This window comes from Ranitomeya imitator, chromosome 5, assembly GCF_032444005.1.
Source record: "Ranitomeya imitator isolate aRanImi1 chromosome 5, aRanImi1.pri, whole genome shotgun sequence".
In the NCBI taxonomy this organism is placed as follows: Eukaryota; Metazoa; Chordata; class Amphibia; order Anura; family Dendrobatidae; genus Ranitomeya; species Ranitomeya imitator.
This window is the reverse complement of record NC_091286.1, coordinates 655,451,125-655,523,213: the sequence shown is the minus strand read 5'-3', so window position 1 is coordinate 655,523,213 and position 72,089 is coordinate 655,451,125. Positions and strand designations below refer to the sequence as shown.

At 44.3% G+C, this 72,089-nt stretch overlaps 1 protein-coding gene across 1 annotated transcript; it reads right to left on the bottom strand.

The window, feature by feature from the left end:
* Nucleotides 1-28,896: 28,896 nt before the first annotated feature.
* On the bottom strand, nucleotides 28,897-36,729 carry LOC138637919 (serine/threonine-protein kinase SBK1-like). The gene is made up of 3 exons (XM_069726840.1): nucleotides 36,633-36,729; nucleotides 32,535-32,737; nucleotides 28,897-29,670 (listed from the first exon to the last, which is right to left on the bottom strand). Exons 1-3 carry the CDS (start codon nucleotides 36,727-36,729, stop codon nucleotides 28,897-28,899), a joined length of 1,074 nt encoding a protein of 357 aa, XP_069582941.1.
* Between the last annotated feature and the right edge of the window lie 35,360 nt (nucleotides 36,730-72,089).

Genomic DNA, 72,089 nt, shown 5'->3' with positions numbered 1-72,089 from the left:
AACTGAAGTCGATGCCGAGGCGTTAGCTGACATCCACCCGACAACGGCTTCAATTTGGTCTTCACGTAGCAGCGGTGCACGGCGCTCTCCGACAAAGCTGCGCATGAAAGACTGTTCCCTGCTGAAACTGAGTGACGACGAGTCACCGGCGCCCGCAGCAGGCACAGAATCACCACGTCCTCTCCCTGCTCCCAAGCCTGCTCCGCGCCCACGTGCCTTACTCCCTGCCCTCTTCATCTTGGTTGACAGATAAAGATAAGCAGAAAAGTACTAAGGCCTTAGTGTGCTTATTCCTGAAATGCTCCTCCTAACAGGTGTAAGAAACACTAATGTTGTAAATTGTGGACTAAACTTTATTATTTTTCAAATGTGGCCTACACAAGTGTTAAGTTGTGTTTGGTGAACTTAACTTTTTTTTTGGTGCAGATCGGGCTACAGAGCTAGTTTAAATCACACGGAGACCGTGTAGACAGCCGTAAACGGCGCTGCAAGGCCAAAAAAACCTCCTCTCGGTTATCCTATATAGTGTTTTTCCACTATTTAGGTGGATACGAGTGGAAAGACACTAATAGGAATATTTTTTTTCAAATTTTAAACTGGCTGCACTATTTGAAAAAAAGGAAATTGTTTTTCAAGGTATGAGGCAGTAACGCACCCTGAGCTGAATCCAACCGGCTATGGCTGCACACAGACTACAGGGCGAGCTGCGCTCACACAGAGACCGTGCAGACAGCCGTAAACGGCGCTGCAAGGCCAACAAACCCTCCTCAAGGTTATCCTATATAGTGTTTTTCCACTATTTAGCTGGATACGAGTGGAAAGACACTAATAGGAATTTTTTTTTTCAAATTTTAAACTGGCTGCACTATTTGAAAAAAAGGAAATTGTTTTTCAAGGTATGAGGCAGTAACGCACCCTGAGCTGAATCCAACCGGCTATGGCTGCACACAGACTACAGGGCGAGCTGCGCTCACACAGAGACCGTGCAGACAGCCGTAAACGGCGCTGCAAGGCCAAAAAACCCTCCTCTAGGTTATCCTATATAGTGTTTTTCCACTATTTAGCTGGATACGAGTGGAAAGACACTAATAGGAATTTTTTTTTTTTCAAATTTTAAACAGGCTGCACTATTTGAAAAAAAGTAAAATTTTTCTCAAGGTATGAGCCAGTAACGAACCCTGAGCTGAATCCAACCGGCTATGGCTGCACACAGACTACAGGGCGAGCTGGGCTCACACGGAGACCGTGCAGACAGCCGTAAACGGCGCTGCAAGGCCCAAAAACCCCCCTCTAGGTTATCCTATGTAGTGTTTTTCCACAATAGAGCTGGAGACTGGTGGAAAAACACTAATAGGAAATTTGAGAAAAAATGTGCAGCAGGCTGCACTAAGAGCAAAAAAGGACAACTGTGTGAGGCAGTGTGAACCCCCCCTGAGCTGAATACAACCGGGTATATGGCTGCACACAGACTACAGAGTGAGCTGCACACACACACACACAGAGACCTTGCAGAACGCTGTTAAAACAGCGCTGCAAGGCAAGAGCAAGGTGAACAGTGAAGAACACACAGCGTTTTGCTAAATTGGCCTTTGGAAAGGAAAATAAAGCAATTAGCTAGCTCGACTGGCCCTCAGTTAGAACACAGCATCCTGTCCCTAACTGAAATCACAGCAGAGTGAGCGCAAAATGGCGGCAGCGTTTTCTATAGTGCAGAGTGACATCATTTCAGCAGCCAATCCAAGCCTTGCCAGTACTTACATGCCCACCATGCTAAACAGGATGTGCCCACACTTCCAATCATTCCTCATTGGCTGCTGCGTTCAGTTTGAATTCTGGGAACTTCCGATTCCGGTATCCGATACGCGGGAAGTATCGGAATTCGGTATCGGAATTCCGATACCGCAAATATCGGCCGATACCCGATACTTGCGGTATCGGAATGCTCAACACTAATCGTGACGGATGGCCACACGTCGCGTCCGTCGTGCACTGGATCAGTTGTGTTTTAGCTGACCGTCGGCACAAAAAATGTTCAATGTAACGTCTTTTTGTACGTCGCGTCCGCCATTTCTGACCGCACATGCGTGGCCGTAACTCCGCCCCCTCCTCCCCAGGACATAGATTGGGCAGCGGATGCGTTGAAAAACTACATCCGCTGCCCACGTTGTGCACAATTTTCACAACGTGCGTCGGTATGTTGGGCCGACACATTGCGACGGCCCCGTACCAACGTAAGTGTGAAAGAACCCTAACCCTGAATTTAGCCCCAACCCTAACCCTAAATTTAGCCCCAACCCTAACCCTAACCCTAGCCCTAACCCTAACCCTAATTTTAGCCCCAACTGCTCTTCTCCTGTTCGGCTGGCAGATGGCGATAGATGGCGGGCGCACTGGGCATGCACCCGCCATTTTCTTTTCCCCGGCAGCCAGGAGCAGCAGCAGGAGGATCCAGGGACACCGGTAAGTATAATAGGGTCCCCGAATCCCCCTATTTCTCTGTCCTCTGATGTGCGATCACATCAGAGGACAGAGAATTACACTTTGATTTTTTTTTTTTTTGCGGTCGCCGGTAAACAGTTAATTACCGGCGATCGCAAAACAGGGGTCGGTAAAACCGACCCCGATCATGTTCTTTGGGGTCTCGGCTACCCCCGGCAGCCGAGACCCCAAAGATTCTCCCGGTGCTGGCCGGCGGGCGCAGTGCGGGAGCCACGATGAGCACCGGGGGAGATAGGTGAGTATCTGGGGGCTATCTGGGACCCCTTTTCTCTGTCCTCTGATGTGCGATCACATTGGAGGACAGAGAAATTAAAAAGAGATCGCGTTTTTTTTTTTTTTTTGCTATCGCCAGTAAACGGTTAATTACCGGCGATCGCAAATGCGGGGTCGGTAAAAAAAAACCCTGTATCATGTTCTCTGGGGTCTCGGCTACCCCCGGCAGTTAATTAACGGCGCTGTGGTTTAAGTACCCTTAGCGGCCGCCGTTAAAAGGCGTATCGTCGGTCGCTAAGGGGTTAAACATGAGCAAATAAGGCACACGGTTACATGAGGAGGGAGGACCCTGCCCGCGAGGGCTCAGTCTGCAGGGGATGGGTGATGAAACACTAGGAGAGGGTAGGGCAGGTTGTGCGGTGGTCCAGTAACTTCAAGATCACTGCAGGCTTGTCGAAAGAGGTGAGTCTTCAGGTTCTTTTTAAATGTTTCTATGGTAGGCGAGAGTCTGATGTGTTGGGGTAGAGAGTTCCAGAGTATGGGGGAAGCAAGGGAGAAGTCTTGGATGCGGTTGTGGGAAGAAGAGATGAGAGGGGAGTATAGAAGGAGGTCTTGAGAGGATCGGAGGTTGCATGTAGGTAGGTACCGGGAGAGGAAAGAGAAGGAGATCCAGCTCAACGAAATAGTGAAAAATCCATAATTTATTTCACTTAAAATATAGTGAAAGGACAAAACATCAGCATACAAAAAAATTAAAACCAAGGTCAACGCGTTTCCGGTGACTAAGCACCCTTAATCATGTTCGTCCATGCCCTGACACAGCGGTTCCGTGCTCCGAGCTCTTGGGAATGTCGGTATGGTGAGCTGGATTTTGTTTTTTCAGGTACCGGGAGACCATGTCACAGATGTATGGAGGAGACAGGTTGTGGATGGCTTTGTATGTCATTGTGAGGGTTTTGAACTGGAGTCTCTGGGCAATAGGAAGTCAGTGAAGGACTTGACATAGGGGAGAGGCTGGGGAATAGTGGGGAGACAGGTAGATCAGTGGGGCAGCAGAGTGTAGGATGGTTTGGAGTGGTGCCTGATTGCTAGAGGGGAGTCCAGAGAGTAGGAGGTTGCAGTAGTCGAGGCGGGAGATAAGGGCATGCACTAGCGTTTTAGCGGTGTCGCGGTCAAGGAAAGCACGAATCCGGGAAATATTTTTGAGTTTGAGATGGCAGAAGGAGGCAAGGGCTTGGATATGTGGCTTGAGAGAGTGGGCAGAGTCGAGGATCACCCCGAGGCACCGGGCATGTGGGACTGGGGAAAGTGAGCAGCCATTGACATTGATGGATAGGTCTGGTGGAGGGGTAGAGTGAGATGGGGGAAAGATGATGAATTCTGTTTTGTCCATGTTCAGTTGTAGAAAGCGAGCAGAAAAGAAGGCTGAAATAGCAGACCGACCGTGCGGGATTTTGGTAAGTAAGGAGGTGAGGTCAGGTCCGGATAGGTAAATCTGCGGGTCGTCAGCGTAGAGATGGTACTGCATACCATGGGATTCTATGAGCTGTCCCAGGCTGAAAGTGTAGATGGAGAAGAGTAGGGGTCCTAGAACAGAGCCTTGAGGAACACCGGGGCGAAGTGAGGAGGTGGTGTGGGGGAGGGAGACACTGAATGTTCGGTCTGTCAGATATGATGAGATCCAGGAAAGGGCCAAGTCTGTGATGCCAAGAGATGAGAGGATTTGTAGCAAAAGGGAGTTGTCCAGTGTCAAAGGCAGAAGACAGGTCCAGGAGAAGGAGGACAGAGTAGTGTCGCTTGCTCCTGGCAGTTAGTATGTCATTGGTGACTTTACTTAGGGCAGTTTCAGATGAGTGATGGGAACGGAAGCCTGATTGTAACCGATCAAAGAGGGAGCAGGAGGAGAGGTGGAAGGACAGTTCAGGATGGACGTGTTGCTACAGCAATTTGGAGGCATAAGGGAGAAGAGATATCGGGCGATAGCTAGACACAGAGGATGGGTCGAGAGAGGGCTTTTTGAGGATGGGTGTAATATTGGCATGCTTGAAGGATGAGGGGAAGACACCTGTTGTGAGTGAGAGCTTGAAGAGGTGCGTTAGGGTTGGGATGAAGACCATGGAAAGGTTAGGGATGAGGTGGGACGGGAGCGGGTCAAGCGTGCAGGTGGTGAGGTGTGATCTTGACAGGAGGGTGGAGAGCTGATCTTCTGTCATGGAGAAGCTGGTTTTGGAGGAGCAGGTTTGAGCAGCTAAAAGGGGCAGTGGGCGCTGTGGGCCAAAACTTTCTCTGATTGTATCGATCTTCTGTTTAAAGAAAGAGGCAAAGTGTTCAGCAGAAATGTGGGGGGAGGGAGGAGGTGCTGGGGGACGGAGTAGAGAATTGAAAGTGTTAAAAAGATGTTTAGGGTTGTGAGACAGGGAGGATATGAGACATGAGAAGTAAGTTTGTTTTGCGGCAGTGAGCGCAGACTTGAAGCTGGCGAGGGACTGCTTGTATGCAGTGAAGTGGTCCGCTCGGCAATCCTGGAAGCCCGTCTCAATTTTGGTCAGGCTGGTCAGGCTGGTCAGCCAGGGCTGCCTGTTGATTGTACGAGTTTTACTATGCATGAGCGGGGCGGCCGAATCAAGTGTTGCTGTTATGGTGTTATAGCTTCCCTTCATGACACAGATGCTGCTGCCACTTTTTATGTCTGTGAGAGGGAGAAGGGACTCCGAGAGTGATTGTAAGTTGAGATGTTTGAGATTTTTGCGAGGGAGTTTGTGGAGTGGGGGTTGCACATTTGGAGAGGAGAGGGAAGAGAATGTCAGTAGGTTGTGGTCAGACAGGGGGAGGGGTGTGTTAATGAGGTTAGTAAGGGAGCAGAGGCAGGTGAAGATGAGGTCCAGCTTGTGGGCATCTTTGTGAGTGGCCTCAGAGGACCATTGAGTGAGGCCAAAGGAGGCAGTCAGTGATAGAAGTTTAGAGGCAGCTGAGGTGGAAGTGTCAATGGGGATATTGAAATCACCCAAGATGATAGTGGGGATGAAGACAGAGAGGAAATGAAGTAGCCAGGTGGTGAAGTGGTCGAGAAAGGTGGAGATGGCTAGTTCTGGGGGGCGGTAGATGACAGCCATCTGGAGGTTGGAGGGGGAATAGATGCGGACAGAGTGCACCTCAAACGAGGGAAGAGTAGCGGAGGGTGGTAGCGGGATTGGAGTGAAGGAGCAGGTGTCGGACAGGGGAAGCCAACTCCTCCACCCCGTTTGTTGCTGGGGTGAGGGGTGTGAGAGGTGGAATCTGCCATAGGAGAGCACAGCAGGAGAGGCCGAGTCAGAGGGGGTGAGCCAGGTTTCGGTGAGGCCGAGGAAGGAGAGTTTGTTGGTGATGAAGAGGTCGTGGATAAATGTCAGTTTGTTGCAGATGGAGCGTGCGTTCCATAGTGCTCCAGGTAGGGGGAGCAGGGGAGTGGGGGCTGGATGAATGGGCATGAGGTTGTCATGGTTGGGAAAACGTGTGGAGGATTGTGGCGGGGGTTAGAAATGAGTGTGGGGATGAGTTGGGGAGGGCCGGGATTTGGGGATATGTCACCAGCGATGAGGAGTAGCAGACAGAGCGTTAGAAGGTGGGAGCAGGATAGGTCATAATGCGGCCGTGTGTGTCTGGAGAAAAAGGATTGTATGTGGAGGAACAGTTCTGAGATGAAGGTGAGATGGCTGGGGAGGATGGAGGAAGAAATGACATTCTTTACTAGGTGGAGGGATTGCAGGAGATTGTAAGAAGGAAAGTAGTATGGGGGTGAAAGAGAAAAGAAACCAAAACATTGTAGTTGTTGTGTATTCTGTTACCTTCCAGTCAATTCCAGCCCAATTCAGTCTAATTCAAAATCATAATTAAAAATATGGAAGTTAAAAGATGAATTGCAGCAGACTGTGTCTGTAGCAGACTCATGCATGTGAATATATCCCCAGTTAAGGGCAATCAGGTGTGAATGAGGAGGTGGCTGGGTATGGGAGACCAGATGTAGAGACTTAAGCAGAGGTCATAAAGAGAGGGAGGGGTTCGACTGACCACTCAAGGATGCCAGGACAGCACAATGAGAGACATGGAAACAAGCTGATAGGTAAGAAAAAAGGATTCTATGTGCTGCAACAAGACACTCGGATCCAGGGGAAGCATAGAAAAATCAATGCAATATACAGAGACATTCAGGAGCCAGAGAGAGCTGGGGAAAGTTAGTGCATACCATGGAAAATCAATGCAATATGCAGAGACATTCAGGAGCCAGGGAGAGCTGGGGAAAGTTAGTGCATACCATGGTTACATACCATACATATCCATACGTGGATTTAGACTCTGGAACATCCCTACAACTTGAGAACGAGATTTAAATGTAATTGTTAAATAGCAGTTTTCTATTGTTTGGGTATAATAGCTCAGTTAAGTGACGCATGTATATATGTTGGCGCTAAATAAATGATTATTATCGTTGTTATTATTATGTCTAATATTACCTGTAGGAGCTATATATATTTTACATTCCTTCAGTTGTCTGGTAAATGAAGTTACTCCAAACTACAAGTAATATGAAAATTTTGGAGAAAAGTAAAAAAAAAAAACAGTATTGGAATTTTATACTTTTACATTGTTCATTGCATGATTCAACTGAAAAAGAAAAGAAAGAAAGAAAAAAAGATTGGTTTGATAAAACAGATCCTCACAATTTTAGAGGAGAATGTCAATTTTAACATGAAGGCTATAAGCCATTGCATCCGGCACCAGGGCAGCACTGAAGTTGTCGTTCTGCCTTGATCGACCTGCTGCTCGGTGACATCGATGCGAGCTGTGCCGAGCGGGACATTGACCAAGGCAGAATGCACATGCTCGCAGCCCTCACACCTGGACACTCGAGCACTCCAGCACCGCCCAGATGACTCATGAGGAGTTTTAAAACTTTTCTTTTTCACTTTAGTAGAATATAACAGGGCAATAATAAGTAGTGTTATAAAGAAATCTGAAGTTTTCAGTTAGTCACAGACATGCTGGCATCTCGCTTGATAAGTATGAAAAAAAAAATTAACCCCTTGATCACCTAAGCCATTTCTTATAAAAAAATGAATATATTTATGCACCGGGCTCGGTCATTGGAGCTTTCTCTGACCTGGTTCATGATATTGGTAAAATTTCTTTGATATCAGTTGCATTTATTTGTGAAAAAAAACAAATTTGTTGAAAATGTTGAATATGTCGCAGTTTTCCAACTTTGAATTTTCATGCCTGTAAATCAGATGTCACACAAAACACAACTTTTTTTTAACAAAATATACTTCAGATGAAAACTCTTTATTTTGATAAGGGTAATAGGAGAAATTGCACAACAAATTGTGGGGTCCTTGTTGTTCCTGAGTACACTGATACCCCATATGTGGAGGAAAACTACATGGCAGAGCTCGAAAGGGAAGGAGCGCCATTTGACTTTATGAATGTAAAATTTCCTGTAATCGTTAGTGGACGTCATGAAACCGTGGAACCCCCCACTATTTACCTCATTTTGGAGGCTAGACCCCTTAGGGAACTTATCTAGATGTGTATTGAGCACCTTGTACCCACAGGTGCTAAACAGAACTTTACAACATAAAGCCATGAAAATAAAACAATCTCATTTTTCCCAAATCTTTTTTGGCTCCAAATTTTGCATTTTCACAAGGTTATCGGGAGAAATAGCGCAGTACAATTTGTTGTGCAATTTCTCCTGAGTACACAGATCCCCCATATGTGGGGGAATACTACATTTGAGGCACAGAGCAAAGCTCAGGAGGGAAGAGGCGCCATTTTGCTGGAATGGTTTGTGGATGCCATGTCACATTGGCAGAGCCCCTGAGGTGCCAGAACAACAAACCCCTTATATGTGAACTCATTTTACAAACTACACTCCCCAATGATTTCATCTAGGGGTGAAGTGATTATATTAACACCACATGTCTCAGAATTTTATACCATTTGAGTGGTGAAAGAAAAAATAAAAACTTGGGGCAATAAATTACATTTTTACCAATAAAATGTTGTTCTTCTAAAGGCAAATAGGAAAAAAATGGACCTCAGTTTGTTGTGAAAAAATGTCCTGAGTATGTCAATACCCTGCATGGGAAATATTTTTCAGGCACAGTGCAAAGCTGAGGGCAAGGAGCGCCAGATTTTACTGTTATGGTTTGCAGGTGCCATGACCCACTGGGAGAGCCCATGAGATGCCGGAACAGCAGAACCCCCCATAAGCGACCATATTTTATGAGCTACACCTCTAAATGAATTCATCTAGGGGTGCAGTGATCATATTGACACCACGGGTGTGTCACAGAATTTTATACCATTGGGCAGTGAAGAAAAATTCAATTATGACCACATTTATTTATAGCCCCAGATTTTACATTTTCACAGTTTTCATTGATGCTGACTTAAGGCTTGTTTTCTGCATGCTGAGCTGACTCCTTCTCTACAATGGGTCCTTAAATGAGCCTTGGGCTCCACCAGCCATAGACCCCTGGAAATTGCCCTAGGCCTACAATATTGATGGTACAGTAGATAAGCCTTAAATGGGTGTTAAATCCCAAATCCTATTCCAATATGTAGTAGGTGTAACATTGGTGAATCAGAAGAACTATACTAAAATTCAAATTCAAGGTATTTGCTCAAATTACACCTACTACATTTTGGGATAGGATCTTGGAGATGGGAATATTTTTAAAGCGTACCTGTTAGTAAAGGGCCCAGATTTTACTCCAGAAGTAATGTAAAAAAATGCAACTTTTAGCATTTTCACCCCAGTTATTCCCAGCTCTGCCTATGTCTGGAGCTGGAGCAGGATGAGCCTTATACCATAGCTCCTCCAATTCATGATAAGCTGTCGGGTTCCTTATGCTAGAAATATTACTCTAGTCCCCAACTCTGCACCTCGTCCCAAATCTCTTGCTCTATAGAGGCGCTGATCACTTGTCAGAAGGCTCAGACTGGCCCACAGGGTAACTGAAATCCCCCGGTGGGCCCCTGTGTACATCTGGGCCCCCAACCCCACTGTATGGGCAGTACTTGGCATTATTCATTATTCATTAACCGCGCTACCCAGTTTAATATTATAAAGAGATATAGATACATTTGGGAATGAAGGTAGTATAATATTTGCATGCAGGTGAAAAATGGGGGGGGAGGGGTCAATGTTACTGGTGGGCCCTTGTCACCCCAGTCCAACACTAGTTGCAGTACTTGTACTGATCGTTATGGGGTGTGGAGAGTCCCACTGATCTGATAATACTGGCCTATTCTAAGGATCAATAATCCAAACCTCGAGGCACCTCAGTAAAATTGTGAACGCAGCTGTTTGCTATTAACAGCCTGTAATCAATGAGGAGTAGAAGATAAAGAAATATTAGATCATTTTCACTCATCCAATATTCTCTGTGTTCTGTCCATTATAAACAAGAACTCACTACATTCTATGGGCATGCTCACATGTCCAGCTATTTTTTTTATAGATAAATTGACGCTATCCATGTGGCATCATAATGCTGTCCACTTTTCACTCTCGAATAGGTAAAATTTGGAAAATGTTGATCTTTTTCAATCCTTTCAAACAAAAACCACACTTATGGTAAAAATGTACATCGTGACCAAAAAATGACAAACCGTTTAAAAATCATTGACCAAAATGTATCCATAAAAGGAGACGGATGTGATTTCTCATTGCAGTTCTTGAAGAGAAACATCTTATGAGCCCAGTTTCCTACATGAACCAGACACCTAAATAAACTCTAGAAGAAAAGCTATAATATCGGATGGCGTCACAAAATGCCAACTGAAGGAAACTACATTTTAAAACTCACTACTCTTAATACATTGCCATCATATTATATGGCATTGTGTGATTACACTTGCTATTTTTTCCCTCCCAGTTAATTATTTTCTTTTCTATTAGGTCTATAACATTACGTCAGTAAAACAGACTAGCTGAATCCTTCTAAGCTCTGTGTAGAAACAGGAAGCCTCTTCCCTGCATAAGTCATTAGAACTACAATTCTGCATCACATTATATAGAGCTAATGGATAAGAGAAGAATTAGTTGGGTAGAAAAGCAAAATGAGCAATTGTAAAGACAGTGATATGCAATATGATTGCAATATACTGTATTAAGAGGAAAAAAACTTTCAATAAAGTTTCCTGAATTAATGAGATTCCATGCTGTCAACATAGCATTTTTTGGTGCCATCCGGACATTATGTAGGTTTGTTACTGTTTTACAAATTGCCTTTCTTGTATCAATGAAGTAACTAGGATGGGTGCTCTATGTGCCTGGTTTAAATGCATGGAGCAATTCAATTCCCCTGTTACACCCTTGCAAATTGGCTGTCAAGGAAGAAGGCGCTGATGCCTCTTGCCCACAACCTGCAGTTGCGCACACAACAGTCAGCAACCACGTCCAGTCCTGCATTCAGTTGTCCCGTGTCGGCATATGTCTGTTCACAAATTGTTTGTTAGGGCATATATATTCGCTAGCACTTTACATTGCCCGGTGCTGGACAAAGATCGTTGCTGGCTTTTTAGAGGCTCCTAAAGGAGACTTGTCTCTTTATTAAACTGTCGCTTCCCTTCATTTTTTTTTTTCAACCAAAATTTAGAAAATTAGTGATGTATATGGTATTGGCCAGTTTGTGTACATTTTAAGCAGCTCTGAGTCTGGGTTAGCCACTAGAGGGGGACAATATAGCATATGGACATTAGAGATAGGAACTCGGGAACATTAACAGTTAACATAGGAGGGGCCAACTGTGGGTAAGACAGGAGGATTTCCTGCTTTTGGGTAAGTCAGGCTAGGGAGCCCAGGCAGGTCAGCTGGGCCTGGGGGCCCCCAACTAAGCAGTGGGCCACAACATTAAGTGTGAAGCCCAGTCATACAAGGAAAGCAGCAGTGAGAGCAGCGGTCAACACAAAACAGAAGCGCAGGTCGCTCCAAAATGTGGCAGCTTTCCACTTGGGCAGATGCCTTATGTCTGGGGCGAAACTGACAAGGGATCTCTTGAACATAACAAAATTGAACAGGGTGTGCGCTGCAGTCCCGGTTGAGATGTGACAAACTGGGTAGAACCTAAAGGACATAGGGAAGAGCCCAGGGAAAGTGAAGGATGTCAACTGTGCAGAACTGTGATTCTCTACATGTTTCCAATCGCAGCACGTCCACATCAGTTAGTTATACGTTTTAAGTTGAATTTGGATTCTCTATGTGAAATGTCCCTGCATCTAATGTAGGCCTCTGAGCACCAGGCAATTGAGACAGAGGGACTGTATATATGCGATGCAGGTGGTCAGGGCATGCTAAAGCAGACACCTATGTGGGTCATGACTACGGCCCTGGCTGCCGCTCACAATATAGCGCTTATTCATATCTGTGGATTGTCAGTTGCTGCAGGGTATAACAGTCGTCCGGAGGCAAGAGCAAGACATGTTCTTTGTAACCACACTGACCACGAGGATCACTGATAAGGGACACCCCTGTATTCCTTAGTATTCTTCAAGATACCATATCAAAATGTTTTGTATTGGGTTTTTTGTGCACTTTGTTCTTAGCTGGACAATCTCATAATTTAGACCACAAATTCTCTCCCATTGGCAGCAGACTTGTCTCATCTCCCGTCTCACAATCGGTGAAGTTACCCTCTAATGCTGTGTTTCTATGATGAGTATTTGGTGAGATTTTGACGCTGTAGATTTCCTGCAGAATTTCTTTCTTCAACTTGCCAGATTAGGTTTTGTTTGAGTTGCCTTGAGTGTTTTTTACATGTTTTTATTGCATTATTTTCAGTTTCGCACTTGCTTCTTTTTGGATAGAGTTTTTTATTTAAAATTACTTTGTTTTGTAAACTTCCTGTTTGCTGCAAGCTTTGGTAATGCTTTATTGATATGTGTGCGTGTGGATTATATGCATTTTTTTGCTGCTAAAGTGTAATAAAACCCGTATGAATTTTTTTTATATGCAAATATTTGGCAACCTCATTAAAGTGTATGGGGAAATCCTGGAAATAAAACACAAATAATTCGCAAGATTTCAAAAATTCAAACACACCTCAAATTATTTTTTCACTTGATTAATGAATTAAATTAAAAAATTATAAACTTTGCAAAAATTGAAGTGAACACTTTCGGTTTTTATGAATGGTATTCAGAAAGTGAAATGTTCCCCTGTACTTTACACACACTCCCCTGCTCCAATACTGAATCTCTGGTGCCACCCATGGTATCTGTTATTGTCTGCAGCGCTGACTTCGCATCGACAACTCTGCAGACAATTAGTGAGCTCAGTAACTGATTTCAACTCAAGCAGAGTCACTGATCTAAGTTACTGGCTGCAGCTCTGTCATAGATGTAATGAGGAGGTTGGTAAGGATTTACAGCACTATTACATGGCAATATCTTGCATAAGTAATTAACAGACTCCAGGAGTGGATCCAAAACGCAGAAGAGGTGAAAGTCATTCAGTTATTTTCCTGTCAGTATTTTGGTCAGTATTTTACATCAGTATTTGTCAGCTTCCTCGCCTCCTTCACACTTTTTTAGCTGCTTCTAATCCTGCTGTAATAGAAGTCCTTATTCCAATGATGAGGGCACACTTGCTTGTCTTCTCTGCTCCATGATATTCAGCAGAGCAGGAGCAACACCTGGGGCAAAACTGGGTGGCAGATGTCCAACCCTATAACTGACATGCCATGGACCCCGGCTCCCAAACAAAATGAATCACAAAGACGCACACAAAATAAATACACTGAGCATTATTAGATGTCAAATGGTCTCAATTTTATTTACATTCACATGACACCAACAATGGAACAACGCATGACTCACGAAGAGTCCCCCTCCAGCACTCAGGAGAGGAAAAAACCCCTGTGGTGGAAACCTCTAGGAAACCATGGCTGGAGGGTCACCCTTCCCTTGAGCTTAGAGAGCTAATGTCAATTTAACAGATGTAACACGTTTTAATATTTGTACATTTTACCAGATTTACAGAGAGAACGACATAACAACTGTAAAAGTGATAAACCAGATGTGGGAGAGATCTGGCAGCGAAGTATCACCACATTGGTTGTTTAGACCTAATTTAGTTGATCTGATTGCCCATATGGATGAACCATTTCATCCTTACAGATTAAGGTCCACCTCTCATAAATTTAAACCTTTGGTTACAGGGATTGATCATAATGGATAACCCCTAATGGGAGAAAAAAAAACTCCCCCTTCTCCCATCCCAATTTATTACCTATTAGTCATTGATGCTTCCATGAACTCCCAAAGGAGAGCAGCTCTATGTAGAGAGTAACAGGGATCATGTGCTGGGGACCCTTCCCATGCCCTGGGGGTGTCTAAAGCAGACAACCCCATTTCCCTGCTACAACCTTCAAATTTCAACAAGGTCGGCACATTACATGGGGTGGTCAAACTCGACGTCCTCAGGTGCATCGATAATGGCGCTGATGGTGGCAGCTCGGCCTTCGATTACAGAATCTTCTTCATGACAAATGTTATGAGATCATAAGCAAGTGTGATAGTTACTGCAGGGCTATTACTGATGCAGGACCCAAGTATTAACCCTTTCATCTTTGGTAATTCACTTCATTATAGAGGCAAATAACTCCACTTATTTTCCAGCAGGCGCCTATCATTATGGCTTTCCTTAGGCGCCATAAGAAATGCAGATTAAACGTGCAATTGTTTCAGGAGTTTTTTGCACTTTTTAAATACAGAGATTGGATTTATAGCTAGCACTTTACACAGAAGAAAAAAAGGGGAAATTGTAAAATATTACATTTCAAGCATTTTCCTAATGTACAGTTCACATTCACAAAATTACATGTGTTGAAAAAAGACCTAGGTTGAACTTGATGGTCCTATCTTCAAAGTTATATATTTTATATTGCTAGATTGAGTTATAAATAATGTCAAGTTTTGTTAATAAAAGGTCTGGATTTTTTTTTTTAAATGTTATAGTAACTGCCATTACTAGCTCCTCTGGTCAGCAGCATTCCAGTCTGATTGCTCTAACTGTATAAAACACTTTCCTATTTAGCTGCCATAATTCTTTTCTCCACGTGTAAGGCTTGTTTCACATTTGCAGGTGGAGGTGCTGCGTACGTCCTCCATGAAGCTCCGCCCACTGCCACACCTCCTCCGGTCAGCTCTGCATACGTCAGCATGCAACGTGCATACCCTATCTTTACCATTAGGTATGCCGGCCATGCTGATGTATGCGGATGCCTCCGCATGCATCGTTTTGATGGTGTGGCGACCGCACCAAAATGCAATTCTTTGTGTTCGGCGCAGGTTGCCGCACCGTCAAAATGATGCATGCGGAAGCATCCGCATACATCGGCATGACCTGCGTACAAAATAATTGAGAGGGGATACGCATACCGACGTAGGCGGAGCTGACCGGAGGAGGTGAGATGGTGGGCGGAGCTTCACAAATGATGTACGCAGCCCTCCACTAAACCTCAATCTGCAGATGTGATACCAGCCTTCAAACAGGCTGACTGGCCCACAGGGTATCGGGGGAATCCCCCAGTGGGCCCATGTGTAGATCTGGGCCCCCAACCCCACTGTATGGGCAGTATTTGGCATAATTCACTTGATTCACTCTGTAGAGAAAAAAGCTGTATCTCCTCATTCAATAACCAAACTGCCCAGTTTATTATTATATAGATATAGGTAAATTTTGTGAATGATGGTAGTGTAATATTTGCATACAGGTGAAAAATATGCCCCCCCATAGTCAATGTTACTGGTGGGCCCTTGTCACCCCAGTCCTACACTGCTTGTCAGACATTGCTTGCGCCTCCTATTGAATCAGGAGCGTCTGGCCGTAATGTATTTAACCCCTTTCTGCCATTAGACGTACTATTGCGTCCATGTGGGGTGGGCTTTACTTCCCAAGGACGCAATAGTACGTCATGTGCGATCGGCAGCGCTCACGGGGGGAGCGCCGCCGATCGCGGCCGGGTGTCAGCTGTTTATCGCAGCTGACATCCGGCACTATGTGCCAGGAGCGGTCACGGACCGCCCCCGGCACATTAACCCCCGGCACACCGCGATCAAAGATGATCGCGATGTGCCGGCGGTACAGGGAAGCACCGCGCAGGGAGGGGGCTCCCTGCGGGCTTCCCTGAGCCCCCCGCAGCAACGCGATGTGATCGCGTTGCTGCGAGGGTCTCACCTCCCTCCCTGCTCCCTCCAGCCCCGGATCCAAGATGGCCGCGGATCCGGGTCCTGCAGGGAGGGAGGTGGCTTCACAGAGCCTGCTCAGAGCAGGCACTGTGAAGCAGCCTGCACTCCTATCAGATCAGTGATCTGACAGAGTGCTGTGCAAACTGTCAGATCACTGATCTGTGATGTCCCCCCCTGGGACAAAGTAAAAAAGTAAAAAAAAAAATTTCAAATGTGTAAAAAAAAATAAAAAAAAATATTCCAAAATAATGAAAAAAAAAATAAAAATATTATTCCCATAAATACATTTCTTTATCTAAATAAAAAAAACAAAACAATAAAAGTACACATATTTAGTATCGCCGCGTCCGTAACGGCCCGACCTATAAAACTGGCCCACTAGTTAACCCCTTCAGTAAACACCGTAAGAAAAAAAAAAAAAAAACGAGGCAAAAAACAACGCTTGATAATCATACCGCCGAACAAAAAGTGGAATAACACGCGATCAAAAAGACAGATATAACTAACCATGGTACCGCTGAAAACGTCATCTTGTCCCGCAAAAAACGAGCTGCCATACAGCATCATCAGCAAAAAAATAAAAAAGTTATAGTCCTGAGAATAAAGCGATGCAAAAATAATTATTTTTTCTATAAAATAGTTTTTATCGTATAAAAGCGCCAAAACATAAAAAAATGATATAAATGAGGTGTCGCTGTAATCGTACTGACCCGAAGAATAAAACTGCTTCATCAATTTTACCAAACGCGGAACGGTATAAACGCCTCCCCCAAAAGAAATTCATGAATAGCTGGTTTTTGGTCATTCTGCCTCACAAAAATCGGAATAAAAAGCGATCAAAAAATGTCACGTGCCCGAAAATGTTACCAATAAAAACATCAACTCGTCCCGCAAAAACCAAGACCTCACATGACTCTGTGGACCAGAATATAGAAAAATTATAGCTCTCAAAATGTGGTAACGCAAAAAATATTTTTTGCAATAAAAAGCGTCTTTCAGTGTGTGACGGCTGCCAATCATAAAAATCCGCTAAAAAACCCGCTATAAAAGTAAATCAAACCCCCCTTCATCACCCCCTTAGTTAGGGAAAAATTAAAAAAATGTATTTATTTCCATTTTCCCATTAGGGCTAGGGTTAGAGTTAGGGCTAGGGTTAGGGCTAGGGTTAGGGCTAGGGTTAGGGCTAGGGTTAGGGCTAGGGCTAGGGCTAGGGTTAGGGCTAGGGTTAGGGCTAGGGTTAGGGCTAGGGTTAGGGTTAGGGCTAGGGTTAGGGCTAGGGTTAGGGCTAAGGTTAGGGCTAGGGTTAGGGCTAGGGTTAGGGTTAGGGCTAGGGTTAGGGCTAGGGTTAGGGTTAGGGCTAGGGTTAGGGCTAGGGCTAGGGTTAGGGTTAGGGCTAGGGTTAGGGCTAGGGCTACAGTTTGGGTTGGGGCTAAAGTTACAGTTAGGGTTTAGATTACATTTACGGTTGGGAATAGGGTTGGGATTAGGGTTAGGGGTGTGTCAGGGTTAGAGGTGTGGTTAGGGTTACTGTTGGGATTAGGGTTAGGGATGTGTTTGGATTAGGGTTTCAGTTATAATTGGGGGGTTTCCACTGTTTAGGCACATCAGGGGCTCTCCAAACGCGACATGGCGTCTGATCTCAATTCCAGCCAATTCTGCGTTGAAAAAGTAAAACAGTGCTTCTTCCCTTCCGAGCTCTCCCGTGTGCCCAAGCAGGGGTTTACCCCAACATATGGGGTATCAGCGTACTCAGGACAAATAGGACAACAACTTTTGGGGTCCAATTTCTCCTGCTACCCTTGGGAAAATACAAAACTCGGGGCTAAAACATATTTTTTGTGGGAAAAAAAAGATTTTTTATTTTCACGGCTCTGCGTTATAAACTGTAGTGAAACACTTGGGGGTTCAAAGTTCTCACAACACATCTAGATTAGTTCCCTGGGGGGTCTAGTTTCCAATATGGGGTCACTTGTGGGGGGTTTCTACTGTTTAGGTACATTAGGGGTTCTGCAAATGCAATGTGACGTCTGCAGACCATTCCATCTAAGTCTGCATTCCAAATGGCGCTCCTTCCCTTCCGAGCTCTGCCATGCGCTCAAACGTTGGTTTCCCCCAACATACGGGGTATCAGCGTACTCAGGACAAATTGGACAACAACTTTTGGGGTCGAATTTCTCCTCTTACCCTCGGGAAAATACAAAACTGGGGGCTAAAAAATAATTTTGGGGGGAAAGATTTTTTTTTTTAATTTTCACGGCTCTGCGTTACAAACTGTAGTGAAACACTTGGGGGTTCAAAGCTATCACAACACATCTAGATGAGTTCCTTAGGGGGTCTAGTTTCCAAAATGGTGTCACTTGTGGGAGGTTTCTACTGTTTAGGTACATTAGGGGCTCTGCAAATGCAATGTGACACCTGCAGACCATTCCATCTAAGTCCTCATTCCAAATGGAGCTCCTTCCCTTCCGAGCCCTCCCATGCGCCCAAACAGTGGTTCCCCCCCACATATGGGGTATCAGCGCACTCAGGACAAATTGGACAACAAATTGTGGGGTCGAATTTCTCCTTTTACCCTCGGAAAAATACAAAACTGGGGGCTAAAAAATAATTTTTGTGGGAAAAAATTTTTGTTTTATTTTTACGGCTCTCCATTATAAACTTCTGTGAAGCCCTTGGTGGGTCAAAGCGCTCAGCACACATCTAGATAAGTTCCTAAGGGGGTCTACTTTCCAAAATGGTGTCACTTGTGGGGGGTTTCTACTGTTTAGGTACATTAGGGGCTCTGCAAACGCAATGTGACACCTGCAGACCATTCCATCTAAGTCTGCATTCAAATGGCACTCCTTCCCTTCTGAGCCCTCCCATGTGCCCAAACAGTGGTTCCCCCCACATATGGTGTATCATCGCACTCAGGACAAATTGGGCAACAAATTTTGGGGTCCAATTTCTCCTGTTACCCTCAGGAAAATACAAAACTGGGGGCTAAAAAAATAATTTTTGTGGGAAAAAAATTTTGTTTTATTTTTACGGCTCTGCATTATAAACTTCTGTGAAGCACTTGGTGGGTCAAAGTGCTCACCACACCTCTAGATAAGTTCCTTAGGGGGTCTACTTTCCAAAATGGTGTCATTTGTGGGGGGTTTCAATGTTTAGGCACATCAGTGGCTCTTCAAACGCAACATGGCGTCCCATCTCAATTCCTGTCAATTTTGCTTTGAAAAGTCAAACGGCGCTCCTTCCCTTCCGAGCTCTCCCATCCACCCAAACAGTGGTTTACCCCCACATATGGGGTATCCGCGTACTCAGGACAAATTGTACAACTTTTGGGGTCCAATTTCTTCTCTTACCCTTGGGAAAATAAAAAATTGGGGGCAAAAAGATAATTTTTGTGAAAAAATATGATTTTTTATTTTTACGGTTCTACATTATAAACTTCTGTGAAGCACTTGGTGGGTCAAAGTGCTCACCACACCTCTAGATAAGTTCCTTAGGGGGTCTACTTTCCAAAATGGTGTCACTTGTGGGGGGTTTCAATGTTTAGGCACATCAGTGGCTCTTCAAACGCAACATGATGTCCCATCTCAATTGCTGTCAATTTTGCATTGAAAAGTCAAACGGCGCTCCTTCCCTTCCGAGCTCTCCCATCCGCCCAAACAGTGGTTTACCCCCACATATGGGCTATCAGCGTACTCAGGACAAATTGTACAACAACTTTTGGGGTCCAATTTCTTCTCTTACCCTTGGGAAAATAAAAAATTGGGGGCGAAAAGATAATTTTTGTGAAAAAATATGATTTTTTATTTTTACGGTTCTACATTATAAACTTCTGTGAAGCACTTGTTGGGTCAAAGTGCTCACCACACCTCTAGATAAGTTCCTTAGGGGGTCTACTTTCCAAAATGGTGTCACTTGTGGGGGGTTTCAATGTTTAGCCACATCAGGGGCTCTCCAAACGAAACATGGCGTCCCATCTCAATTCCAGTCAATTTTGCATTGAAAAGTCAAATGGCACTCCTTCGCTTCCGAGCTCTGCCATGCGCCCAAACAGTGGTTTACCCCCACATGTGGGGTATTGGCATACTCAGGACAAATTGTACAACAATGTTTGGGGTCCATTTTCTCCTGTTACCCTTGGTAAAATAAAACAAATTGGAGCTGAATTACATTTTTTGTGAAAAAAAGTTAAATGTTCATTTTTATTTAAACATTCAAAAAATTCCTGTGAAGCACCAGAAGGGTTAATAAACTTCTTGAATATGGTTTTGAGCACCTTGAGGGGTGTAGTTTTTAGAATGGTGTCACACTTGGGTATTTTCTATCATATAGACCCCTCAAAATGACTTCAAATGAGATGTGGTCCCTAAAATAAAATGGTGTTGTAGATATGAGAAATTGCTGGTCAACTTTTAACCCTTATAACTCCCTAACAAAAAAAAATTTTGGTTCCAAAATTGTGCTGATGTAAAGTAGACATGTGGGAAATGTTACTTATTAAGTATTTTGTGTGACATATCTCTGTGATTTAATTGCATAAAAATTCAAAGTTGGAAAATTGCGAAATTTTCATAATTTTCGCCAAATTTCCGTTTTTTTCACAAATAAACGCAGGTACTATCAAATAATTTTTACCATTGTCATGAAGTACAATATGTCACGAGAAAACAATGTCAGAATCACCAGGATCCATTGAAGCGTTCCAGAGTTATAACCTCATAAAGGGACAGTGGTCAGAATTGTAAAAATTGGCCCGGTCATTAACGTGCAAACCACCCTTGGGGGTAAAGGGGTTAATTTTGGTGAATGGACGTATTTGAGTCAGTGATCAAAAAGAAAGACATTCAGTCCATTTTGGAACAGGGACAAGGATCACACTCCAGTTCAAATCAATGGGTCTGTAAATGAAATGGACAACCCGCTATGCCATCGGTGGGCGATCGCATGTGGGTATCAGCTGTATGTGACAGCTGACAACCTGCAGCAGTGCCCATGTTCGGTGCAGGCATTTAACCCCTCTGATACAGCTGTTAGTGACAGCGGCATAGAGAAGCATCGCACAAGGAGGGGGCTCCCTGTGCACCTACCTCAGGTCAACGCGATGCGAATGCGTTGGCCTGATGGTCTCCATGGAGATCCCTGGCTCCAGGATGGCTGCGGGGTCCTTCGGGATGACTTTTGGGAGCAGGCACCGACATGCTAATTTCCCTGCCTATCAGATCAGTGATCTGACATTATATAGTGATATCCTGGACTGGGACAATGTAAAAAAAAGTTTTTTTAAAAATCCCTGAATAAAGGGAATTTATTTTTTTTCCAATAAATACATTAATGTGAATAAACAAGTACACACTTGGTATCTCTGCGTTCGTAACAACCCTCTCTATAAAAATGTCCCACTATTTTTCACCTAAAATGAACACCATATAAAAAAAAAAAGAGAAAACAGGCAAAAAACAATGCTTTATCATACCGGCAATGAAAGACTGATGCAAATAAAAATGATACCGCTGAAATGTCACCTTGTCCCGCAAAAAACAAGCCACCATATAGCTCCATCAGCAGAATAAGTTATAGCTCAGAATATAGCAATGCAAAACTCTTTTCTATAATAGTCGAGCCATAACATGACTGTCGGCCAAATTATAAAAAAAAATTATAGCTTGCAAATTATGGTGATGCAAAAACTAGTTATTGCAATACGAAGCGTCTATTGGTGTGTGACAGCCAAACGTAAAAACCCGTATCTGGAATGAGCAAAGCGAGAATATGGTCTTGATTTAAGCTTCCAAAATTCACTAATCCTGAAAAACAAAAGCTTGTTTCCTCCCCAATATAGCACCAATGAAAATGTTGTCCAACAAGAAAAAGGAGCTTTTCATGGACTTGGAAACATTAGTTTTAAGGTAATTTATTGTTATGGGGGCACTCAGGGTGGGGGAGGGATATTAGATTATAAAGGGACACTCGTATTACTACTTTATCTGGGCATTATCACTTTATAAATGCTTAATGCCCCAATTGTATCTTACAAAGAGGAACCTGCAGTGTTACTGTGGAGACACACATGATACTTTACATAGGGGATCTGAGAACAGCAGTATTTCACGGATTCACCAAGACTTGTATTCAGCCCTGAGGGATGGTCATAAGATGCACAGTAGACCCAAGGTAGAAAGGTTGGGGATCCTTTACTCATTTAATTTGCTATTCACTAAAATGGGAAAATATTGAGGTGTAGGGATCTATCAATGATCCTATCCAAGTGTTGGGTACGTCCACTGGATTATTGGTTCTATCCACCACATTAATAGACCCTGTACCTTAATATTTCACATGTTTTGGGGGGTTTTTCCAACTGATCAGTTGGGTACTAGTTTTGTGTCCTGTTGCACATTGTCTACAGCGGTGGTCTAGTCACCCGTGTGATGTGCAACGTGTCGTCTCCCACATGCCCGAGATGAGAAATATTAGAAAGCTGAAACATTGCGTCACTTGTGATTAAACCTCTCCTGCATTTTACCTCCTTATTTGAGTGCTGTCATTACCTGATGACACGTCTGAGATGGATGGATATAGTGACAGGACGTCTTTTTGTGTTGTGTATGTATTTGAATATAAATAAATGTATGAGTTAACCTTTTAACTTCTGCCAATAAATAACATGACAAATGTTACTGTATATAAGAAGCAATTTTTTGTGATTTCATGGTACAGGGAAGACATGGGATCATCTAGTCCTTAGTTCTGCCCAAGTAAAATGATCAAATCCACTGGAACTGATGTTGAAGGATGATGGCTTCCTCTGCCCTTTCCAATTTACTGGTTACATGGTGATTACTGACATGTACCAAGCAAGCTGGACTGGGCAGGGGGAAGTCTTCCTGTGCAGTCTGAAGGTTCCCAAACCTGCCCCCCACGTCTCACATCCGTGGGGATTTACAAAATAAGTGAAGAGCAGATTTACCTACTCACTATAAACGCACTTAAAACCAGACATTACATTTTCAAATTTGAGGTCAATGTAAAATCTCACAATCCTTTCTGTCAGCTCTAAATCTGATGACGAGGTGATATGAAAATGTTCATCACTCTCCAAACCTAAGGTTTGTGTCATCTGGAAATCTGCACAGACAGTAACGTAGTCTTCCTTCCTTAATAACTATAACTAAGTCCATCTAGTTCAACCCATAGCCTAACCTAACATGCCCTAACATGTTGATCCAGAGGAAGGCAAAAAAAAACCCATGTGGCAAATGGTAAACTCCACTTTGGGGAAAAAAATTCCTTCCTGACTCCACATACGGCAATCAGACTAGTTCCCTTGATCAACGCCCTATCAAGGAATCTAGTATATATACCCTGCAACATTATACTTTTCAAGAAAGGTATCCAGTCCCCTCTTAAATTTAAGTAATGAATCACTCATTACAACATCATACGGCAGAGAGTTCCATAGTCTCACTGCTCTTACAGTAAAGAATCCGCGTCTGTTATTATGCTTAAACCTTTTTTCCTCCAAACGTAGAGGATGCCCCTTGTCCCTGTCTCAGGTGTATGAATAAAAAGATCATCAGAAAGGTCTTTGTACTGTCCCCTCATGTATTTCTACAATAAAATAAGATCACCCCTTAGTCTTTGTTTTTCCCAAACTAAATAGCCCCAAGTGTAATAACCGATCTTGGTATTGCAGACCCCCCAGTCCTCTAATAACCTTGGTCGCTCTTCTCTGCACCCGCTCCAGTTCAGCTATGTCTTTCTTATACACCGGAGACCAGAACTGTGCACAGTATTCTAAGTGTGGTCGAACAAGTGACTTGTATAGAGGTAAAATTATGTTCTCCTCATGAGCATCTATGCCTCTTTAAAGCATCCCATTATTTTATTTGCCTTTGTAGCAGCTGCCTGCCACTGGCCACTGAATATGAGTTTGTCATCCACCCATACTCCCAGGTCTTTTTCATTGACTGTTTTGCCCAGAGTTTTAGAATTAAGCACCTAGTTATAAATTTTATTACTTCTACCCCAGTGCATGACCTTACATTTATCCCCATTAAAGCTCATTTGCCATTTATCAGCCCAAGCTTCTAGTTTACATAAATCATCCTGTAATATAAAATTGTCCTCCTCTGTATTGATTACCCTGCAGAGCTTAGTGTCATCTGCAAATATTGAAATTCTACTCTGAATGTCCCCTACAAAATCGTTAATAAATATGTTAAAAAGAAGAGGGCCCAATACTGATCCCTGTGGTACCCCACTGCTAACCGCGACCCAGTCCTAGTGTGCTCCATTAATAACCACCCTTTGTTTCCTATCCCTGAGCCAGCTCTTAACCCACTTACACATATTTTCCCCTATCCCCATTATTCTCATTTTATGTATCAACCTTTTGTGTGGCACCGTATGAAAAGCTTTTGAAAAGTCCATATACACTACATCCACTGGGTTCCCTTGGTCCAGTCCGGAACTTACCTCTTTATAGAAGCTGATCAGATTAGTCTGACATGAATGGTCCCTAGTAAACCCGTGCTGATACTGGGTCATGAGGTTATTCCTCTTCAGATACTCCAGTATATCATCCCTTAGAATGCCCTCCAGGATTTTACCCACAGTAGAGGTTAAGATTACTGGCCTATAATTACCGAGTTCAGTTTTTGTCCCCTTTTTGAATATTGGCACCACATTTGCTATACGCCAGTCCTGTGGTACAGACCCTGTTATTATGGAGTCTTTAAAGATTAAAAATAATGGTCTATCAATGACTGTACTTAATTCCTGCAGATGCGTTAACAGAGTTGGAAATTGTAGAAAAAGGAACTTGACAGCTGATGCATCCAGTTTCTGATACGTGCTGCCCATGAATATCATCTGACAGGTGTTGGTCTTTTTAAAACGCTGCAGCATTTTTTTCAGACCTGCTTTAAAAGCCACCGTTGACCAGGCCGAGCTGTCTACCAAGGAGTTGGCAGTAAATGCTGGGAACCCACCATTCACACTAGTCCTACTTTACAGCCCAGCTTTTTCCCGAGGCTTTGAGCGTATTGAGACAGGCAGGTCCTTGATGGCTTCCAGTCACCTGGATTGACAGGTCTTTCCTTTTATGCATACATAGGCAGTCACTAGCAGTGGGTAGGAAGAAGCCACCAGGGATCTGCCTTTCCGAGTTGCAAATGCAGCCTGGTCCAAGGCAGCTTTAAAACTCTGAATAGCGTATGTATGGCTGGGATCATACATCCACGGGCAGCATGTCAGGCATTGGCTGTATCAGCCATCTGGATCACGTAAAATTCCACTTCTGGAATTGCCACCTGGAAAAGTAGAAGAAAATGTTAGATACATTATATAACCAAGATGAATATTCACTCTAGACTTAGTATTCGGGGGATCAGTATCCTAGATCAGCTCCACAAACTACAGGTATATTGTCCTCACCAAACCAGTAATCCTGGCACATGAAAATGGCATGCAAGGAGGTTCATAACCACTATGCTAGAAGGAAATCTCTACGTAAATAACTCCAATCCTGACCAGACTTCTCTCTTACAAATTATATAGCAACATATTCCAAACTTTTTAAAAATTCTGAAATGCTTACACCTCATTGGCCTAAAGATGGATGAGGGGTGTAATGATGACTTTGTAGCTTCACAGGAAGATGGACACTCATGGATCAGAAAAAATAAAGATTTGTCATGCATTGGTTTTAGGGTGATGTTTTAACCGGATTCAAATGAAAAATAGTAATTAATGCAAATGGAAACACTAGGCAGAAAATGAGCCTGATCCTACATAATGGTCTGTAAAGTGTAATCGTCTATCTTCATGTGGGCTTTTAATTTATAATATAAAAAATAAAGCTACTCTATCTTGCCAGAAAAATCTGCTTCTTTCTCTACACAGATTACCAGAATTGATAGTCAAAATTCTCTATTCGGGGTTTAGAGTGAAGACACTCTCCCATTAACGTCACTCCACAGCCCTGGTTGCTATGGATACAATTCGGAGTCCATTTTGGTGGAGTCGGTATAAAATTGTCTGACTTAAAACATTAAATTGGTTTCAGTATTTCAATGTAGGATGTGCTGAACATCTTTTCTTAAGATCCATGGATCTGTGCTTATAATTGAGATGAATCTGTACTTGCTCGGATAAGGAATGCCTGCAACCCTGCACTGGTCTCAAGAACTGCTAATGAGAACAGGATTAAAGGTACCGTCACACTCAGCGACGCTGCAGCGATATAGACAACGAGCCGACCTAAACTAGATCGCTGGAGCGTAGCTGTTTAGGTCGCTGTAGAGACGTCAAACACAGCAGCTCCAGACGATGCAGGAGCGATCCAGTGATGTAACGGCGACTCCCTTCTCGTTCTCGCTGGTTGTTAGCTCCATGTCAAACAGCTGGAGTGTACCGATCCGACACACATCTAGGGGCCCTATGCTCGTTGCTGGCGTCGTTGCTTTTGATGTCAAACATGACGATACACGCCGACCTGGCGACAAAATAAAGTTCTGGACTTCTAGCTCTGACCAGCGATGGCACAGCGGGATCCAGATCGCTGCTGCATGTCAAACATAACGAGATCGCTATCCAGGACGCTGCAACGTCACGGATTGTTGTCGTTCTCTTTGCAAAGTTGCTGAGTGTGACGGTACCTTTAGGCACGTACTTCTGCAGCTTTACAATAGATCAGATTTCAGGTCATCTATGAAGGAGGATCTGATGGAGGTGATACAATTTCTCAGGAATTCATAGACTAACAAAAATGTTCTGAACAACATTTGTGCAAACTGTTCTTTCCCCCACTTACCTCCATGTATGAGGGAGCAGGAGGTTTCTTACCAACTCCACAGCCCTGATCGCAACCGTCACTTTCCCATTACTGAGATAAGAGCAGGAAGTTGCAATGAAATAATCAGTAAGACGAAACCTCTGACTCCATCATACTTGGCTCATGTATAAGGAAGGTTTACTGTAGTAAAATAACATTTGGCTTTTACATACCATTGATACAGGAATCAAGCTATTTAGATGGAACATGGTTATTAAAATCCAACATTACAGCACAATAATTGTGAATATTCAATACATTATGTAGTGTGGGAGGACAGTGTGCATAAATGTTAGTAAATTTTTCTTCTATGAATTTCTGAGATCCATCAGATGAGATGTCAGGTCATTTATGAAAGAGGATCTAACTAGTTTAAGCACTTCTTGAGAGCAATGCCAGCAGACCTGCACTCATCATCATTGCTCACTAAGGCCGGAGTCACACTACAGCGAGATACGGCCAAGTCTCGCAGGTTAAAAACAAGCTCTGGCACGGCACTCCGGAGCGGAGCGTGCAGCTCCATGTATTGCTATGCCGCTGCATGCTCTGCTCCGGAATGCCGATGCCAGAGCTTGTTTTTAACCTGCGAGACTCGGCCGTATCTCGCTGTGTGTGATCCTGGCATAATAAAGCTCGTCCTATCAAGAGCCGCGCAAGTTCATCTCCACTAAGAACAGAGATCATTAGATCAGGAATAGACATTTATTGGACATTGCAGAACTTTCCCAAATCCATATGCAGATATTCGGCACATTCTGCATTGAACTATTGTACCCAATTTATTACATATTTTAGCAGTCTGACTTTATTTTGGTGGAGTCTGTATATAAAAGGTCAAACTCCACAGCCCTGGCTGCTATGAATAAAATACTACCTAAGTAATGGATAAGTCTGTTTTCCTTCTAGTAGGATGTAGCGAGGCAATAATGGTGTCCTCAAATGAGATGGCAGCAAGATGGTGGTTTAACTTTGCTACAAGATTCCTTTTAAAATAACATAACTCCTTTATATTCATTTTATGTAGGATAAGAAAGCCATAGATATTTAAGCAAATGCCTCTGTCATAAAAGCTTTATCTGACTGGGCTCACCTACCTCTTGATTTGAGGAAGTAAAACTTGATAAGCCGTCCCTTGGCCCATCTTATCATGACTTGGATAATGTCCTCGATCTCCTGGCCTCCATTGCCCCCCGGTGAGTCTGTAAATGTAATTGAGGCATAGTTTTACCAATCTCACCAAAAAACACAACCCCTGATTTGTTGGATTCTTATTCTAGAAACTAAGCGGCGGCGCTTGCTTATCTGTCAAACTTTTGGTTCAGTTTGAGATCTGCAGACTTTCATAGTTACAAACATTTCTCCTTATAAAACTGCTAATTTAACCCTCCGTCAGGGGCAATATGTTTTAATGAGTTTAGGGGCATTGCGCCTGTCCGGCACAGGCTAGAAAATTGGCTATATTTTCCTTTTTTTTAAATTTCAATTCTCTAAAAGAGATCGGTTACCTTATTAGGAATTTAATAAATGAGAATACACATAATCAGGTGTAAAAAAAAAAAAAAAAAAAATGTTTAGTAACCAGAAAAGTATGGTGGTTCCCAGACAAACCACTAAAAATATAGAAATGAAACTAAGTGAGCTGCGTCTGTCAGTTCAGTTGCCCCTGACGGAGGGTTAATGAAGGGCAGAGGCCATTCACATTACTTGGTTCATGTTCATCTAAAGACTCCTCCCTACAATTCAGTTTCTGTGCTGGGCTGTAAGATACTAAAATCTGCTCACATCTCCTCCATGGGATTTTAAAACCAGGTAATGTGCATATATACCCTTGGTAAAATACCCTGATATTTGCACTTTGGACAAGCTGTAATCTTTCAATTCAGAAGACAACACAAATTGATGGTAAGCAACATGCAAGATTGTGAGCTCTACACTTGGTGTTCTATAATACTATCTTCGAGTCACCGTATCTGTAGGTCTGCGGCTATTTGACAGCCACAACACAAGCAGGTTAGTATTAGAGGACGCCGAGGATACTATGTCAGCACACAACTGCACTCTGTTAACACATTATCGGAGCACGCTCGCTCATCACTACTCGCCACATTATTACCTTGCAAGAGCTAAACGATCTCCACTTCAGATTCCAAGTCGAGGTTGGCATTTTCTGACCAAATCAGCAGTGCATCACTGGACGTAAAAATTGCTTCCACTGATGCATCACCTATGATGATGCACTCGATGTCCCCTCGGTTCTCCACCACAATGTAGTGATCTTCTTCTTCAATGACTATTAATTCAGTCTCAAAATGATTGATTTCATCATTGTCCACAACAATCTCTTGAGAATGTTCAGGCACGTAGTCTTCTCCCCATGGAAAGTGAAGGTAGTTGAGGACTACGTTTACTGGACTCCTGGTGGTGGGGTCTTCAGTGAACAGGGCGTGAAATAATTGTTGAGCACTGGCAGAAAATTTGGTCCAGAGTCCTGAAGGTGAAATGTAGCTTTGAAACCGTTGCCAGTGGATAAAGTCTTTGAAGAGAGGATCATCTTCTATTGCTCTTTCCCATGGATAACATCCAGTAAAAGAGACAAAAAGCAGTACGCCAAAGGCCCAGGTGTCAATGGTGGGGCGTAGGTCTAGAGTTTCATGGCGCCGCAACTGACAAAGCTCTGGGGACATGAAGGGAATCAAGGGTGACATTGATGGTACGAGGGTACCAATGGCTCTTGTCAAACCGAAATCACTTAGCTTGACATGGAAGCAGTCTTTGTCCATGAGTAGCACATTGTCTGGTTTAATGTCTCTATGCACCAGTGCTTGATCGTGCATGTATTCCAATGCTTTGGTCAACTGTAGCGCACAACGCTTCACCATCGCTTCTGGAATTCCAACCTGGAAAAGTAAAGGAAACCATTCAATATCTGTTCACTTAAAATAAGTGGTAATTTAAGATCATGAATGTTTTATCTCCCATGTTTTCTTTTAATTTTGCCACCATAAATAATGTTCACTGTGTGTAGTAAAATGCTTATAGGGGCAGTGAAGAGGAACAGGTAGTCTCAACACAAGCATTCGATAACTGGCATAGAGCTGGTGGGTGCCAATCCTGCTGGAGCACACAGCAAATGGAGGAAGGAAATGTTTCTAGCACACAGACCAGGTAAAATCAAATTTTATTTGAACATGGCATGACGAAATGTACAATTGGTGGAGAAAGGTGGCAGTTGATGGACCTAGGTCTTTATTCAACCTACTTAACTATGGCTAAAATAAAAACAACCTGACGCGTCTCTGTCAAAGGGTGAACTGCCGTGCCATTTAATGCGCCAGGTTATGTTGGTTTTGTTTTAGCCATGTTCAAATAAACCTTTTGATTTTTACCTGTTCGATGTACCAGAAACTTCTTTACTTCCTTTATTGTATTTAATTATTGGCCCTGTAATATAGTTTCTGGCACCACTGGTCCCTCACCTTTTCCATCTTGTGACTACAGATCTTTCCAATAGAGTTGGTGATCATTAGTAGAGTTAAGGCCCCTTCACATTAAGCGACGCTGCAGCGATACCGACAACGATCCGGATCGCTGCAGCGTCGCTGTTTGGTCGCTGGAGAGCTGTCACACAGACCGCTCTCCAGCGACCAACGATGCCGGTAACCAGGGTAAACATCGGGTAACTAAGCGCAGGGCCGCGCTTAGTAACCCGATGTTTACCCTGGTTACCATCCTAAAAGTAAAAAAAACAAACAGTACATACTTACCTACCGCTGTCTGTCCCCGGCGCTGTACTCTGCTCTCCTCCTGTACTGACTGTGAGCACAGCGGCCGGAAAGCAGAGCAGTGATGTCACCGCTCTGCTTTCCGGCTGACCGACGCTCACAGCCAGTACAGGAGGAGTGCAGAGCACAGCGCCGGGGACAGACAGCGGTAGGTAAGTATGTACTGTTTGTTTTTTTTACTTTTAGGATGGTAACCAGGGTAAACATCGGGTTACTAAGCGCGGCCCTGCGCTTAGTTACCCGATGTTTACCCTGGTTACCAGTGAAGACATCGCTGGTTCGGTGTCACACACGCCGATCCAGCGATGTCCACGGGAGATCCAGCGACAAAATAAAGTTCTGGACTTTGTTCAGCGACCAACGATGGCACAGCAGGGGCCTGATCGTTGGTCGCTGTCACACATAGCGATTTCCTTAACGATATCGTTGCAACATCACCAAAAGCAACGATATCGTTAACGATATCGTTATGTGTGAAGGTACCTTAAAGCGAATTTGTTATGGTCCCTGCTAATTCAGCAAGCTATAGCGCTTACCCAATAAGCTGCAGAGGGAACCCGGATACATGGAGCATGCCGGCAGTGCCGCATCTGCAGGTCAGGGCTGTCCTTGTCGCAACACAAGCATGGAGAGCTCAACAAACATGTGATATAAAGAAAAACCTTAATGGGTACTTAAATCTAGGATACCAATTTCTAATCTGACTTTCTAGTCTACATAAAACCATTAAAACTATTGTGCCAAAAGGGGGCAAGTAAGGAGTTTTTGCAGAGACAAGTGAGCCACAGGTTGGTAAACACTTTACTAGTATACATCAGTTTAAAAAAAATGTAATTGTGGTAAAAAAAAAATCCAGAGTTGTATCTACTGTATTTTTTCGGGCTAGAAGAGGCACCTTTTTTTTTACTCCAAAATATGTTGAGGAAAATGGGGAGCGATGTCTTAGGCTGAATGAGGGATCGGCGAGTCACAGGAGGCAGGAGCTGGCTGCTGCACTAACTCCTGTACCCGCTGCTAAACAGAAATGAATATTTACTGCTTTCCACAAAGATGGGAGTGGAGAGCAGTGAATATTAAATTCTTTACACTCCGCATCCACTGGCTTCCTAAAGCTGCTGGAGGACCATGTGTGCCCGCTATGATAGAGAATGAATATTCACTGCTCTGCTTGCCCATGAGACTGTTGACCAGTGAATATTCCCTTTGGTAGCGGGCACATGTGATCACCCATCAGCTGAGGTGACTGTGCCTGCTATTAAAAAAGATTAATATTCACTGCTCCACACGCCTATAGTCCTGGTGAGGGGAGTAGTGAATATTCTGGCAGCTGTCCTCTGCTTCTTGGCAGCACATGCCATGAGCTGCTTAAAAGCATAAATTAGCTGCTGGTATCGTACTGCTATGAAGCGCAGGGACAATAAGTGTGTTTTTTTTTTTCTTAATGTTTTTCTGATGGGGGGGCATTCCTACCAGGATTGGGATGAGGGGACCATGGATTGGGGAGATAAATATACAAGGTTAGGGGATATGAGAAAACATTGAAGCAAAATATGGTAAATTCTGACTCATTTCCTCCTCCTAACACCTATTTGCATTTTTATAGTCTGAAAAATACAATAGTTAAATATTAAATAGTGATGAGTGAATATTCTCATTGCTCGAGTCTTCTCGAGCATGCTCGGGGGTCCTCCGAGTATTTTTTTTTAGTGCTCGGAGATTTTGTTTTTCTTGCCGCAGCTGAATGATTTACAGCTGTTAGCCAGCATAAGTACATGTGGGGGTTGCCTGGTTGCTACGGAATCCCCACATGTAATCAAGCTGGCTAAGAGATGTAAATCATTCAGCTGCTGCAAGAAAAACTAAATCTCCGAGCACTAAAAAATACTCTGAGGACCCCCGAGCGTGCTCGAGAAGTCTCGAGTAGAGAGTATATTCGCTCATCACCAATATTAAACAATTAGTTATTCTGAAATACTTACACCGGGTTCTATCAGTGAGTGAAGTGTTCCTGCAGGGGCCAAATCCTGGGTCAGGACGTAGAAGTTATCAGAGTCCACAAAGATGGGGTGGGTGGAGATGATTCCTTCATGACTTGATAGCTGGATGGACACACACAGCTCATGGAGGAAATATTCATACTTTGTGTGTGTCTTCTTCATTAGCTTAAGGGCCACATTGTTTCCTTAATTAAAAGAGCAAAATTAATTAATATATCAAAGCAAATACTTTGTGGAAAATGAATATTACTCTAAAGTTTAGTCTTTAACCCCTCAAGAGATCAGGTAATTTATTGCTCCATGATGGATGGATCGGATTTGATAGATTGCAACTTATTTCTTTCCCTTTTGGCTCATTGGTATCTCTGCAGTATGATCACTTACTGATGGGTTGCTATTATAGATAATCAAATATGCAATCTAGAAAAGTGTAACCATTTTATTCCACACCACAAATGCTGCCAAAAATAATGCAAAAATTAAATGAAGTCCTCTTACCGCTCTATGGACTATATGGATCCGGTTCTGAGAGCCAGAACAAAAATATTTTTCTAAAAGGGATTATGTAGTCAATAATAAGTCTACAGTTGCCGTGTGACTGTAGACTGTGCGCTGCAAGAAATGGACTGTCCCCACCAGGAATGGCTGCCAAGTATGTGGTAATCATACTCCATGGCAGAATCAATGTAGTGGGCATGGCCTTGTGCGACACCGCATCTACTAGACTGGTTCTGGCCAGGAATCTGCATATTTGACTGTCGAGACACTGGCAAATCCTCGCAGCCTATAGTGTGTGTGTACTGGAAGCTGGCTCGGACTGGCCCATAGGAGAGCAGGGGAATCCCCCGGCGGGCCCCTGTGCAGATCTGGGCCCCCAATCCCACTGTATGGGCAGTATGTGCCATAATTCACTTGATTCACTCTGGATAGAAAAAAAACAGCATCTCATCATTCATTAACCACACTGCCCAGTTTATTATATAGAGATGGAGGTAAATTTGTGGACGAGGGTAAAGTAATATTTGTATACAGGTGAAAAGTGGGTCCCCTCATAGTCAATATTACTGGTGGGCCCTTGGCACCATAGTCCGAGACTGACTGGAAGGTTTCATATGTCGCAGTCTGTGACTGTAGACTTACCATTCTAGACCGGACTACCACTTTTAACCCCTTGATGACATTGACTGTACATGTACTGCACACGTCGTGTCTCTCCCTGTCTCGTGTCTCGTGTCTCGCACTGTGCCCACAACTTAACTTGCACCATGTCAGTTGTTTTGGCGCTGAAAAAATAAGCCCTCACCCGGCCCGCAAACACGAAAAATGGAGACACAACGGGTATCAGAAAACGGCACAATGTGGGTTTTTTTGTTAAGCAAATAAACATGTTTGGTATCGAAGTGGTGAAAACAAACCTCCACATTTAAAAAATAAATAAATAAATAAACATGTTGTGCCATTTTCCGATACCCGTAGTGTCTCTATTTTAAGGGATTCCAGGCTGGGTGCGAAGCTGATGATTTTAATGATACAATTTTGGTGCAGATTCGATCATTTGATCGCCCATTATTACATATTAATGCAATGTTGTGGTGATTAAAATACGAACTCTATGCCGTTTACCGATTGGATTAATATTTATATATTGATAGACTGGGAGATTCTGAATGTGGCCATGACAAATGTGCATTTTTTTTTTTCATTGTTTTCATTTGAATGTGGCAGGTGATTTGAACATTTATTTTATTTATTTTTTTTACTTTCAATTGCTTTAATCTCTTAATCCCCAGGGGTATTTTCTTTATTTGCATTTTCGTTTTTTTTACTCAACTTATTCCAAGAGCCATTACTTTTATTTTTTGGTCAACATGGCCATGTGAGGGCTTGTTTTTGTGTGACGAGTTGCACTTTTTCCAGTACACAATATGTTAAAACCAACGGTGTCATTCAAAACAGAAAAAAAATTCCAAGTGCGGTGAAATTGGTAAAATAAAAATACAATTTTTTTTTTAAATTATGTTCACAAAATGCCCTAACTGACCTGTCGTTATGATTCTCCAGGTCATTACGAGTTCATAAAAAAAACTAGACATGTTTGGTGTCAACGAACTAGTGATGACCTGGAGAATTATAATGGCAGGTCTGTTTTAGCATTTAGTGAACATGGTAAAAAAAAACACAAAAAACAAACTCTGGGATTGCACTGTTTTGCAAATCTACTGTACTTGATTTTTTTTTATTTCCTTCAGTACACAATATGTTAAAACCAATGAACATATTGTGTGCTGAAGGAAATGCAAAAAAATTCAAGTACAGTAGAATTGCAAAAAAAGTGCAATCCCAGAGTTTAGTTTTTCTGTTTTTTTTTTGTTTTGTTTTTTTACTATGTTCACTTAATGCTAAAAGACCTGCCATTATAATTCTCCAGGTCATCACTAGTTCGTTTACACAAAATGTCTAGTTTTTTTTTTTTTATGAACTCGTAATGACCTGGAGAAACATAACAGCAGGTCAGTTAGGGCATTTTGTGAACTTAAAAATGCTTTTTTTTTTTTTTTTACCAATTTCACCACACTTGGAATTTTTTTTCCTGTTTTGAATGACACCGTTGGTTTTAACATATTGTACTGAAAAAAGTGCAACTCGTCGCACAAAAAACAAGCCCTCACATGGCCATGTTGACCAAAAAACAAAAAAGTTATGGCTCTTGAATGAAGGGAGCATTAAAAAAACACGCAAAAATGAAAATATCTCCAGGGGTTAAGAGGTTAAAGCAAGTGAAAAGTAAGAATTTTTTAAAAATAAAAATTCAAATCACCCCCACACTCGCCCCATTCAAAATAAAACCAATACAAAAAAAAACACAATTTGTATTGTTGCATTCAAAATCACCCGACCTATATACTAAAAAATTAATCCAGTAAATAAACGCCGTAGCAAAAGAAAAGTCAAAGCGCCAGAGGTTTTTTTTTTTTTTTGGTCACCACAACATTGCATTAATATGCTTTAACAGACGATCAAAAGATCGTATCCACACCAAAATGGAATCACTATAAGCATCAACTCGTCCCTCAAGCCCTCAACCAGCCCCAGATCATGGAAAAAAAGATGCGAAGGGTCTCTGAAACAAAAGGCTGCGGTGTGAACGTGATAAGTGGCTTTCTTTTTTGTTGTGCTAAAGTAGTAAAATGTGAGAATTTATGCAATTTACACAAGATCCATTTTTTAACATTTTCTATCACTGGTTACATGATCCATACTATAAAACTCTTAAACCCATGCACTGTACGCGATGAAGCAAAATAAAATTCTTGGATTTTCATTGGCAAAAGTAGAAACTAAGCTTTTGTCCTGTAAATTGATTCCCCCACAATCCACCCAAGGAAAGATGCTACAGGTGGATTCAGAATTGTCCTATATATAGTTTGTCTGGCTACTCGCAAAAATAAAGTGGAAGATCAAATGTACAATAGAAACAAGTTAACCAAGAAATACACAACGTAATACTAAATCTACCCCATAGCAGTTTACACAGTTTAAGTATTGGATGCTTTGCTGTGGAGGCTTGTGCACCTGCTATGTTTAATTTATTTCCTTTTTCACAAAACAAACTTTGGTAGTTATATGAACCCTGAAATGCAGCCAAGACCGATACAACTCATCCAGAAATAACCCAGCTTTCATACAGCTATATTGCCCAAAAATAATATGGCTCCTGAAATTACCATGAACAAAAAAATAGCTTTGTCCTAAAGCCACCATTCTTAAGGGGTTTGAAGAGTCTCAGGTGTTACGGTGCTACTGCATAGAATTATTTTTTTAACTCTCTTTTGTCATGATTTTTTTTTTTTTTGTTTAACATAGGCAAACCTTTTTAACATGTGGTAAACCTTATGAAAATGATCTGGTGATGTGAGGACATGAATTGGTGACGTCTGACACATCTAAGAGCACTTATCACAACTAATAACCGACCTTTAGACTACATGGCTCAGGGAAGACTTATGGTTTTCATGTTAAATAGTTTCAGATATTAAAAATCCCATATGACTAATTCACCCTTGTAATGTTAGGCCTTACCTGTCTTCTTCTCAGTAGCCATGACCACTTTGCCATAGGTTCCGCTACCCAGTGTCTTCAAATACTGGTAGTCCTCCTCTTTGGTGTGGGTGACCATCGTAGATTATGATGAAATGAAAATTCAGTTGGTTTTCCTCAAGTAGGTTTTGATCCAATGTAGGACGAGCTGCAATCTCACAATTTGTGAAGTCGCTTCTCTAGGAGTTGAGTGCAAATGACACAGAAATGACTGCAATGTCCCATCAGTCTTATATGGACACCATGGCCATGAGATTGAGGTTCCTCCTCCTTCCATAGACAATGGGGTAAGTGACCGTCTAGTCATATGGAAATGAAGATCTCTCCTTAAACACAAGTCTATTGAGTAGAAAGATCAGCCCAGGTACAAAAGACATCTGGGTGGAGGCCATGCTTGGTTTATCCAGTATCTGCCAATTGTTGACATAATCTAACAGGTTGCTTTCTTATGTCAAGTAACACTGAAGTAAATGTGTGAAAATGGCCTAAATCCTCCAATACTCTATAGATGAAATAAATCTTCATGCTGTATGTAACAATGTTCTTTTATGTCACCTAATCATTCCAAAAATCTGCATCCTGCATTTACAAACAATGATCAAAAACTTTTGTTTACCCCAAAATGACACCATTGAAAATATATTGATGAATTCTGGGGGGGGGGGGGGGAAAGCCATGGCGTCAACAGGACACATTATTGGTTGCACTTGTACACAAGAACTTATAAAGTAATAATGAGGGGCACTTGGTGCAAAATCCTTCTTAAATAAAAATATTTAGAATTGAGAGTCCTCAGTGGTTGATACCTTTTAATGGCTAACTGAAAAGATGGTAACAAATTTCTTTCCTGCTCTCATTTAATAAACTTTTTTTAACCCCTTAGTGACCGAGCCAAATTTTTGAAATCTGACCAGTGTCACTTTATGTGGTAATAACTCTGCAACGCTTCAACAAATCCAGTGATTTTGAGATTGTTTTTTCGTGACACATTATACTTTATGATAATGGTAAATTTTGTTCAACATTTTTTGTGTTTATTTATAAAAAATATCAAAAATTTGAGAAAAATGTTAAAAAATTAGCAATTTTCTAAATTTGAATGATTATCCCTTTAATCCAGATAGTCATACAACAGCAAACCATTAATAAATAACATTTCCCACATGTCTGCTTTACATCAGCACCATTTGTAAAATGTTATTTTATTTTGTTAGCATTTTAGGAGGTTTAAAAATGTAGCAGCAATTTTTTATTTTTTCAAAGAAACTTACAAAATTTATTTTTTTAGGGACTTATCCATGTTTGAAGTGACTTTAGGGGTCCCATATATTGGGAAACTCACAAACGTGATACCATTTTAAAAACAGCACCCCTAAACATATTGAAAACTGCTGTCAGGTAGTTTATTAACCCTTCAGGTGCTTTACAGGAATTAATGCAAAGTGGTATGACAGAAATGAAAATGTGTATTTTTACCACCTAAATGTTGCTAACTTCTAAACAGATTACTACAGCAGTCAGACTCTAAAATTGCACTGTGTGACGGTACCCTAAGGCCACTATTTGGTCATGAATTGCCACAGCAAACATCAGGACAACAAAATCATGATATGAGGGCACCAATTGTGACAAAGAAGAAGCCCCCGCACTCTGTTAACCATTTATAATGATGTAGTCACTATTGACAGCAGCATCTAAGGGGTTAAACAGATTTAGATGGTGCAAATACTGATCGTGGCTGGTACAGCAAGTTGTCAGCTATAGTGTACAACCGACAGATGCTGGATTGTCATCTGTATGGGGAGGCTATTCTCTTATATCTCAGGTCAGTTAAAAGACGTATTGGCGGTCATTAAGGGGTTAAAGAGCAAATGTTTTCCTATTTTGTCTATTTTACTGCTTTTAAAATATTGCTCAACAACCCGTTCCCCCGATCACAGCCAAAGATGTTAACGTGAGAATTATTGATGGCGACTTTGTCTAGAGCAGTTGCTATACAACTTTACAGACTGATAAATTTAATGCATCTTTACATATCACACATTCTGGATTTATGACTGAACAAGACCATGTCGCCAAGTTCAGCTTCCTGTGTGAGGGTGCTGATCATTTATTCCCCCTGAACCCAGGGCTTTCTCATAGAGCACACTGGCCAAGCAAGTCCTCCTGTGTATGTCAGATGAGATGGCTACTGGCAGAGAGTCAGCTAATGTGTGTGGCCAGCCTTTGCCTTTTTGTTTATTTCCCAACAAATCTATGGTGACTTAATTGGATTGTTCAACAGTTTGCAAATATTTAGAGGTACTGAAATTGGACCACATTAAACAATTCATAAAAGCCCTAGTTTAAATTTGGGGCCTTTTTCACAATTAATCACCTTCTGGTGTGAAGCGATATTATTCAGGGAATATTTTATTACTCGGGTTGGCACAATTCCCTACCGTCCAACAGGGATGTACGAATGTGGAGTAGGCATGTTAAAATCAAGGAGTTCTTAAAGCCAAGAATATCTCCCTTTCAGCATTTGTCATGATAAATTGTCCGTGTGATGTGATATATGGAGTAGGGAAAAGGCAAATCTTGGTCCCCTCCAATTTAATAAAAGATTTGGATTCCCCATATTTGCTTGGGTCAGCCAGCCATCAATGTTGTTCTTTAAGGCTATGTGCACACGTTGAGTGTTTAATGAGTTTGAGGAAAAGTATAATTAAAAACTGCTGAAGTGGTGCATTTTTCTCACTCCAGATTTGACTTAAATACCCATATTGAAACCTCACCAAATAGGCCATGTGAACACATTGACTACAGGTCGAGGAATGAGTTAAACAAAAATATATTTTTCTTTAATTAAACTATGCCTGTCCTTCGCAGTATCTGAAAATTGTTTCACCACTACTGATCCTCAGATGCAATCTTCTTTCCAGCTTGACTTCCATCTATTAGGCCCCCAATGGCTCAATGTATGGCTGTATTGTGCAGCGTGCCCCATGTAACTGCATGTATTGGAAGCTGTCTGTGACATGCCTGGTTCCATAGATGAGGCCTACAGAGTAAAACACCTGGTGGCAAAGTGCCAACTTCAGGTAAACAGAAGAGCGGGTGACACTAGCTGACTCCCATTATAAAATGAGGCAACGTGGATTTAGAATCTGGAACATCCCTACAACTTGATAATGAGATTAAATAAAATTGTTAAATACCTGAGCTATCATACTCAATATATAATTGCGACTATCTAAGATAGTCATATTAAGTGTAATACAACTTCTCATATGACCATGATTGCTTCGACCGCCACGATCAACATTGTCACAAAAAATAAGATAAATCCAGCAGGAAATTCAAGTAAAAATTCTTTTTCAAGCCTTGAAAAAGGATTTTGTATCCGAAACGATGCCACACCGTTCAGGCAATAAAGTCCACTTTTTTCTATTTGATTCTGTGCTGATATATATATGTATGTATGTATGTATGTATGTATGTATGTATGTTCCAAACAATAAGTAAGGCTACTTTCAAACATCAGGTTTTTTTCAGGCACTATCTGGCAACTGACGGAACCTGAAAACTCATCTCTTCAGGAAAGCCTACAGCCTGCACTGACACCGCTGCTGCCTCATCACCAACGAAGCTACCGCCTCACCAACACCGGAGCTACCGCCTCACCAACACCGGAGCTCCTGCAACCCTCAACCTACTGTCTCCTTCCCCATAATCCTGTAGAATGTAAGCCCGCAAGGGCAGGGTCCTCGCCCCTCTGTATCAGTCTGTCATTGTTAGTTTGTTTACTGTATGTGATATTTGTAACTTGTATGTAACCCCTTCTCATGTACAGCACCATGGAATCAATGGTGCTATATAAATAAATTAATAATAATAATAATAATAATAATAATAACTTTTGAAAAATTGTTTTTTTTTTTGTTTTTTTGTTTTTTTTACACCGGATCTGTTTTTTTTTCTTGGTGGTTTTAGCGCCTGATGGCTAGACGTTTCATCCGTTTTTTTTCCGGACCGCCCAAACAGCCGTTTCCAGAGGAATGTTTTTTTTTTTTTTTTTTTGTCTGGCGAAAAAAAGGAAAATGACGGAGCCGGCCAAAAACGTATGAAACGGAGATGTGAAATGAAGAATCAGGTCGCTCGCTCTCTCTCTCGCTCTCTCTCTCTCGCTCTCTCTCTCTCGCTCTCTCTCTCTCGCTCTCGCTCTCTCGCTCTCGCTCTCTCGCTCTCTCGCTCTCTCTCTCGCTCTTCTTGTTTGTTATACCTTTAGTGTTCATTGCATGATCCAACTGATAAAGAAAAACAGATTGGTTTGATTAGAAAAGGTCCTCACAATTCTAGATGAGAATGTCAATGTTATCATGAACTGAGGATATAAACCATTGCATCAGGCACCAAGGCAGCACTGAAGTTGGTCATTCTGTTTTGATCGACTTGCTGCTCAATGACATTGATGCGAACTGTGCCAAGCAGGACATCGTCCAAGGCAGAATGCACATGCTCGCAGCTCACACCTGGACTCTTGAGCACTCCAGCACCACCTAGATGAATCTTGAGGAGTTTGAAAACTTTTTTCACTTTGGGTAGAATTTTACAGGGCAATAATAGTGTTATCAAGTGAGATGGCTGCATGTCCATGGAGCTTTCTCTGACGGGTGCACGTAACTACTCATGTAACTTGCGCAAGTAGAACTTTATCAGATATCCTTTTGCCCATCTTTTTAATGGCTGAGCTGATTTCCTCTTTATCCAGGGCTTGGAAAGTCGCTTCCATTGCCGCCTGGAAACTGGTGATTCTGTTAGGACCAGAGGGAGACTCCATATCACGCTATGGGAAAATGTAGGATACATCGAATTGGTTATACAAGAATATGAAAGTAAACGTATATAAAAAATGTCAAGACGAATAAAAAAAAATAATCTGTCCAGTACAGCTTTACTGGAAATGGGCATAATCATTGTATGGCCATAATGAACCTATTGTACAACAAATGGATATGTAATTTAGGTTTTTAGTGAACTTGAGAAGACTACTCCCTCAGGGTAGTTGGGTTCTGATCCAAGAAGTTAAATGTTGCTTCAAGGGTTAAGAACTCTTGCTTCTCCCTGAGAGATCTACACAGGTTTTCATATGGGGATTATAATTTATCCTCAAAGCTGCTAATTCATCTCAAACTTCCCTGTCCAATTCAGTTTTTGTACCGGCCAAGTTGATATCCAAACCTACCCACCTTTCATACATAGGCTTTTAACTACTTCACCCTCGAAGATGGTTTTCACGCTAATGACCAGGCCAATTTCACAATTCTGACCTGTCGCTTTCTGGTAATAACTCTGGAAGGCTTAAATGGATCATGGTATTTTTGAGTTTTTTTCATGACTAATTGAAATTTTACCACTATCATGAATTACATTAATATGACTTGCGATTAATTGTGAAAAAATGAAATTTGGTAAAAATTTGGAATATTTTGCAATTTTACAACTTTGAATTTTCATGGCCTTAAATCAGAGATTTCACACAAAATGGTTTAAACAGTTTCCACATGTCTACTTAACATCAGCACAATTTTGGACCCAGAATTTTTGTTAGGAAGTTATAACTGCTATGAGAAATCACTGGTCAATTTATATTTCCAAGTTTAACAAAACTATATGATACGCAAAAGTGACACCATTCTAAACTTCACCCCTCAAGGTGCTCAAAACCACATTCAAGGAGTTTATCAACCCTTCAGGTGCTTCAATGGTATTTTTGGAATGTGGAAAAAAAACATTTTAACTTTTTTTTTTTTAACAAAATATACTTCAGATGCAAACTTTTTTTGATAAGGGTAACAGGAGAAATTTCACTACAAATTTTGTAGTCTGTCTCCTGAGCACACGGATACCGACTATCTGGAGGAAAACTGATTGGGCTCACTGCAGGGCTGGGAAGGGAAGGAGCGCCATTTGACTCTTTGAAAGTAAAATTTCCTGGAATTGTTAGTGGACGTCTTGATGTGACTAAACAGTGGAAACCCCCCACAATTTACCTCATTTGGGAAATTAGACCCCTTAAAGATCTTATCTAGATGTGTATTGAGCACCTTGAACCCACGGGTGCTAAACAGAAGTTTACAACATTGAGCCATGAAAATACAACAATCTTTCCCTAATCTTTTCTTAGCTTCAAATTTAGCATTTTTGTAAGGGTAACAGGAGAAATTGCTCCATACAATTTGTTGGGCAATTTCTCCTGAGTACGCAGATTTGAGGCACAGTGCAAACCTCAGAAGGGAAGAGGCGCCATATTAGAGTTCAGATATTGCTGGAATGGTGTGAGGGTGCCATGTTACATTGGCAGCACCCCTGAGGTGACAGAACAGAAACCCCCCATATGTGAACTCATTTTACAAACTGCCCCCCTAGATGAAATCATTGGGGAATGTAATGATCATAACGACACCATGTGCCTCACAGAATTTTATACCATTGAGTTGTGAAAGAAAAACTAAAAACTTGTGGCTACAAATTTATATTTTACCACTAAAATGTTTTTCTAAGGGCAAATAGGAAATAATGGATCTCCATTTGTTGTAAAAAAAAAAAAAGTTCCTGAGTGCGCCAATACCCTACATGTAATTGGGAAATATTTTTCAGGCACAGTGCAAAGCTCAGAGGGTAAGGAGCATTAGATTTTACTGTTATGGTTTGCAGGTGCCATGACCCACTGCGAGAGCCCATAAGGTCTTGGAACAGCAGAACCCCCATAAGTGACTCCATTTTACGAACTACTCCTGAATTCATCTAGGAATGCAGTGATCATATTGACACCACGGGTGTCACAGGATTTTACACCATTGGGCAGTGAGGAAAACTGAACCTTAACCATAAATTTAGTTTTAGCCCCAGATTTACATTTTTACGTAAGTGGTAACGATTCTGCATTTCAGTGTAATTATGGCAATAATAGACTTGTAGAATGGTGTGGGTTTTTTTTTCCCTTTGGGGGGATAACGCCTAAAAATCCTGTAAGAAAGTGTCTCCAGTTTGAGACCCATTTTTCCATTGTTGCTGAGTGAGGGCTTGTTTACTGCATGCTGAGCTGACTCCCTTTCTACAATGAGTCCTCTAAGGAGTGGTGGGATCCACCAGCTGTAGACTCCTGGAATTTGCCTTGGGCCTATACTGTCTGCCCATCCTCACTTTCCATAATAGCATGCGCACAGTGTTTTGTATAAAAGATGTAAGAAAAGAATAATCTGACAGCAACAAATCATTAATGTTATGCAAGTGTCCACAAAACCCAGGTAATGAGCTGTATTTGCCCCATGGACGCTCGTTTGTATCAGGACATGATACTAAGGAGATGTTCTCAGCTAAGCACAAGGCTCCATCCTGGGGATGAAGGAGGTGGATAATACCTTCCTCATGTAAAGGGTTTCACTACTTTCCTTTGACATCTTGTAGGCAGCTCAAGTCTGAGTCCCAGCGCAGGTGGATCAATAATGTCACAACATTGCACCGCTCACATTATGGGTGCAGTAAGAATTATATTTTTTCCGGGGTGTTGGCACAAAAGAAGTTAATACTTTCTAAGGGGGAATTTGGGGGCAATATTTGGTTTAGGGTCTGCAATATTTGCCTTGCTCATGGGGTTCGCTACACTGTTAAAACAATATAGATGGTTCAGTAGATAAGCCTTAAATGGGTGTTTTCTCCAAAATCCTATTACACCTAGTACATACTGGAATAACAATGGTGAATCAGAAGAACTATACTTAAATTCTAATTGAAGGCATTTACTAATATTACACCTACTACATATTGGGATAGGATCTAAAGGTACCGTCACATTTAGGCTACATTCACACTAGCGTTGCGCCGCCCTGCGACGCACGAAAAAACGCGCACAAACGCACGCAAAAACGCGCGCGTTTTGCGACGCGTGCGTCGTTTTTTGACGAGAATCGGACGCACAGAAAATGCAACTTGTTGCATTTTCTTGCGTCCGACACTAGCGTCGTAAACGACGCAAGTGTCAAAAAACGCCACCCAAAAAACGCACGCGTCCCCTATGTTAAACATAGGGGCGCGTCGCCACTGCGTCGCCGCTGCGTCGCCGGCGCAACAGCGATGCACATTGGCGGAACGCCAATGTGAACGTAGCCTTAGCGACACTGCAGCGATCTAGATAACGATCCCGATCGCTGCAGCATCGCTGTGTGATCGCTGGAGAGCTGTCTGGAGCTAGAGCACGATGAGCCTCGTACCATAGCTCCTCCGATTCATGACAGGCTTGTTGGGTTCCTTATCCCATAAATATTACTCTTGTCCCCAACTCTGCACCTCGCCCCAAATCTCTCGCTCTCTAGAGGCGCTGATCACTTGTCAGACATTGCTTGCGCTGTTATGAATTCTGTTGTCGGGCTCCCTCCTGTGGTCATGAATGGTACTTCGGCTGGTTCTGTCCATGGACTTCCTCTGGTGGGTGTTTCTGAGTTTCCTTCCACAGGTGACGAGGTTAATTCGTTAGCTGCTGCTCTATTTAACTCCACTTAGATCTTTGCTCCATGCCACCTGTCAATGTTCCAGTATTGGTCTAGTTCACTCCTGGATCGTTCTTGTGACCTGTCTTCCCATCAGAAGCTAAGTTCCAGCTTGTATTTCTTTGGTTTGCTATTTTTCTGTCCAGCTTGCTATTTAATTTGTTTTCTTGCTTGCTGGAAGCTCTGGGACGCAGAGGGAGCGCCTCCGCACCGTGAGTCGGTGCGGAGGGTCTTTTTGCGCCCTCTGCGTGGTCTTTTTGTAGGTTTTTGTGCTGACCGCAAAGTAACCTTTCCTATCCTCGGTCTGTTCAGTAAGTCGGGCCTCACTTTGCTTAATCTATTTCATCTGTGTTTGTTATGTTCATCTTTACTCACAGTCATTATATGTGGGGGGCTGCCTTTTCCTTTGGGGAATTTCTCTGAGGCAAGGTAGGCTTTATTTTTCTATCTTCAGGGCTAGCTAGTTTCTTAGGCTGTGCCGAGTTGCATAGGGAGCGTTAGGCGCAATCCACGGCTATTTCTAGTGTGGTTGATAGGTTTAGGGATTGCGGTCAGCAGAGTTCCCACGTCCCAGAGCTCGTCCTTTATTATCAGTAACTATCAGGTCATTCCGTGTGCTCTTAACCATCAGGTCCATTATTGTCCTGACCACCAGGTCATAACAGTACAGGTGGCCCAAAGTACTAATGCATCTCAATAGAGGGATAAGAGAAGTTCTGAGACCATTTTTTTTTCTTTGCAGTGTGTTTTGTCTCAATTTTCCCCTTTACCTCTGGGTGGTTCAGGACACTGGTGTAAACATGGACATTCAAGGTCTGTCCTCTTGGATGGATAATCTCACTACTAGGATACAAAACATTCAAGATTTTGTGGTTCAGAATCCGATGTCAGAGCCTAGGATTCCAATTCCTGATTTGTTTTTTGGTGATAGATCTAAGTTCTTGAATTTCAAAAATAATTGTAAATTGTTTCTTGCCTTGAAACCTCGCTCCTCAGGTGACCCTGTTCAACAAGTAAAGATCATTATTTCTTTGTTACGTGGTGACCCTCAAGACTGGGCATTTTCCCTTGCGCCAGGAGATCCGGCATTGCGTGATGTTGATGCGTTTTTCCTGGCGCTTGGATTGCTTTATGACGAACCTAATTCAGTGGATCAGGCAGAGAAAATCTTGCTGGCTCTGTGTCAGGGTCAGGATGAAGCGGAGATATATTGTCAGAAGTTTAGAAAGTGGTCTGTGCTCACTCAGTGGAATGAATGTGCCCTGGCAGCAATCTTCAGAAAGGGTCTCTCTGAAGCCCTTAAGGATGTCATGGTGGGGTTTCCCATGCCTGCTGGTCTGAATGAGTCTATGTCCTTGGCAATTCAGATCGATCGACGCTTGCGTGAGCGTAAAGCTGTGCACCATTTGGCGGTACTATCTGAGCATGGGCCTGAGCCTATGCAATGTGATAGGACTTTGACCAGAGCTGAACGGCAAGAACACAGACGTCGGAATGGGCTATGTTTTTACTGTGGTGATTCCACTCATGCTATCTCCGATTGTCATAAGCGCACTAAGCGGTTCGCTAGGTCTGCCACCATTGGTACAGTACAGTCTAAATTTCTATTGTCTGTTACTCTGATTTGCTCTTTGTCATCCTATTCTGTTATGGCATTTGTGGATTCTGGCGCTGCCCTGAATTTGATGGACTTGGAGTATGCTAGGCGCTGTGGTTTTTTCTTGGAGCCCTTGCAGTATCCTATTCCATTGAGAGGAATTGATGCTACGCCTTTGGCCAAGAATAAGCCTCAGTATTGGACCCAATTGACCATGTGCATGGCTCCTGCACATCAGGAGGATATCCGCTTTCTGGTGTTGCATAATCTGCATGATGTGGTCGTTTTGGGGTTGCCATGGCTACAGGTTCATAATCCAGTATTGGACTGGAAATCTATGTCTGTGTCCAGCTGGGGTTGCCAGGGGGTACATGGTGATGTTCCATTTTTGTCTATTTCGTCTTCCACTCCTTCTGAAGTTCCAGAGTTTTTGTCGGATTATCGGGATGTATTTGATGAGCCCAAAGCCAGTGCCCTACCTCCTCATAGGGATTGCGATTGTGCAATTAATTTGATTCCTGGTAGTAAGTTTCCTAAGGGCCGATTGTTCAATTTATCTGTGCCAGAACACGCCGCTATGCGGAGTTATATAAAGGAATCCTTGGAGAAAGGCCATATTCGCCCGTCGTCATCACCGTTAGGAGCAGGGTTCTTTTTTGTGGCCAAGAAGGATGGTTCTTTGAGACCTTGTATTGATTACCGCCTTCTTAATAAAATTACAGTCAAATTTCAGTATCCTTTGCCGTTGCTGTCTGATTTGTTTGCTCGTATTAAAGGGGCTAGTTGGTTCACCAAGATAGATCTTCGAGGGGCGTATAATCTTATGCGTATTAAACAAGGCGATGAATGGAAAACAGCATTTAATACGCCCGAGGGCCATTTTGAGTACCTGGTTATGCCATTCGGGCTTTCCAATGCTCCATCAGTATTTCAGTCCTTTATGCATGACATCTTCCGAGATTACCTGGATAAATTCCTGATTGTGTATTTGGATGATATTTTGGTCTTTTCGGATGATTGGGAGTCTCATGTGAAGCAGGTCAGAATGGTGTTCCAGGTCCTTCGTGCGAATTCCTTGTTTGTGAAGGGGTCAAAGTGTCTCTTTGGAGTTCAGAAGGTTTCATTTTTGGGGTTCATTTTTTCCCCTTCTACTATCGAGATGGACCCTGTTAAAGTCCAGGCCATTTACGATTGGACTCAGCCGACATCTGTGAAGAGCCTGCAAAAGTTCCTGGGCTTTGCTAATTTTTATCGGCGCTTCATCGCTAATTTTTCTACTGTTGCTAAACCATTGACTGATTTGACCAAGAAGGGTGCTGATGTGGTCAATTGGTCTTCTGCGGCTGTAGAGGCTTTCCAGGAGTTGAAGCGTCGTTTTTCTTCTGCCCCTGTGTTGTGCCAGCCAGATGTTTCGCTTCCGTTTCAGGTTGAGGTTGATGCTTCTGAGATTGGAGCAGGGGCTGTTTTGTCGCAAAAAAGTTCTGATGGCTCGGTGATGAAGCCATGTGCTTTCTTTTCTAGAAAGTTTTCGCCTGCTGAGCGTAACTATGATGTTGGTAATCGTGAATTGTTGGCCATGAAGTGGGCATTCGAGGAGTGGCGTCATTGGCTGGAAGGAGCCAAGCATTGCGTGGTGGTCTTGACAGATCACAAGAATTTGACTTATCTTGAGTCTGCCAAACGGTTGAATCCGAGACAGGCTCGATGGTCGTTATTTTTCTCCCGTTTTGATTTTGTGGTTTCGTACCTTCCGGGCTCTAAGAATGTGAAGGCTGGTGCCCTGTCAAGGAGTTTTGTGCCTGACTCTCCGGGTGTACCTGAGCCGGCGGGTATTCTCAAAGAGGGGGTAATTTTGTCTGCCATCTCCCCTGATTTGCGGCGGGTGCTGCAAAAATTTCAGGCTGATAGACCTGACCGTTGCCCAGCGGAAAAACTGTTTGTCCCTGATAGATGGACTAGTAGAGTTATCTCTGAGATTCATTGTTCAGTGTTGGCTGGGCATCCTGGAATCTTTGGTACCAGAGATTTGGTGGCTAGATCCTTCTGGTGGCCGTCTTTGTCGCGGGATGTGCGTTCTTTTGTGCAGTCCTGTGGGACTTGTGCTCGGGCTAAGCCCTGCTGTTCTCGTGCCAGTGGGTTGCTTTTGCCCTTGCCGGTCCCGAAGAGACCCTGGACGCATATTTCTATGGATTTTATTTCGGATCTCCCCGTCTCTCAAAAGATGTCGGTCATTTGGGTGGTTTGTGATCGCTTTTCTAAGATGGTCCATTTGGTACCTTTGTCTAAATTGCCTTCCTCCTCTGATTTGGTGCCATTATTTTTCCAGCATGTGGTTTGTTTACATGGTATCCCAGAAAACATCGTTTCTGACAGAGGTTCCCAGTTTGTTTCAAGGTTTTGGCGATCCTTTTGGGCTAGGATGGGCATTGATTTGTCTTTTTCCTCTGCTTTCCTTCCTCAGACAAATGGCCAAACCGAACGAACTAATAAAACTTTGGAAACATATCTGAGATGCTTTGTTTCTGCTGATCAAGATGATTGGGTGTCCTTTTCGCCATTGGCTGAGTTCGCCCTTAATAATCGGGCCAGCTCGGCTACTTTGGTTTCGCCGTTTTTCTGCAATTCTGGTTTCCATCCTCGTTTCTCTTCGGGGCAGGTTGAGTCTTCAGACTGTCCTGGTGTAGATACTGTGGTGGATAGGTTGCAGCAGATTTGGACTCATGTGGTGGACAATTTGACATTGTCCCAGGAGAAGGCTCAACGTTTCACTAACCGCCGGTGCTGTGTGGGTCCCCGACTTCGTGTTGGGGATTTGGTTTGGTTGTCGTCTCGTTATGTTACTATGAAGGTTTCCTCTCCTAAGTTTAAGCCTCGTTTCATTGGTCCGTATAAGATTTCTGAGGTTATCAATCCTGTGTCATTTCGTTTGGCCCTTCCTGCTTCTTTTGCCATCCATAATGTGTTCCATAGGTCGTTATTGCGGAGATACGTGGCGCCTGTGGTTCTATCCGTTGATCCTCCTGCCCCGGTGTTAGATGAGGGGGAGTTGGAGTATGTGGTGGAGAAGATTATGGATTCTCGTGTTTCGAGAAGGAAACTCCAGTACCTGGTCAAGTGGAAGGGTTATGGTCAAAAAGATAATTCCTGGGTTTTTGCCTCTGATGTTCATGCTGCCGATCTGGTTCATGCCTTTCATTTGGCTCATCCTGGTCGGCCTGGGGGCTCTGGTGAGGGTTCGGTGACCCCTCCTCAAGGGGGGGGGTACTGTTGTGAATTCTGTGGTCAGGCTCCCTCCTGTGGTCATGAATGGTACTTCGGCTGGTTCTGTCCATGGACTTCCTCTGGTGGGTGTTTCTGAGTTTCCGTCCACAGGTGACGAGGTTAATTCGTTAGCTGCTGCTCTATTTAACTCCACTTAGATCTTTGCTCCATGCCACCTGTCAATGTTCCAGTATTGGTCTAGTTCACTCCTGGATCGTTCTTGTGACCTGTCTTCCCATCAGAAGCTAAGTTCCAGCTTGTATTTCTTTGGTTTGCTATTTTTCTGTCCAGCTTGCTATTTAATTTGTTTTCTTGCTTGCTGGAAGCTCTGGGACGCAGAGGGAGCGCCTCCGCACCGTGAGTCGGTGCGGAGGGTCTTTTTGCGCCCTCTGCGTGGTCTTTTTGTAGGTTTTTGTGCTGACCGCAAAGTAACCTTTCCTATCCTCAGTCTGTTCAGTAAGTCGGGCCTCACTTTGCTAAATCTATTTCATCTCTGTGTTTGTATTTTCATCTTTACTCAGTCATTATATGTGGGGGGCTGCCTTTTCCTTTGGGGAATTTTTCTGAGGCAAGGTAGGCTTTATTTTTCTATCTTCAGGGCTAGCTAGTTTCTTAGGCTGTGCCGAGTTGCATAGGGAGCGTTAGGCGCAATCCACGGCTATTTTTAGTGTGTTTGATAGGTTTAGTGATTGCAGTCAGCAAAGTTCCCACGTCCCAGAGCTCGTCCTTATTATCAGTAACTATCAGGTCATTCCGTGTGCTCTTAACCACCAGGTCAATTATTGTCCTGACCACCAGGTCATAACATTGCGCCTCTTATTGAATCAGTAGCATTTGAGTCAAATACGTCCCTTCATCAAGACTATATACATTACGTCCTAAGTGCTCAAAAAGAAAGACATTCAGTCCATTTTGGAACAGGGACATGGATCACACTCCCAATTCAAATCAATGGATCTGTAAATAAAATGGATTACCCGCTATGCTCTGTATGTGACAGCTGACACCCTGCAGCAGTGCTCATGATTGCCATCTTTTAACCCCTCTGATACTGCTGTCGGTAATGACAGCAGCATTGAGAAGCATCGCGCAGGAAGGAGGCTCCCTGCGCACTTCCATCGGGTCTACGTGATGCGATTGTGTTGGCCTGATAGTCTCCATGGAGACCCCTGGCAACAAGATGGCCATGGGGTCCTTCCGAATGCTTCCTTCCCTGCCTATCAGATCCTCCTCTGATACTCTGCAGTGCAGAGTATCAGATCCTCGATATGACATTACATAGTAAGACATCATACTGTACTGGGACAATGTAAAAGTGTAAAAAATGTTTAAAAAATCCTTAAAGAGAAAAAAAATTTTTTTCCTATAAATAAATTTGTGAATAAAAAAAGTACACATTTGGTATCACCGCGTCCAAAACAACCCACTCTATTGAAGGGGTTAACTAGTGGGACAAATTTATAAACACAATAAAAAAATAAAAAACGAGGCCAACAATGCTTTATCATATCGACGAACAAAGTGCAATAAAACGCGATAAAGACAGAAGTAAATAAAAATTGTACTGCTCTAATAGTCATCTTATCCCGCAAAAATCAATCCACCATACAGCTCTATCAGCAGAAAAATAAGTGATAGCTCTCAGAATAAAGCGATGCAAAAATTAGTTTTCTATAAAATGGTTTGTGTAAAAGCGTCAAAAATATAAGGTTTCACTGTAATCGTACTGACCCAAAGAATAAAGCTGCCTTACCAATTTTACCACAGGCGAAACCGTATAAAAAACAAACTGCAATTCTTGAATTGCTGGTTTTAGTTGTCTCCCAAAAATCAAAATAGAAAGCGATAGTCATGTGCCTGAAAATGATACCAATAAAAACATCAGCTCGTCACACAAACAAGCCATAACATGACTGTCGGCCGAAATAAAAAAAATATTAGAGCTCTCAACATATGGTGATGCAAAAACTAGTTTTTGCATTAAAAACCATCTTCGTGTGGTAGCAGCTAAACATAAAAACCGATATAAATCTGGTATCTCTGTAATCGCACCGACCTGAAGAATAAAGTCGCCTAAACTTATACTGCACAATGAACGGCATAAAAAAATAAAACCAATTCTTTAACTACTGTTGATTTTAGTAACATAGTAACATAGTAACATAGTTAGTAAGGCCGAAAAAAGACATTTGTCCATCCAGTTCAGCCTATATTCCATCATAATAAATACCCAGATCTACGTCCTTCTACAGAACCTAATAATTGTATGATACAATATTGTTCTGCTCCAGGAAGACATCCAGGCCTCTCTTGAACCCCTCGACTGAGTTCGCCATCACCACCTCCTCAGGCAAGCAATTCCAGATTCTCACTGCCCTAACAGTAAAGAATCCTCTTCTATGTTGGTGGAAAAACCTTCTCTCCTCCAGACGCAAAGAATGCCCCCTTGTGCCAGTCACCTTCCTTGGTATAAACAGATCCTCAGCGAGATATTTGTATTGTCCCCTTATATACTTATACATGGTTATTAGATCGCCCCTCAGTCGTCTTTTTTCTAGACTAAATAATCCTAATTTTGCTAATCTATCTGGGTATTGTAGTTCTCCCATCCCCTTTATTAATTTTGTTGCCCTCCTTTGTACTCTCTCTAGTTCCATTATATCCTTCCTGAGCACCGGTGCCCAAAACTGGACACAGTACTCCATGTGCGGTCTAACTAGGGATTTGTACAGAGGCAGTATAATGCTCTCATCATGTGTATCCAGACCTCTTTTAATGCACCCCATGATCCTGTTTGCCTTGGCAGCTGCTGCCTGGCACTGGCTGCTCCAGGTAAGTTTATCATTAACTAGGATCCCCAAGTCCTTCTCCCTGTCAGATTTACCCAGTGGTTTCCCGTTCAGTGTGTAATGGTGATATTGATTCCCTCTTCCCATGTGTATAACCTTACATTTATCATTGTTAAACCTCATCTGCCACCTTTCAGCCCAAGTTTCCAACTTATCCAGATCCATCTGTAGCAGAATACTATCTTCTCTTGTATTAACTGCTTTACATAGTTTTGTATCATCTGCAAATATCGATATTTTACTGTGTAAACCTTCTACCAGATCATTAATGAATATGTTGAAGAGAACAGGTCCCAATACTGACCCCTGCGGTACCCCACTGGTCACAGCGACCCAGTTAGAGACTATACCATTTATAACCACCCTCTGCTTTCTATCACTAAGCCAGTTACTAACCCATTTACACACATTTTCCCCCAGACCAAGCATTCTCATTTTGTGTACCAACCTCTTGTGCGGCACGGTATCAAACGCTTTGGAAAAATCGAGATATACCACGTCCAATGACTCACCGTGGTCCAGTCTATAGCTTACCTCTTCATAAAAACTGATTAGATTGGTTTGACAGGAGCGATTTCTCATAAACCCATGCTGATATGGAGTTAAACAGTTATTCTCATTGAGATAATCCAGAATAACATCCCTCAGAAACCCTTCAAATATTTTACCAACAATAGAGGTTAGACTTACTGGCCTATAATTTCCAGGTTCACTTTTAGAGCCCTTTTTGAATATTGGCACCACATTTGCTATGCGCCAGTCCTGCGGAACAGACCCTGTCGCTATAGAGTCACTAAAAATAAGAAATAATGGTTTATCTATTACATTACTTAGTTCTCTTAGTACTCGTGGGAGTATGCCATCCGGACCCGGAGATTTAACTATTTTAATCTTATTTAGCCGGTTTCGCACCTCTTCTTGGGTTAGATTGGTGACCCTTAATATAGGGTTTTCATTGTTTCTTGGGATTTCACCTAGCATTTCATTTTCCACCGTGAATACCGTGGAGAAGAAGGTGTTTAATATGTTAGCTTTTTCCTCGTCATCTACAACCATTCTTTCCTCACTATTTTTTAAGGGGCCTACATTTTCAGTTTTTATTCTTTTACTATTGATATAGTTGAAGAACAGTTTGGGATTAGTTTTACTCTCCTTAGCAATGTGCTTCTCTGTTTCCTTTTTGGCAGCTTTAATTAGTTTTTTAGATAAAGTATTTTTCTCCCTATAGTTTTTTAGAGCTTCAATGGTGCCATCCTGCTTTAGTAGTGCAAATGCTTTCTTTTTACTGTTAATTGCCTGTCTTACTTCTTTGTTTAGCCACATTGGGTTTTTCCTATTTCTAGTCCTTTTATTCCCACAAGGTATAAATAAATGATTTTATTTCATTGTGCCTCCCAAAGATCACAGTAAGGCTTGGCACACATTTATCCTGCCCTCTGCGCTGAGCACTTACACCGGGGTTTCATTGTAAATACGTGATACAGACAGAAACCCCGATGGAAAATTCCATATAATGAGGCAGATGGAGTCACTGTGGACGCCATAGGACCCATGATCCGGCGGTGTCCGTCTTTTCAGGATTGCAGAGTTTTATGCATTTGTGAAAAGGACACCGCTGAACAGAGGCCAGATGGAGTCCAGAGTAAATCTGCTGCCTCATTATACTGAATGGATATCTTCGGGGTTTCATCTGTCACATCACTCGCAGATTTAGATGAAAACACCAAAGTAAGTGGTCGGCGTTGAGCGCTGGATAAATGTGATCCCAAACATTATGTAAAATGTTCCCAATAAAAGCTTCAACTCAATCCACAAAAAAAGCAAGTCCTCACTCAGATCTGTCATCTGTTAACGAAAATATAGGGGACATCCACGTTACTGGTAGCACAAAGGCTCTGGAAAAGCAAAATGGCTCCTCACCCGCCAAAAGAAATTCAGCAAATTCTCTGCTTCCAAATCCAAAAGCCCCCCTCCCTTCTGAGCCCCAGTGTGCCTAAACAACTTTTAGCGCCCACATGTTTGGCATTATTGTAGTGATAAGAGCCTACATAATTTACAGGTGCGTGTCTCCAGAAGCATGAGCTGGGTGTAATGTACTGGTCGCTACAACGGTAGTTTGCAATTTTCACTCTGCAACATCCACTGCTGCTGTTTCTGGAAAACACCGATGATGTCAAAATAGTCACTACACCTGTAGATAAATTCCCAAAGGGGTATAATTTCCAAAATGTCACTTATGTGCTTTACCAGAGGAAACCCCACACAAGGGGGTTCTACAAACGCGACATGGCATCCGCTAAATATTCCAGTAAATTTTACATTGAAAAAGTCAAATGGCGCTCCTTCCCTTCCAAGTGCCGCCGTGTGCCCAAACAGTAGTATCCCCCCACATATTGGATATCTGTACTCAGGTGAAATTGCTCCATCCAATTTGTTGTGCAATTTCTCCTGTTACCCTTATTAAAGTGCAAAACATGGAGCTAAAAATAGATTTATTTTGGAAAAATGTAATGTTTTTAATTTCCATGGCTCTACGTTATAACTTTCTGTGAAGCACCTGTGGGTTTAAGGTGCTTAATACACATCTAGATAAGTTCCCGAAGGGGTTTAGTTTTCAAAATGGTGTCACTTGTGGTGGAGGGGGGTGTTCCTCTATAAAGACACATCAGGGGCTTTCCAAACATGGTATGGCACGAGATTCAAGCACTACCTAGCCTCGGCAAAATTCTGTCCAATAGTTGATCATTAGTAGAGTTAAGCAAATTTGTTATGGTCCCTGCTTATTCATCAAGCTATAGCGCTTACCCAATAAGCTGCAGAGGGAACCTGGATACATGGAGCACGCCGGCAGTGCCGCATCTGCATGTCAGGGCTGTCATTGTCACAACACATGCATGGAGAGCTCAACAAACAGGTGATATTAAGAAAAACCTTAATGGGTACATAAATCTAGGATACCAATTTCTAATCTGAGTTTCTAGTCAACATAAAACCACTAAACCTAATGTGCAAAAAGGGGGCAAGTAAGGAGGTTTTTGCAGAGACCAGTGAGCCACAGGTTGGTAAACACTTTACTAGTATACATCAGTTTTAAAAAATGTAAATGTGGTAAAAAAAACATCCATAGTTGTATCTACTGTATTTTTTCGGACTATAAGAGGCCCCTTTTTTTTTCTCCCCAAAATATGTTGATGAAAATGGGGAGCGATGTCTTAGTCTGAATGAGGGATCAGCGGGTCACAGGAGGCAGGAGCTGGCTGCTGCACTAACTCCTGTACCCGATGCTAAAGAGAAATAAATATTTACTGCTTTCCACACAGATGGGAGTGGAGAGCAGTGAATATTCAATTCTTTACTATCCACATCTCCACATCCACTGGCTTCCTGCAGCTGCAGCCAAAGACGTTAAAGTGAGAATTATTAATGGCGACTGTGTAAAGTTGTGTAGCAACAGCTCTAGACAGAAGACTGATAAATTTAATGCATCTTAACATATCGAACATTCTGGATATATGAATGAACCAGACTGTCGCCAAGTTCAGCTGCCTGTGTGAGGGCACTGATCATTTATTCCCCCTGAATCCAGGGCTTTCTCATAGAGCACACTGGCCAAGCAAGTCCTCCTGTGTACGTCAGATGAGCTGGCTACTGGCAGAGAGTCAGCTAATGTGTGTGGCCAGCTGTGGCCTTTTTGTTTTTTTCCCAACAAGTATGTTGATCAATCCAATTATGCCACCATAGTTTGCAAATGTTTAGGACCAATTTCAGTAACTATCTTAATGACCACATTAAACAATTGATAAAAGCCCTAGTTTAATCGTGAAAAAGGCCCCAAATTTAATGACCTTCTGGTGTGAAGCATTATTATTCAGGGAATATAATATTACTCAGGTTGGAACAATTCTCTTGTACATCCCTGCTGGATGATAATGTGGGAAGTCTTGTAGGCATGTTACAATCAAAAAGTTGTTGAAGCCGATGATTGCTCTCCTTTAGCTTTGGAGGAAAGTCAGCATTTGTAGTGAAAAATTGTCCCTGTGATGTATATAGTAGAGAAAAGGCGACTGTTGGCCATCTCCAATTGTACAAAAGATTATTATTCCCCAGAATTGCTTGGGTCAGCCAGAAATATTGTTCTTTAAGGCTATGTGCACACATTGGTTGTTCAGCTCCTGGTTTTGGCTTACTAAACAGGATTTAAAAAAACCCATTAAATACTCAGAGGAAAAATATATAAATGAAAATGCAGTAGTGGTGCACTTTAATCACTTCTGGTTTTGTCTTAAATACCGATATCGAAACCTCACCAATAGGCCACGTGAACACATTGACTACAGGTCCAGGAATGAGTTAAACAAATATATATTTCTTTAGTTATTATTATTAGACATTTTTATATCGCCATTTATTCCATGGCGCTTTACATGTGAATACGGGGCAAATATAGACAAATACATTAACCCCTTAGTGACAGAGCCAATTTGGTACTTAATGACCGAGCCAATTTTTGCAATTCTGACCACTGTCACTTTATGGGGTTATAACTCTGGAACGCTTCAACAGATCCCACTGATTCTGAGACTGTTTTTCGTGACATATTGTACTTCATGTTAGTGGTAACATTTCTTCGATATTACTTGCGATTATCTATGAAAAAAACGGAAATATGGCGAAAATTTTTAAAATTTTGCAATTTTCAAACTTTGTATTTTTATGCCCTTAAATCAGAGAGATATGTCACAAAAAGTAGTTAATAAATAACATTTCCCACATGTCTACTTTACATCAGCACAATTTTGGAAACAACATTTTTTTTTTGTTAGGGAGTTATAGGGGTTAAAAGTTGACCAGCAATTTCTCATTTTTACAACACCATTTTTTTTTTAGGGACCACATCACATTTGAAGTCATTTTGAGGGGTCTATATGATAGAAAATAATGAAGTGTGACACCATTCTAAAAACTACACCCCTCAAGGTTCTCAAAAGCACATTCAAGAAGTTTATTAACCCTTTACGTGCTTCACAGGAAATGAAACAATGTGGAAGGAAAAAATGAACATTTAACTTTTTTTTGCAAACATTTTAATTCAGAACCATTTTTTTTTATTTTCACAAGTGTAAAAACAGAAATGTAACCATAAATTTTGTTATGCAATTTCTCCTGAATACGCCAATACCCCATATGTGGGGGTAAACCACTGTTTGGGCGCACCGCAGAACTTAGAAGTGAAGGAGCGCCGATTGACTTTCTCAATGCAGAATTGGCTGGAATTGAGATCGGACGCCATGTCACGTTTGGAGAGCCCCTGATGTGCCTAAACAGTGGAAACTCCCCACAAGTGACACCATTTTGGAAACTAGACCCCTTAAGGAACTTATCTAGATGCCGGGCGGCACACTGCGGGGGGAGGGTCACTGGGCCGCGGCCGGCGCTGCAGGAGGAGGGGAAAAAAAAGTGTGCCCTTTAAATCTTCGGGCGCCCCCAATCCCCCCCCCCCCCCCCGTGTCAGCGCTAATACTCACCTCTCCTGGTTCCTGCGGCTGCGCGGTAGCTGCAGCGTCTTCAGCGCTCTCTGACTCTGCGACGTCTCAGGGCAGAGGGTGCGATGACGTCATCACTGCGTGCTCAGCCTCTGTCCTGAGCGTTGCAGAGCCGGAGAGACGGTGAGTGCACCAGGCCTGCGCTGGGAACGGGAGAGGTGAGGATTTTACTTTTTTTTTTTTTTTTTCTTTGTCTGACTCTGTCTGTCTGGGGGCAATGCTGCAGACCCTGGGGCAGATTTCTGGACAGACTGGGGCAGATTTCTGGATAGACTGGGGCAGATTTCTGGACAGACTGGGGCAGATTTCTGGACAGACTGGGGCAGATTTCTGGACAGACTGGGGCAGATTTCTGGACAGACTGGGGCAGATTTCTGGACAGACTGGGGCAGATTTCTGGACAGACTGGGGCAGATTTCTGGACAGACTGGGGCAGATTTCTGGACAGACTGGGGCAGATTTCTGGACACACTGGGGCAGATTTCTGGACACACTGGGGCAGATTGCTGGACACACTGGGGCAGATTGCTGGACACACTGGGGCAGATTGCTGGACACACTGGGGCGATGCTGGACACTGGGGCAGATTGCTGGACACACTGGGGCAATGCTGTAGACACTGGGGCAGATTGCTGGACACACTGGGGCAAATCGCTGGACACACTGGGGCAATGCTGGAGACCCTGGGGCAGATTTCTGGACACACTGGGGGCAATGCTGGACACACTGGGGGTAATATGCTGGACACACTGGGGCAGATTGCTGGACAACCTGGGGGTAATATGCTGGACACACTGGGGGCAGGACTTGAGGCATGGGCACAATGTAGATACGGGGCATGATTGGAGACACAGGGCAGAATGAAAGACATGGGGCAGGATTAGATCATGGGGCAGGATGGGGAGATCATATGGGGTAGAATGGATACTCATGAGGGCAGGATGAAAGAACATATGGCTGGGGCCAGGAATGAGATAAACGGGGCCAGGGTGGGGAATAGTATTACCATAGGGGCTAATGAAGGGATGTTATTACTGCAGTGATGTATTTATTTTATTTTTTGAGTATACTGTTTTAAATGGGGGGGCGGTCCTGTTAGTGTGCAGAGTGACACTATATCACCTTTTTTTCTTCATGTGGTGTAATGTAGAAGTTGTTAAAAATTAAGTAATGTGTTCTGCAAGCGGAGCTCGAGATAATTGTTATTTCCTGCAGAAACGAGTGCTGGCTGGGAGAAATGATGGCGGTCTGTGCTGGATGAAAGATGAATGAAGGACTTCATCTAGAGACGTCACTGGTGAGTCAGTGTTACCTATACACTGACACTATACACTATATACAGCGGTCCTGTGTACAACGTCACCAGTGATCACTGTATTACCTATACATTATATACAGAGCTCCTGTGTATAATACCACCAGTGATCTTTGTATTACCTCTACACAGACACTGCATACAAAGTACAGATCTCCTGTGAATACTGGCACTTATGGTGATAGTATTGTGTGTTTTTTTTCTTTATTACTGATCAGTATTGTAGTATTCAGTCACTATGTGGTGGTAATATGTGGTCTGGAAATGGTGTTGTGGTATTTGTCCCTTGTATGTGCTATTTGGTCACCAAGTGGTGGTAATATGTGATCTGGTCATGGTGAGGCGGCATTTGTCCCTTGTATATAGTATTATTCGGTCACTATGTGGTCTGGTCATGGTGTGGTGGTGTTTCTTCCTGTATGTGATATTATTGGTCTTGGTATAGTGGATTCTGTTGTGTATGGTGGTCATTTGTTCTCTCTGATATTAATTAATTAAAAGACACAAGTTTGGCATGTGGGGGTGACACCATTAGGCCCAGTTTAAGTTCTACAAAACAGGAAAACTATTTTTGGTAACCTTTGTGTGTATTGAGCGGGGGGGGGGTGCCAAACTCGGGAGCATCCCCGGGCGGCAAAAGCTCTAGCTACGCCTCTGCCCCTGATGTGCCTAAACAGTGGAAACCCCCCACAAGAGACCCCATTTTGGAAACTAGACCCCCCATGGAACTTATCTAGATGTGTGGTGAGAACTTTGAATGCCCAAGTGCTTCACAGAAGTTTAGAATGCAGAGTCGTGAAAATAAAAAATATCTTTTTTTTCCACAAAAAAAATATTGTAGCCCCCAAGCTTTTATTTTCACAAGGGTAACAGGAGAAATTGGACCCTAAAAGTTGTTGTCCAATTTATCTCGAGTATGCTGATGCCCCATATGTGGGGGTAAACCACTGATTGGGCGCACGGCAGAGCTCAGAAGGGAGGGAGCACCATTTGACATTTTGAGTGCAAAATTGGCTGTCGTGTTTGGAGACTCCCTGATGTAACTAAACAGTGGAAACCCCCCAATTCTAGCTCCAACCCTAACCCCAACACACCCCTAACCCTAATCCCAACCCGATCCATAATCCTAATCACTAACCCTAACGATAATCACAACCCTTACCCCAAAACCACGCTAATGTCAACCCTAACCATAACCCTAATCAAAACCCTAAATCCAACACACCCCTAATCCTAATCTCAACCCTAACCTCAAACCTAACCCTAATCCCAATACACCCCTAATCACAACCCTAACCTTAACCCTAATCCCAAACCCCAAACCTAACCCTAATCCCAAGCGTAACCCTAATGCCAACCCTAACCCTAATACCAACTCTAATCCAAACCCTAACCCCAAATCTAACCCTAACTTTAGCCCCAACCCTAACCCTAGCCCTAAGGCTACTTTCACACTTGCGTTGTTTGGCATCCGTTGCAATCCGTCGTTTTGGACAATAAACGGATCCTCCAAATGTGCCCGCAGGATGCGTTTTTTTGCCCATAGACTTGTATTGCCGATGGATCGTGACTAGTGTTGAGCGATACCTTCCGATATCGGAAAGTATCGGTATCGGATAGGATCGGCCGATATTCAAAAAATATCGGATATCGCCGATACCGATACCCGATCCCAATGCAAGTCAATGGGACCAAAATATCGGAATTAAAATAAACCCTTTCTTGCCTTGTAGGTTCATTCTACATGAAGGAAAACAACTAAGAATAATGTAGGATGTATTGTGGGAGGTGGCGGAGACATTAAAGGCAATGAGGTTTAGCCCAATCAAATAGAATAGCATGTTTTTTGTTTTTTTTAAGACGTTCGGAGTGAAAAAGATATTGAGTATGTAAATTTTTTTTTATTTTGTCAGATATTGATGTTTCACTATTCCACGCCCTTCCCCTTCTTTTTTTTTCTTTTTTTTTTTTTACTTTTCCCACACTTTCATCTTCATCATCATCAGCATCTTTGACATCAACTTCTTCTTCACCTTATTCATCTTCTTCTTCATCTTCTACCTATTTTTTTTTTATTACATTCTTCATATTCATTTTATTCAACTATTATTATTCTTCCTATTCTACATATTCTTTTTATTCCACTGTTATTATTCTTCCTATTCTACTTCTTCATCATATTCTCATTTGTGACAGGCATTCCCGTAGTTGTTATCTATAAAAGTTGGAAGATTACACCTTCCGTTCTGCCAGTCACAAAAGTTACATTTGTCCGCGTTCAGTTTGGCCTGCAGCATCAGGCTTTATCCAGGGGCACCACGAGGAGGTACGGACTCACCCCCATACACTGCTTAGTCTTCTTCTGCATATAATTTAGATAATATCTTTTGCTCTGATATTAAGTCTTATGCTTAATGTTCTTCTGCTCTTTGTTCTGCAGCCTCTTGTTCTTCTGCGTCTCGGTCTTCCATGTCGTCGTCTCCAGGGTCGTCGTCTCCAGTGTCGTCATCTCCGCCGTCGTCGTCTCAGCCGTCGTCGTCTCCGCCGTCGTCGTCGTCGTCATCGGGGTGGTCTTCCGGGTCGTCGTCGTCGTCGTCGTCATCGGGGTGGTCTTCCGGGTCGTCGACTTTAGGGTCTTCAACTTGGAAATGTAGCAGAAGGTACAAGAAGGCTGAGAAAATGCCAAGAACCAGCTGATGGAACTGGAACTCGGATGGCTACCCGAAGGTTCAAGAGCCTATGGAACTACCGAGGACCAGCTGACGTTACTGGAACCCGGTTACTAAGCAGGAGGTACCCGTGCTAAAAAGCACTACCAAGGACCGCCTGACGTTGGCGGAACTCGGATACCCAGAAGGAGGCACCTAAGCCAAAGGCTCTGCCCGGAACCAGCTGACGGTACTGGAACCAGGATGGGGAGCAGAAGGTACAAGAGAAAAAGACACTGCCGAGAACCAGCTGACGGTACTGGAACCCGGATGGGTAGCCGAAGGTCCAAGAGCCAATGGAACTACCGAGGACCAGCTGACGTTACTGGAACCCGGTTACTAAGCAGGAGGTACCCGTGCCCGAAAGCACTACCAAGGACCACCTGACGTTGGTGGAACTTGGATACCCAGAAGGAGGCACCTAAGCCAAAGGCTCTGCCCGGAACCAGCTGACGGTATTGGAACCAGGATGGGGAGCAGAAGGTACAAGAGCAAAAGACACTGCCGAGAACCAGCTGACGGTGCTGGAACCAGGTGGTGGACCTGAAGGTCCACAGGAGAGGAGAGAACAGCTGGGCCGCGAGGCAGCCGCAGTTACCGAACCCCAACAGTCCTACAGGGGGAGCTGGGCCTACTGGCACTACAGAACCAGCCTTGACTACCAGTTCACGCAGCCCACATAGGAAGCTCCTAAACTGGAGGCACCCTGGAGTTGGCTAACCCGACCGCACCACGACGGGGCAAGCATAGGCGTCTCAGTGAGCTTGACACAACCCGGAAACAGCTGGCGGTGCTGAAACCAGGCTTGGCACGAGGGAGTACCTGTGTCAAGAACACTGCCGAGAACCAGCTGGCGGTGCTGGAACCCAGATGCGTTTCCCCAGTGTGCAAGAGCCAATGGCACGACCGAGGACCAGCTGACGGTGCTGGAACACGGTTACTAAGCTGTAGGTGCCCGCGCTTAAAAGCACTACCAAAGACCGCCTGACGTTGGCGGAACTCGGATACCCAGGAGGAGGCACCTAAGCCAAAGGCTCGGCCCGGAACCAGCTGACGGTGCTGGAACCAGGTGGTGGACCCGAAGGCCCACAGGAGAGGAGAGAACAGCTAGGCCGCGAGGCAGCCGCAGTTACCGAACCCCAACAGTCCTACAGGGGGAGCTGGGCCTACTGGCACTACAGAACCAGCCTTGACTACCACTTCACGCAGCCCACATAGGAAGCTCCTAAACTGGAGGCACCCTGGAGTTGGCTAACCCGACCGCACCACGACGGGGCAAGCATAGGCGTCTCAGTCAGCTTGACACAACCCGGAAACAGCTGACGGTGCTGAAATCAGGCTTGGCACGAGGGAGTACCTGTGACAAGAACACTGCCGAGAACCAGCTGGCGGTGCTGGAACCCAGATGCGTTGCCCCAGTGTGCAAGAGCCAATGGCACGACCGAGGACCAGCTGGCGGTGCTGGAACCCGGTTACTAAGCTGTAGGTGCCCGCGCTTAAAAGCACTACCAAGGACCGCCTGACGTTGGCGGAACTCGGATACCCAGGAGGAGGCACCTAAGCCAAAGGCTCGGCCCGGAACCAGCTGACGGTGCTGGAACCAGGTGGTGGACCCCAAGGCCCACAGGAGAGGAGAGAACAGCTAGGCCGCGAGGCAGCCGCAGTTACCGAACCCCAACAGTCCTACAGGGGGAGCTGGGCCTACTGGCACTACAGAACGAGCCTTGACTACCAGTTCACGCAGCCCACATAGGAAGCTCCTAAACTGGAGGCACCCTGGAGTAGGCTAACCCGACTGCAACACGACGGGGCAAACATAGGCGTCTCAGCGAGTTTGACACACCCCGGAAACAGCTGACGGTGCTGAAACCAGGTTTGGCACGAGGGAGTACCTGTGACAAGAACACTGCCGAGAACCAGCTGGCGGTGCTGGAACCCAGATGCGTTGCCTATTAAAGATTGTCTTCCTAGAGCCCCAACTAGCGGTGTTGGAGCTAAGGGTAAGCAGGGGGAGCAGAGTGTAGGCCGAAGCCTGCACTGGAGGCAGCTTTGTGTCTGCGTTGCGTTTGCAGGACACTTTGCCGGCTACACAGTGGGGGAACAGCTGGCGTTGCTGAACCCCACTAACACAATGGCGTGTGTTTTTCTCTGTGCAGCTAGCACTTGCGGTCAAAAACTAGCGATGTTAGAGCCCGTGTTGAAGCAGGAGGAGGAGTAGAGGAGCAGAGTGTAGGCTGAAGCCTATTTGAACCAATTTCAAAGGAAACCTTTAACCCCCCCCTCAGGTGTTACAAAGTACAAGAGACACACCTTGTGCAGTATTAATGCTGCACAAGTGAAAGGTTGCTCTATTAATTTGTCTACTTGCACACGCTGAATGAAAGACGTACACAATTTAGCCCATTCTACAGTCAAACTGTAGTGGATGCGTGACTTGGCTTTTTAAGGAGACGCAGCACAGGTGTCCCAAATAACGCCTTGGTGCTTGGCGCAGCTTCCTGAGCGTTGTTATTTGCTGTACAGGAGTCTGCGCTCTTGTGTTATCCCTTGGCAATGCCCTGTTAGAGCGGCCCGTCTTATGACCTCATTTCATGTTGGCCGGTGCGGTTAACGATGGCCATAAATCCCAGACCCACAGTGCCTTTTCATAAAGTCACACTGCAGTGCTGTGATTCGTGGCCTTGAGCAGTAAATATTTTGGCCGCTCACACACGTCCTTACACCTGCTTCAGACTGGGCGGCCTCTGCTGATCCCTTCTCGCATGCCGCGGCCATGAGGCTGCACAGTCTGAAGAAGGCGGAAGGAGATGAGTTAAGACAGGTGAAGATATGCACTGCTCGTGCCCATCAATCACACCCTCGCAGTCAAAATAAGACAACGAGGAGCATTGTTTCAGGCAGGGCGGACGCACAGGCGCAACAAGCCAACCAATGATGTCAGAAGACGGGAAGCGCTACCAAGGGGGGTGCTGCGTATCATTAGAAAGGAAAGTCACACCTCAGGGACAGTGGAATGGTCTCAATGAGACACATTTTGTACGTTTTGAGTTCCACGTGTGCAAGGAGAAAAAGTCAGCCACCTTGTACAAATGCAGCAGTACTGCTGTACAAGGTGGCTGTTATACATAGAAACACCTGGGGGGGTGGGGGGCAGGATCCCTTCAATTTCAGTTCATGTGCCTGCGTGGCGTTTGCAGGACACGTTGCCAGCTACACAGCAGGGGAACAGCTGGCGGTGCTGAACCCCACTAACACATTGGCTGGTGTTTTTCTCTGTGCAGCTAGCATGTCCGGGCAGAAACTGGCGTTGTTTGAGCCCAGGGTCAGCAGGAGGAGGAGAGGAGCAAAGTGTAGGCCGAAGCCTGCACTGGTGGCAGCTTTTGTTCTGTTGTGCCAGCGTGGCTTGTGCTGGACACGTTGCCGACTACACAGCAGGGGAACAGCTGGCGTTGCTGAACCTCACTAACACATTGACTGGTGTTTTTCTCTGTGCAGCTAGCATGTCCGGGCAGAAACTGGTGGTGTTTGAGCCCGGGGTCAGCAGGAGGAGGAGAGGAGCAGAGTGTAGGCCGAAGCCTGCACTGGTGGCAGCTTTTGGTCGGTTGTGCCAGCGTGGCTTGTGCTGGACACGATGCCAACTACACAGCAGGGGAACAGCTGGCGGTGCTGAACCCCACGAACACATTGACTGGTGTTTTTCTCTGTGCAGCTAGCAGTTCCGGGCAGAAACTAGCGGTGTTTGAGCCCAAGGTCAGCAGGAGGAGTAGAGGAGCAGAGTGTAGGCCGAAGCCTAGTTGAACCAATTTCAAAGGTTACCTTTAACCCCCCCCTCAGGTGTTGCAAGGTACAAGAGCCACACCTTGAACAGCATTAATGATGCACAAGTCAAAGGTTGCTCTATTTAATTTTGCTCCTTGCACACGCTGAATTAAACACGTACACTATTTAGCCCATTATACTGTCAAACAGTAGTGGAGGCGTGACTAGTCTACTAGTCTTTTTAAGGAGACGCAGCACAGGTGTACAAATTTACACCTAGGTGCTGTGCGCAGATTCCTTACCGTTGTTATTTGCAGTACAGGAAACTGCGCTCTTGTGTTATCCCTTGGCAATACCCTGTTAGTGCAGGCCGTCTCATGACCTCATTTCATGTTGGCCGGTGCGGTTAACGATGGCCATAAATCCCAGACCCACAGTGGCTTTTCCTAAAGTCACACTGCGGTGCTGGGATTCGTGGCCTTGTGCAGTAAATATGTTCGCCGCTCACACATGTCCTTACACCTGCTTCAGACTGGGCGGCCTCAGCTGATCCCTTATCGCATGCCGCGGCCATGAGGCCGCACAGTCAGAAGAAGGCGGAAGGAGGGGAGTGAAGACAGGGGAACATATGCACTGCTCGTGCCCATCAATCACACCCTCGCAGTCAAAATATATGAGACAACGGGGGGCGTTGTGTCGGGCAGGGGGGACGCACAGGCACAGCCAGCCAACCAATGATGTCAGGAGACGGGCAGCGCTAACAATGGGGGTGCTGCGTGTCATTAAAAAGGAAAGTCACACCTCAGGGACATTGTAATGGTCTGTAATGAGACACATTTTGTACTTGTTGAGTTCCACGTGTGCAAGGAGAAAAAGTCAGCCACCTTGTACAAATGCAGCAGTACTGCTGTACAAGGTGGCTGTTATACATAGAAACACCTGGGGGGGTGGGGGGCAGGCTCCCTTCAATTTCAGTTCATGTGCCTGCGTGGCGTTTGCAGGACACGTTGCCAGCTACACAGCAGGGGAACAGCTGGCGGTGCTGAACCCCACTAACACATTGGCTGGTGTTTTTCTCTGTGCAGCTAGCATGTCCGGGCAGAAACTGGCGTTGTTTGAGCCCAGGGTCAGCAGGAGGAGGAGAGGAGCAAAGTGTAGGCCGAAGCCTGCACTGGTGGCAGCTTTTGGTCAGTTGTGCCAGCGTGGCTTGTGCTGGACACGATGCCGACTACACAGCAGGGGAACAGCTGGCGGTGCTGAACCCCACTAACACATTGGCTGGTGTTTTTCTCTGTGCAGCTAGCATGTCCGGGCAGAAACTGGCGTTGTTTGAGCCCAGGGTCAGCAGGAGGAGTAGAGGAGCAGAGTGTAGGCCGAAGCCTAGTTGAACCAATTTCAAAGGTTACCTTTAACCCCCCCCCTCAGGTGTTGCAAGGTACAAGAGCCACACCTTGAACAGCATTAATGATGCACAAGTCAAAGGTTGCTCTATTTAATTTTGCTCCTTGCACATGCTGAATAAAACACGTACACTATTTAGCCCATTATACTGTCAAACAGTAGTGGAGGCGTGACTACTAGTCTTTTTAAGGAGATGCAGCACAGGTGTCAAAATTTACACCTAGCTGCTGTGCGCAGATTCCTGAGCGTTGTTATTTGCTGTACAGGAGTCTGCGCTATTGGGATCCCTTGGCCATGCGCTGTGAGCGCTTCCTGTCTTCTGACCTCATTTAATGTCGGCCGTTACGGTTAGCGATGGACATGAATCCCAGACCCACAGTGTGTTTTCAAAAAATCACACTGCGTGGATGGGATTCGTGGCCTTGTTCAGTAAATATGTTTGACGCTCACACATGTCCTTACACCTGCTTCAGACTGGGCGGCCTCATCTGATCCCTTATCGCCTGCCGCGGCCATGAGGACACCCAGTCTGAAGAAGGCGGAAGGAGATGAGTGAACACAGGCAAACATATGCACTGCACATGCCCATCAATCACACCCTCGCTGTCCAAAAAAATAAGACACCGAGGGGCGTTGTTTCGAGCAGGGGAGATGCACAGGCGCAGCCAGCTAACCAATGATGTCAAAAGACAGGCAGCGCTAACAAGGGTGGTGCTGCGTATCATTAGAAAGGAAAGTCACACCTCAGGGACAGTGGAATGGTCTCAATGAGACACATTTTGTACGTGTTGAGTTCCACGTGGGCAAGGAGAAAAAGTCAGCCACCTTGTACAAATGCAGCAGTACTGCTGTACAAGGTGGCTGTTTTACATAGAAACACCTGGGGGTGGGGGGCAGGCTCCCTTCAATTTCAGTTCATGTGCCTGCGTGGCGTTTGCAGGTCACGTTGCAAGCTACACAGCAGGGGAACAGCTAGCGGTGCTGAACCCCACTGACACATTGACTGGTGTTTTTCTCTGTGCAGCTCGCATGTCCGGGCAAAAACTGGCGGTGTTAGAGCCCAGGGTCAGCAGGAGGAGGAGAGGAGCAATGTGTAGGCCGAAGCCTGCACTGGTGGCAGCTTTTGGTCAGTTGTGCCAGCGTGGCTTGTGCTGGACACGATGCCGGCTACACAGCGGGGGAACAGCTGGCGGTGCTGAACCCCACTAACACATTGGCTGGTGTTTTTCTCTGTGCAGCTAGCACTTCCGGGCAGAAACTGGCGGTGTTTGAGCCCAGGGTCAGCAGGAGGAGGAGAGGAGCAGAGTGTAGGCCGAAGCCTGCACTGGTGGCAGCTTTTGGTCAGTTGTGCCAGCGTGGCTTGTGTTGGACACGATGCCGACTACACAGCAGGGGAACAGCTGGCGGTGCTGAACCTCACTAACACATTGACTGGTGTTTTTCTCTGTGCAGCTAGCAGTTCCGGGCAAAAACTAGCGGTGTTTGAGCCCAGGGTCAGCAGGAGAGGAGCAGAGTGTAGGCCGAAGCCTAGTTGAACCAATTTCAAAGGTTACCTTTAACCCCCCTCAGGTGTTGCAAGGTACAAGAGCCACACCTTGTGCAGCATTAATGCTGCACAAGTAAAAGGTTGCTCGATTTGTTTTGCTCCTTGCACACGCTGACTAAAACACGTACACTATTTAGCCCATTATACTGTCAAACAGTTGTGGAGGCGTGACTTGTCTTTTTAAGGAGACGCAGCACAGGTGTCAAAATTTGCACCTAGGTACTGGGCGCAGATTCCTGAGCGTTGTTATTTGCTGTACAGGAGTCTGCGCTATTGTGATCCCTTGGCCATGCGCTGTGAGCGCTTCCTGTCTTCTGACCTCATTTCATTTCGGCCGTTGCGGTTAGCGATGGACATGAATCCCAGACCCACAGTGTGTTTTCAAAAAATCACACTGCGTGGCTGTGATTCGTGGCCTTGTGCAGTAAATAGGTTTGCCGCTTACACATGTCCTTACACCTGCTCCAGACTGGGCGGCCTCAGCTGATCCCTTATCGCCTACCACGGCCAGGAGGCCGCACAGTCTGAAGAAGGCGGAAGGAGATGAGTTAACACAGGCGAACATATGCACTGCTCGTGCCCATAAACCACACCCTCGCTGACAAAATAAATATGACAACGAGGGGCGTTGTTTCTAGCAGGGCGGATGCACAGGCGCAGCCAGCTAACCATGATGACAAAAGACGGGAAACGCTACCAAGGGGGGTGCTGCGTATCATTAGAAAGGAAAGTCACATCTCAGGGACAGTGGAATGATCTCAATGAGACACATTTTGTACGTGTTGAGTTCCACGTGGGCAAGAAGAAAAAGTCAGCCACCTTGTACAAATGCAGCAGTACTGCTGTACTAGGTGGCTGTTATACATAGAAACACGTGGGGGGGGTGGGGCCAGGTTCCCTTTAATTTCAGTTCATGTGCCTGCGTGGCGTTTGCAGGTCACGTTGCCGGCTACACAGCAGGGGAACAGCTGGCGTTGCTGAACCCCACTAACACATTGGCTGGTGTTTTTCTCTGTGCAGCTAGCACTTCCGGGCAAAAACTAGCGGTGTTTGAGCCCAGGGTCAGCAGGAGGAGGAGAGGAGCAGAGTGTAGGCCGAAGCCTGCACTGGTGGCAGCTTTTGTTCTGTTGTGCCAGCGTGGCTTGTGCTGGACACGTTGCCGACTACACAGCAGGGGAACAGCTGGCGGTGCTGAACCCCACTGACACATCACCTAGTGTTTTTTCTGTGTAGACAACACTTCCAGGTGGCAACTGACAGTGTTGAAACCCAGGGAATCAAAGAGGAGCAGAGTGTAGGCCGAAGCCTGCAGTGGAGCAAGTTGAAAGGGAACCTTTAACCCCCCCCCCCCCCCCAGGCATTTGTTGCTGAAAGAGCCATCTTGTACAGCAGTAATACTGCACATGGAAAATGGTGGCTCCGAAAATTATGCTCCTTGCAAACGCTGAAGTACACACTCATATAATGTGTCCCCTCACACCGTCAAACCATCCCGGAAGTGGGACTTTCCTTTGTAATGTGACACAGCACAGCCGTCATTCCAACCCCCTTGGTGCCGGGCGCCACCTCCTCAACGTTGTTTGGTTCTGTCACGGAGCCCGCGCTGTAATGTTATCCCTTGGCCATGCACAGTTAGCGGTGCCCGTCTTCTGACATCATGTAGGTGTCAGGCTGGCAGTGCCTGTGCGTCCAAGCTGCCCGAGATCCAACCTTGCAGTGTCATCTAATGTAGTCCCACTGCGGGCCAGGGATCCATGGGCATGCGCAGTGCATATCATCGCCTCTCACTCACCTCCTTCCTGCTTCTTCAGACTGTGCGGCGTCACGGCCGTGGCATGCTATTAGGGATCAGCTGACGCCGCCTAGTCTGAAGAAGCGTGAAGAAGGGGAGTGAGAGGCTAGTATATGCACTGCGCATGGCCATGGATACCAGGCCCACTGTGGGATCACATTAGACGACACTGCGAGGTGTGATTTCGGGCAGCGTGGACGCACAGGCGCAGCCAGGACGACAACAAATGATGTCAGAGGACGGGCAGCGCAAACTGTGCATGGCCAAGGGATAACCTAACACCGCAGGGTCCATGACGGAATCAAACAACGCTAAGGAGGCAGCGCACGGTGCCAAGGGGGTAGCAATGACGGCTGTGCTGCGTCACATTACAAAGGAAAGTCCCACCTCCGGGACGGTTGGACGGTGTGAGGGGACACATTACATGAGTGTGTAGTTCAGCGTTTGCAAGGAGCATAATTTCAAGAGCGACCTTTCCCTTGTGCAGTATTAGTGCTGCACATGGTGACTCTTTCAGTAACAAACGCCTAGGGGGGGGGGGGGGACAGGTCCCCTTACATTTTAGTTGTGCCAGCGTGGCGGTCGCATGACACGTTGCCGGATACACAGCTGGGGATCAGCTGACGTTACTGAACCCCAATAACAGAGGAGCGACTGTTGACTGTGCACACAGCACTTCCAGGCACCAACTGGCGGTGTTAGAGCCCAGGGACAGCAGGAGGAGCAGATTGGAGGTATTGCCGCACACACAGCTGGGGATCAGCTGACGTTACTGAACCCCAATAACAGAGGAGCGACTGTTGACTGTGCACACAGCACTTCCAGGCACCAACTGGCGGTGTTAGAGCCCAGGGACAGCAGGAGGATTAGATTGGAGGTATTGCCGCACACACAGCTGGGGATCAGCTGACGTTACTGAACCCCAATAACAGAGGAGCGACTGTTGACTGTGCACACAGCACTTCCAGGCACCAACTGGCGGTGTTAGAGCCCAGGGACAGCAGGAGGAGCAGATTGGAGGTATTGCCGCACACACAGCTGGGGATCAGCTGACGTTACTGAACCCCAATAACAGAGGAGCGACTGTTGACTGTGCACACAGCACTTCCAGGCACCAACTGGCGGTGTTAGAGCCCA

What these genes read in the sequence shown, in the direction of transcription:
- LOC138637919 (XM_069726840.1), bottom strand. Translation starts at nt 36,729, where the DNA reads ATGGTCACCCACACCAAAGAGGAGGACTACCAGTATTTGAAGACACTG. An exon ending in GGCTACTGAGAAGAAGACAG is followed by an intron (nt 32,738 to 36,632) that starts GTAAGGCCTAAC and finishes CTTTTAATTAAG; the next exon opens with GAAACAATGTGGCCCTTAAG. An exon ending in ACTCACTGATAGAACCCGGT is followed by an intron (nt 29,671 to 32,534) that starts GTAAGTATTTCA and finishes TTACTTTTCCAG; the next exon opens with GTTGGAATTCCAGAAGCGAT.